This window comes from Narcine bancroftii, chromosome 12, assembly GCF_036971445.1.
Source record: "Narcine bancroftii isolate sNarBan1 chromosome 12, sNarBan1.hap1, whole genome shotgun sequence".
In the NCBI taxonomy this organism is placed as follows: Eukaryota; Metazoa; Chordata; class Chondrichthyes; order Torpediniformes; family Narcinidae; genus Narcine; species Narcine bancroftii.
The window spans coordinates 21,505,796-21,577,884 of record NC_091480.1 but is presented as its reverse complement, the minus strand read 5'-3'; the positions used below and the strand labels follow the sequence as shown (position 1 = coordinate 21,577,884).

The 72,089-nt window shown below is 41.3% G+C and overlaps 1 pseudogene; it reads left to right on the top strand.

The window, feature by feature from the left end:
• The first annotated feature begins 28,555 nt into the window (after positions 1 to 28,555).
• Positions 28,556 to 71,775, top strand: LOC138747165 (probable G-protein coupled receptor 139; annotated as a pseudogene).
• Positions 71,776 to 72,089: the final 314 nt, after the last annotated feature.

Sequence of the window (72,089 nt, the reverse complement as noted above, 5' to 3'; positions counted from 1 at the left end):
GACGAAGATTTATGGAGGGGTAACGTCCACGTCAGCTGCAGGCTCGTTCGTGGCTGACATTCCGATGCGGGACAGGCAGGCACGGTTGCAGCGGTTGCAGGGGAAAATTGGTGGGTCGGGGTTGGGTTTTTCCTCCTTTGTCTTTTGTCAGTGAGGTGGGCTCTGCGGTCTTCTTCAAAGGAGGTTGCTGCCCGCCGAACTGTGAGGCGCCAAGATGCACAGTTTGAGGCGAGATCAGCCCACTGGCGGTGGTCAATGTGGCAGGCACCAAGAGATTTCTTGCAACATTTACAATTGAGATAGATTTTTACATTTTCAGCATGGAAGCAGGCAATTTCATCTGGGTGAAATGAGTTTTATTTTGATGCAAACCGTGAAGTCCGATCTTGCTTTCTTGCTCACAATCCATGGTCTTTGATTTCTCAAACTACCAGATGCCATTATATGAAAGAAAGGTTACTTCATCCATTGGCTGCAACACATGATTCACATATAACGTCTGTCAGTATTGGCCTGATAAACCAATGGGGCACCATCCCAACTGAGGCTGGAAAGATGAGTGCTTCGAAAGATGTGTAGAGGCTGGAGCAGCACTACTAGAAAGTAAGAAGAGTGGGAGCCGACCATGCAGCCCCTCAGACCTACCCTGCCGTTCCATTTGATCCCAGTTCTCAATGTCTCCTTTGGGTCAGCACTCAGTGCCCTGGTCCTACGAGGATTGATTTACTTCTTCACAGTCCCTCGCTGAGCAAACCTTCCCAGCATTATGGGGTAGAGAGAGCACCCTATTTTGATAGAAGAGTTTCCTAAGCACCTCAGCTTTAAATGACACCTCCCCCCCCCCTCAATCTTGTAACAATGAAGTCCAGAGTTTGATCCCTCTATTTTTCTTTGCCCCTTCTTTAAAGTGGCCCTTAAATCATTTTTTGGCAAGTTCTTCCAAAAATCACCCAATATAACTCAGCAATCAAGTATCATTTACTACCATTCCTGTGAAGCTTTCCAGGACATATTGGACTTTATTCATGACTTGCTGTCATCATTTTAGTTCAAATGGACCTCTGATATTACTTCTAAACTTGGATATTTCACATATTAGCATTTCTTCTGCTGAAGACCCCAGAGCCCACCTCACTGACAAAAGACAAAGGAGGAAAAACCCAACACCCAACCCCAACCCACCAATTTTCCCCTGCAACCGCTGCAACCGTGTCTGCCTGTCCCGCATCGGACTTGTCAGCCACAAACGAGCCTGCAGCTGACGTGGACATTTACCCCTCCATAAATCTTCGTCCGCGAAGCCAAGCCAAAGAGAGAGAGAAGAAATAAATAATATGACAATGATTTTTATTCTGAGATTTTTGAAAGTAAATATAATGAAGGGCACAGATTCACAACTTTCAAACATAGCATAAAGTCTGACCCATTATGTGTATTGCAAAACATGAATCTCTTTAACGTTTGGGAAAACCTCATTAAATTCACCATGTGCCATGACACAGAGCTGTAAATATCACATCTCTACAATTGGAAAAGATCATCCAACAAACATACTCAATGGCAGATATTCTTTGGAATAACAGAAGAGCAATTTAGCACCATAACTTCAAATAACTCCAAAGAGCGAATTAATGGTGAGATAGGATGATGACATTAGGTTAAAGTTGAAGGGATGTGAACAACTAATGCAGAGTTTAATGTTAGGATAACTGATTCCCATGATATCAAGCTTTTACAAGCAGAACTATTGTGCTGTAGGTTTTCTAAAGTTAATTTAACCAATAACAGAAATGAAGACTGGATTGAAGCTCCAGGAAAGTGAGGGAACTCGTTTGAAATGGACGAGGTGGGTGGGCCTCAGTGCCATTCATGATCTTCTCCAAAATAAAACATTGTGCCTGATTGCAAACTATAATCACAGCACGACTTACAATAAGGATATTGTAATAACATTTCCTAACGACAGGCCAAAGAGGAAAGAGAAGGGAAATAAAATAAAACTTAATTATCCAACAGTTGTTGTCTTCTCAAAACATCCAAAAGTATTTTGTATCCATCTTCAAAGATCTTATGTCACAAAATTTGACCAATAAAATCACAAGAACATAGAGCAGGAAAGACTGTCAGCATTATGTCCCTGAGGTAATGATTCTAGAAGCCATAAATAGTGCGACCAACTGAGCCAAACTCACACTTTTAAGGATTAAAAGATTAACGTTATGGATCAACTGAAAATTAGTGAATATTATTAATGGGTACAATAATTTAAACATTATGAAGGATTAGGCCGAATCAGTAACTATGTGACAATGGTTGAATAAACTTTTGCCTTCATGGATTCAGAGGGGACTGCTTGACGTATTTCTTTAAATACTTAAACATTAAAGGGACAGCAGATAATTTAGCTATACTATTTTGGAATTTTATATTTTAGATGAGAGACTGTAATAATAAAATGCAGGCAAACTCATGATCTAATTTAAAAATATAGGCTGGAAAGGGCATTTATGAGAGATGAAAATGTGGGGCTGAAATTGTGATCTGAAAAAGACTCCAGAGATACAACAGGCAGGTGTTGGGGTGAACAATACCCAGAGGTGCTTGGTTCATTTCCCCATTTGGCAGAACCTTCGCTGAGAAAGGGCACAATCTGTTCACACCAGACAAGCTTTGCTTTTATTACAAAACAGAATCTAAAAAGTTGACAAAAATCAGCAGCTCGTGAAGCATCTGGTGGAAATAGGATCAGTCGATGTTTTTGGTTTAATGAAGAAGGATCACAGACTCAAACTGTTGACTGTGACGCTTTCCACAGATGTGAGTTTTTCCAACATTTTTGGGTTGGGTTTCAGATTTCCAGCAGCTGATTTTAATTTGTGTTTTATGTGCAATATATCCATAATAAATAGGCACAAATGGGACCAGTTTTGAACCATTTAAATCATTTAACTATTGGAACTTTTAGCACGATGCACAGGACATACTGCTTGTTGAATATGTGTTAGTGAAGCAGGTTGTCCGCATTTTGATCTGGGTGGCACAGTTTAGGGTAGCGGTTAGCGCAACGCTCTTGCGGAGCCAGTGCATCGGGTTCGAATCCTGCGCTATCTGGAAGAAGTTTGCACGTTCTCCCCATGTCTGTGTGGGTTTCCTCCAGGCACTCCGATTTCCTCACACCCTTCAAAACGTATGGGGGGATGTGATGGGTTCGTGGGCCAGAAGGGCTGAATGCTTCAATTAAAATTCAAACAAATGATGACATCACAACACGGTGAGAAAAATGACAATGGCATCAGGGTTAAATGGGCCCAGTCTATTTTCTGAATGGCTGATAAACACTGCAGAATGCTTAAAATTGCAAATTGGTACAAACAAATTTTTAGCAGAAGATTTTCTGGGCCTCAGAACTTTAACCATTTAAACGTGTTATAGCCTGATTGTTGTTGACCATTTAGAAGGTTTGTGAAGAAGATGAAGATTGTGAGACAGCAATTCATGCTCAAGGAATCCACGCAGCAGGTGAATGCTTGGCAGAAAAGCTCACAGGGTAGTAAGATGCAAGCACACCTCAGTTCAGAATGGCACTGTTTCATGAACAATATTTCTCTTCCCTTCAATAAAGCTTTAATTAAATTGCCTTATATATTTCTTTAAAGATATGTTTTCCAAGGACTGAAACAATAATAATTACAGACTTTTCTCATTTAGTTTTGATGACGGGATAGAATGTATTTTTGCTCCACTTTTTAATGGATTACTAGGATATTGAAGTGAGGCAGGTCAAAAGTGGAAAATAATAACAGGACCATATTGCTGAGATGTAGCCAGATATAATAGATAAAGCTACTTAATTATATAGAACTAAGAGAAAGCTACAGCCTGCTTTGTCCTTTGATTTACAAGCATTGGGGTGGGGTGGCAGGTCCTGCTTTCATGTCAGTCATCAAAATTCACTTCACAGACAAATTGCTGAACCATCTCCAGATGGTGCTGTTCATAAACCGAGAAATGAGTGTGGACCTTTCCTTCTCAGAGAGATCTTCCAGATCCCCATCAACCACTCTAGATGACCACCCCATAAATAAGGTGAATGCTGTGAGACAACAGCCAGCCAGGTTCCAGCCTGACCTCAGTTGGTGCTTGCCTATTCTTCATTGGGCTGAGTGGTTTTCTTCAGGTGCTCCAGCATCTTCTAGTGTTCCAGAGATGATGCAGCTTGGAAGGTGAATTAGCTATTGTAAATGACTTTTGCAGAAGAATTGGGGGGAGGATTTGGTTGGCATTTGAAAAAGAATGGATTGCAAGGAAATAAGTGGAGGAATGACATTGATGTGGTTATTCTGAGAGCTGGCTCAGTCCTGATGGGCTGAATAACCTCATTCCATGCTATAATGAAACTAGAAGCAAGCTTATCACTTCATGGGGAAAAAGCAGTTAGAATACATTTATTTTGGAGGCTTTGGGTTACCTATCAGTTTGTGGGTTTGATACCTGAAATAAACTGCAGTTATAAAATGTTCTTTTATTATTTCTTGGAATGTACCTTCACCAGCAAAGTGTCCATCCTTAACTTCTCAACAAAGAGTATCAAGCCAATATCTTGAACTGCTGCAGTCAGTATAATAAGATTACCCTCCCCCCACCCCAGAATGCTGTTGGGTGGAGTCTTTGTCAGTGATAATGAAAGAAATGCCATAAATTTCCAGGTGAGGATGGAGGGGTTGTTTTCAGTATTTACTCTTCCCAGTGTTAGACTCGATCAACTTCGGTGATGCTGTTGAGGAAGCTGGGTGAAGGTGTGGTTGCAGGTCTTGTAGATAAAAACACAGTACAACCATGCTGTGCTCGATTGTGCAGGGAGTGAATATTTCACATCATGTATAATGTTTAAAAAGTGAATCAAGCACATTGCTTTGTGATAAGCTTCTGGACGTTGTTAAATGTGCCCTTGTTGCAGACTCGAGGCATTTAAAGCGTGCAGAATTCACACATGAGGTTCACAGAGATGTGCTCTCAAACTTATTTGTATAACTGCTTAAGAACATACGAAAAAGGATCAAGTACAGTGCATCTGGCCCATCCAGCCTGCTCCACCATTCAATGAGATCATGGCTGGTCTGATGATAGGCTCATCTTCACCTACCTGCTTTTTGCCCATATCCCTTAATTCCCTTACTATGTAAAAATCTATCCAACCTTGTCTTAAATACATTTACTGAGGTCACCTCCACTGCTTCAATGGGCCACAAATTCATCAGATTCACCATCCTTTGCAAAAAGCAGTTCCTCCCCAACTCTGTCATAAATTCTGAATCTTGACGCCATGTCCCCTAGTTCTGGTCTCCCCTACCAATGGAAACCTCTTACCTATTGCTATCTTATCTATGCCTTTCAGAATTTTATACATTTCTTTAAGAACTCATCTCAACCCTTCTAAATTCCAGTGAGTACAGTCTTAGACAACTCAGTTTCTCCTCCTAGGCTAACCCACTCATCTCATGGACTAACCCACTCATCTCATAGGCTAACCCACTCATCTCATAGGCTAACCCACTCATCTCATAGGCTAACCTCTTCATTCTCTCAGCATAACATTCCTAATTTATGTTTTACAATTTCTTCCAGCCATTACAATGCAACACAATGGGTTGAATGTTTGCAATCAGTTTTGTAAGAATTCTCTCGCCACACAAAGAACACTCTTCCAGCTTTGGAGAAGTGTTACCAGTAAAAGAATGGATGCTGGTGCACTGGAGGAGGGGTGGATGGGAGAGTGTCGCCAGGGGTTTATCAGTACTTGGATGGGTTGGTGAAAAACAATGCTTGCAGAGGGCCAGAGAGACCAAGAAAGAGGTTGCCAGGGAAGTCTTCTTCCACTGAGGTTAGGTGAGGTACAAACCAGTGGACATGGGTTAAAGGCAAAAGGGGAAAAGATTAAGGGGAACATTAGGCAGTGGATGTGGAACGAGCTGCCAGCTGAAGTGGTGAAAGCGGGCTCAGTTTTAACATGAAAGAAAAATTTGGACAGGATGGGAAGGGTATGGATGGCTATGGACTGGGTGCAGGATAGTGGGACTAGACAGAATAACAGTTCAGCACAGACTAGAAAAGCTAAAGGGCCTGTTTCTGCACCGAGATGTTCTATGGTTTCTATGCTTCAATGATACAAGTGCATCTCTTAATGCATGCCCTTTGGGGAAACCTGCATTGCAGGCAACTTCAGATGTCTCGTCTGCCTGGTCAGGTAGGCAGAAGAACAGGTTGAAGAAGTCTCCTCTCCTTGAGTCTGGACCCTGTCGATACAGCAGTGAACTGCAAACTGAGCGATATGGCAAAGATCAGCAATAGCAGCTTGGAATACTTCCAAGACTAGGGAAATAAGAATGACCAGGACCTCCAAAGGCAAAGCAGATAAGACACACACAGGTCACAATGCATTGGAAATCATGGGTCTCAGTGAGAACTGTGAATCTGGTTTGAATGCTAGCCCTTTAAATGGCACGGTGTCAAGGGAAATGTAATTAGTAAAACCTGTTTATTTTTCTGTGAGTAATTAAAAGCTGTTAATTTTGAGACCAATGAAATTCAAAATCTCACCCCAGATGGATTTTGGAGGGGGGGGGAGGGGTGGGTGGCAGAAAGGAAGCACAAATAAAATTGTTAGAACAAAATCCCAGTCAAAAAGTTAGACAAATTTCCTGATGGATAATAATGAATCCAAATATTTTTTTTTAATTTGGACATACAGCACAGTAACAGGCCCTTTCGGCACATGGGCCTATAACCCCTCCCACCCCCCAACCCCTATAACCTATAACCCCTCCCACCCCCCAACCCCAGTACATTTTTGAATGGTGGGAGGAAACCAGAGCATTCGAGGAAAACCCATGCAGGCACGCGGGAATCGTACAAACTCTTTGCAGAGAGCACGGGATTCGAACCCCAGTCCTGATCGCTGGTGCTGGTAACAGCATTATAACCATGACGTTGTAACCATGCGGCCCTGTGCACAAAATTTAATTCATCTGAGTTAAGCATCACTATTCCTTTTGACCAAGGATCTTTAATTAAGAAGGGATTTTATCATCCTTAAATATTACTCTTTTCTTTCCAGTGCTGTAGCCTGATCTGTTGAGGTTTTCCAACCTTTTTTCCCTATCGTTACATCACAAATTACTGTGGGTGAATGAAGTGTTGTGATACCCTCAAGCAAATTGAAATTATGAAACTTCATTCACACAGAGCTTTTAATCATAGAGGCAAAAGAGAGTTTAGTAATAGAAGCCTGATTTGATCTGGGAATGGAAAGGCAAGGAATATGTGTTTAATATACTATACCTGTCCATATTCCCTATACAGGTACAGTTAGTGTAGTGGATAGCACAACAGTATTATAGCGCCAGCAACCCAGATTCGAATCCAACGAATCTGTCAGGACTTTTTATGTTCTTTCCACGTTTGCATGGGTTTCCTCCAGGTGCTCCGGTTGCCTCCCATATTCCAAAGATGTGCGGAATTCATAGGTCATATGGGTGTATTTGGATAGTGCCGGCTCATTAGCTGGAAGGGCCTGTTACTGTGCATCTCAAATTAAAATTTAAATTAAAAAGATTTAAATCTTTAATAGCTATGTATCAGTCTACTCTTTGTCCCAAATCTATAAATAATGACTAATGCCGATAGAATTAAAAATAATATATTTTTGCAGATTAATAGGTTGAATTTAATTTTAATAATAACTTTGCTTTATATGCTTCATAAATTTGTCCGAAGAGGGCATGAAAAATCATCGAGGACCCCTTTCCACCCCATGCACAGCATGTTTCAACATCTCCCCTTGGGAAGGAGATACAGGAGTATCAGTGCCATCACCACCAGGGTGAGAAGCAGCTTCCCCCCCCCAAACAGGCAGCAAGAATGCTGAATGATCAAAGGAACTGCCCACACTAACCATCCGAGACTCGTATTTACAAGACAATGTTTATTTATTTGTATAGATGAAATACTTGTCCTGCATATTATTGTTCGTCTGTATGCGTGTTACGTCTATTTGAGAGTCTGCGTGTTCTGCACCAATGACTGGAGAATGAAGTTTCTTCGGGTTGTACTTGTGCTATCAGATGACAATAAATTTGACTTGGCCTCTCTCTGTAACTACCTACTGTGTTTTATTTGCTGATCTACGTATGGGTTTCGGTGTCGGTGCTGCTCAGCTAAAGGAGGTGTAAGGTACTCCTTCCATCTGATTGCCTACAAGTTACCCTCGGGCAAGGAGTAATACCTGATTAGCCTCCCAATCAGGGTCACGTGAAGCCATGGATTACAGAAGGTGGATGATTTTTACAAGCAGGTTCTACAATTTGGAATTTACAGTTGTAAAACTAAAAACACTGGACAGATGAATCTGCTGATCAGTGGCCAGGGTTACCCGTCCAGTATGGACACTGCAACTGAAGAAGGCAGCAGGAAAGCACTGCAGTATTTTTCCCTTGTATAATCATGGGCTCAACATCGACTACGGTCTTAGCTCAAAGATGAAGCCTTCACTGAAGGAGAACAGGGAAGGCAACAAATACAATACGGAGGGTCAGAGATTGCAACAGATGGAGAGGCATGATCGCCTATGCCTAACATCAAGGCACGTAAATGAATGAATGTATGGGTTGAACGGCTGGATTACATGCAAAATGAATATTCCCACTATACTTTGGTACACACAATTATCAAACTGAACTTGATTAACATGCCTGCTATTTTTTCACCATTTACATGAGATCGAAGTATTCACAACGACTGGTAAGAAGTGGGGCCGATAGCTGTAGCCATAGGTGTGGAGAATTAGGGAAACGCTGATCACAATATAATTATTTTTAGAGTAATTCTGAAAAAAAGAAAATTAAACGTGTCAATTTTGAGAAATCCATTTTGGGGAGGATTGAAGTGTAAGATTAGCAAGTAAAACTGAGAATGAGCAAAGAAAAGGTTTGTATAGATGCAAACCAGTCAAACTTCTGAAGTACAATGGAAAGACAACCAAATCAGGAACTTTTTGAATGGTCTACCACTTTGTGGTTAACATAAAAGAGTAGCTATTGAAAAATTTTGAGTTCATAACTCAGTAGATAATGAATGAGGATAAAAAAAACATAAATAACATGGAAGAAGGAAATGAGAGCATGTATTTGAATAGATTAGACTTTTATGTATTAGATAGTAAACTTAGAATGTCCCTAATTTTTAATAATCTTGAGTTTTGCTGGCTTTTTTCATTTCACTTTTAGGAGTGGTTTATTATTGTTTCTCTCTGCCATGAAATGCTGTTAGGGGGATGGGGTTTTGATTAATGTTTGATTTTTCAATTTTATTTTTTTCTTTGTATATTATATTTACTTTTTTATTATATTATGGATGTGATACAATATGTTGATTTGTGTAATTTACACTTTGGATTTCATATAAACTACATACTAGCTTGATTTTTTTAATGCATAAAATCTATAAAAATATTTTTAAAATAAATGAGACCCTAATTAGCCCCTCATTGGAGAATCTCAATGGAAGCAAATGGCATAACCAAGGCATAAAATAAATACTTGGTATTTATCCCAGCTTAAAATTAATGCTCCCAATCTCCCCAAAGAAAGAAGTGAATTAGCAATCAAATAACAAAATCCAAATGCAAGCCTGGTCCATTGGGATCCATGTCAGGGTGTCAGCAAGGCAAGGTTGAAATGATAGATATTCTGTCCACAATCTAAATCCACTTTAGATATGGGAGAGACCTCAGAGAGTCTGGACAATTGCAGATGTCACAATGTTAACCAAAACTCAAGATGAGACCTCTTGAGACCATAGCCCTACATACCCTTCCCGTGCATGAGCCTACCCTATCTTCTTTTGAATGTCAAAACTGAACCCACTTCGCTGGCAGCTCATTCTACACTTTCTTTATCCTCTGAAATGACAAGATTCTCCTTAATATTCGCCAGAGAATATCTTGTCAGGCCCTGGGTATTTATTCACCATTACTTGCCTTAATTCAGCAAGCATCTTCTCCTCTGTAATCCATATAGGATCCATGACCTCTGCTGTTTTGTATCACTTCAGTGGGCATCTATCTCCTGAGTAAAATGCAGATGCAAAAGAAAAATCAATTCAAGATTTTCTCCATCTCTTTTGGCTTATGGCTCATGTAAAAATGACCACTCTGATTTTCAAGACAATTAATTTTGTCCCTTGTTATCATTTTGTGCCTTCTTTCAGCCTTCCTGATTTCTTTATTGTGCTTCCTTGCAAGTCTTATACAACTCAAGTACCTCGTTTCCTCCTTGCTGTTTTGTTTTTAGAATTTGTGGTTGTAAAGCTAAAAACTAAAATTAAAAATGCTGGGCAGATGAATCTGCCTCATCCTTCCTTCCTACCTGCAATGCACCTCCTTTTTTTCTTAACCCAGAGCCCCAATACCTTTCAAAAAAAAACCAAGGTTCCGTATTCCTATTAGTCTTGCCCTTAGTTCTGACAGGAATGTACAAACCATACCATTGCCAGCAAACAATCTGTCCTAATCCACACTTGCCAGATCCTTACTGATAACCATCAAAATTAGCCTTGCTCCAATTTAGAATCTCAACTCCAGTATCAGACTGCATAATTATTTTCCATAATTATCTTGAAACTATTGGATCCAGTGTTCCCTTCCATCATCTGCCCGGTCTTGATCCCTAATAGGAGATCCAGTATTGCACTTGCTTCAGTTGGGATCTCTTTATATTGATTAAGGAAACTTTCCTTCACAGACTTGTATTACTTTTCTTTCGATTGTATTTAAAGTGGTGAAGATACAAAGTGAATACTTTGCATCGGCATTCACCAAGATAGAGGACATGGAGGATTGTGATAGGGAGCATAGTGTGGCGAATGCTCATGTGTTAGGGCTTTTTGAGGTCAGGGAAAGATGGCACTGGATCTTTTGAAGAGTATTATGGCAGATATGTGCCCGGAGCCTGATGGGATACATTCCAGGTATTTCAAAGATGCAAAACGGGAGATTGCTGTGAACTTGATGAAGATCTTTGCATCCTCACTAGAAACAGGCAATGTTCCAGAGGCCTGGGGAAAAGCCAATGTTATACCTTTGTTCAGGAAGCAAGATAAGGATGGCCCAAAATGGTGGTGCCTATGATTCGCAGCAGCCATAAGGGGTTGCAGACTCTGGGGAAGTAGAGGACTGGCGCAGGTCACCAGTAAATGGGATACTACCCACCTCCCCACCCCGCACTGCCTGTTTCAGAAGAAGAAGCAGATGATCCACAGGATGGTGACCATGATGGAAGACCAGCGATGAGCTCTGAAACGGAAGAATGTAGAGGCGACAGGATGTTGGTGACTCGAGGCAAGGAACCCACATAGGTTGCAGGCTGCTGGCAACTGCAATCAAAGGACTCCTACCAGGCTGCGGTATGGACTGGATGCAGGGGTACAAAGTATTGGAACAGGGACATGAGAGGGTACTGGAGGCTTCCTGTTTACATCAGAAGTGTGCATCAGGAGCTCGGGTAGCCAAATGGTTTGGACTGAAGGCCGAGTGGCTGTGGAAGGCTCCGAGGGCACTGGAAGTAAAGCCAATGACACTGGGGTGGGGGCTCTCATTTGTTTCTCTTTCTTTAACTGTAAGAGGCACTGGGCAATTTTTTTATTGATAGCAAATCTTCGTCTTACTGTGGACTAAAGGAAATTTCATGAAATATCACATTTTCTGTTTTTTACATGACAATAAAATAATATTGAATCTTGATAATCCAGGAAATTATAGGATGGTGAACCTCACATCAGAAGTAGGGAAACCACTGGAGGCAATACATGTGGGAGGGGTAATGGACATTTGGAAAGCGATGAACATATTTGGGGCAGTCAGCATGGTTTTGTGCAGAGCAGGTCATGATTTACAAATTTAATTGTGTTTTTTGATAAGGTGGCAGAGGTATTCGACAAGAGTGGGGCAGTGGATGTTATCTAAATAGTTGTTAATAAGACATTTGATAAGGTCCTTCATGTCAGGCACCACAGTTTTATGGGGATGGGATGCATGGAGAAATTATAGTTTGGATTTAGAATTGGTTGGTCCATAGAAGGCAGAGGGTAGCGGTGAAAGGGTATTATTCTGGCGGGAGGTCTATGAGCATCAGTGTTCCACAAGGTTTGGAGTTGGAAGAAAAAGTAGGTAGGTGAGTGCATTTTTTTTTTTTAAAGAGGGTACTACTGCACAGCATCTCCAAACAGTGTTGAGAGTAGACAGCGTTCAGTGATATCAAAGAAAATAGATTATTTTCCAGTGAAATGGTAGATGGAGTTTATTCCGGACAAGTGTGAGGTGTTGCCCCTTGAGAAATCAAACGTAAGAAGAATATACACAGTTAATGGTATGTGTCTGAAATGTATTGATATGCAGAGGGATCAATGAACCAAAGACTTTTTGGGCACTATTTTTATTTATTTTTTGTAAGGTGGTTTATGCAAATGTTTGCTCTGTGATGCTGCCACGAAACAACAGATTTCATGACAATAAATTCTAATTCCAATTCAGATCTGTCGTTCAGGTCCACATATCCTTGATTGGGTGGTAAAGAAGGGGGATGGTAGGCTTAGCCTCATTGGGTGAGGCATTGAGTACAAAAATAAGGAAGGCATGTTGCAGCTGTATAAAACTTTGGTTAGGCCACACTTGGAGTATTGTGGGCAATTTTGATCACTATTACAGGAAGGATATGGAGGCTTCAGAAAACATTCAGAAGAGATTTACCACGATGTTGCCTGGATTAGAGGTGGTGTTGGGAAAAATTGGAATGTTGAAGGCTGAGGGGTGACCAGAAAGAGGTTTATAAAATCATGAGGAATGGACAGAATCTTTCCCAGATTAGATATGTCTTATACTAGAGGATATGCATTTAAGGTTGAGGTGGGGTTGGAGGGGGGGGGGGCAGGGAGTGTATAAATATGTGCCGGGCAAGGTTTTTTTTAAAAACACTGAGAGTCGTAGATATCTGGACTGGTTTGCCAGGAGTTGTGGTGGAAGCAGATACAATAGTAGTATTTATAGTATTGTTTAAGAGGCTTCAAGATATACAAATGCTTACGAAGGGAGTTGAGGAATATATCAGGTGCAAGTAGCAAAGTGTCCATTGAACTTTGGCTTCATGTTTGGCACAAACACATGGGCCAAAGGGCATATTCCTTTGCTGTTCTGTTCAAATTTGTAACTTACTTGTTTATGGGTTCTTACTTTTAGCATTTTGCTCTTCAAAACCCCTGGGGACAGTCACCAACTACCCAAATCCTGGAAGAGATCGGAAGATGCTTCCTATTCTTGCTCCATATAATTGCACTTCAAACTACTGGAAGAACTAATAAGTATCTCAGTTTCCAAGAATTGGCTTCAGCGTACTAATATTGTCTCTGTTTTGTTCTATCTGCCAGTCACCAATTCTGTTTCATTCTAACCATCTGTGACTAGGCTCCACACGTGTATATCCTGTCCCTCTCTGCTTCAGCCAGTACAACAAAGCCACCTGATCTTCATGCAGGGCTAATGTTCCCAGTACCCATCTACATATAATCTGTTGATGCATCTTCCTTCTCCACCATTGAAACAGGGCTGAGTCAGTACATTAAATTACTGTATGATCCAATATTCAGATGAATGTGTCAACATAAAAATCACTCCAATTTATTAAGACTAAATCTTTTACTAGTAAGAGTTCGGTGTTCCAGGAATATGGCAAAAGCACACCTGGTGTAACAGAACCTCACCAGTTTGTTGCAATTTTCCTGTATAACAAAACGTAACCATGGCAAAATTTGAAAAGTTTATAATGATTCACAGTGATATGAAATTTGAAACATACATAAACTACTTATTGTCAAATCTCTCCAATGATCTACAGGGAGTACCAAGTTAGCAAAAAGACCATGCAGCTTGAAGTTCACCCTGTGATGTGCAACACACTTGACAAATTCTGGCTCTGAGATGGAATGAAGGGAGAGGCAAAGAACAGATCTATTTTTCTACAATAAAGAACATTGAGAGCTATCAACAGGGAATCAATGTTTAGACAGGTACATTTTGCAAAATCAAAATGCAATGAATAGGTTGAATATCTGCTTTGGATAAAATTGAAACACCTTGTGTAAATTATGTCCAGTTTTTCTTTGTACATAGAACCATAGAACATTACAGCACAGAAACAGGCCCCTTTGGCCCTTGTAGATTGTGCCGAACCATTTTTATGCTTTTCCCCACTAACCTGCACTCAGTCCATAGCCCTCCCATTCATGTACCTGTCCAAAATGCAAGACCTCACACCTTTTGGCATTAAATTCCATCTGCCATATTTCAGCCCATTTTTCCATCTGGCAGTACAATTATGAAAAGTGGGTCAGGAAAAGATAAAAAGTACTGCGAGAATAATCATACATAAGAATTCCCAAAGCACAGCCTTAATAATAAAGAATGGATATAATAAATATAAATTTTTCAAACCCCTGACCCTAAACAAGGTTACATTGCCCTTTATGGTTGGTCCAAGCAGTGGCATCTCTGTATCAACTCAAGGCCATCAATGACTTTTCTGACATTATCAGTTCTCGCTTTCTGTGCAGATGTGGAGGTCAGCAGTGAAGAGGAGTTGAGGAGAGAGCAAGAGTACACCTCTAATACAAGGGACGTTTAGCACTGCTCTATGCTTTCCTGCAGCTCTCCCAATTCCTCAGCTAATCCCTGATTCCAGGACCCTCACATAACCTTGTGTCTTCTGAGTGCTGAGAGCCATTCTTCCATTGGTCCCCTCTCAGCACTTTGCTGCAACATCCCTCCATTTTGGGCAGGAAACTAAACAGAAGCTAATGTAAGCAAGACTTGATGTGATCACAGCTCCTGTGTAACTTATAGGGAATGTTTGCCATGTGTCTCGATCTCAGCCCATCTCGTTTCTATCCAGAGTTTGGGATCAGAGAACTTAAATCCGGTAGATGTGTATTGCAGAGGGGGGCAAAGTTAGCATAGCAGTTAGTGTTGCGCTGTTATAGCACCAGCAACCAGGATCAGGATTTTAATTCCACACTGTCGCTAAGGAGTTCTCCCTATGTCTGCATGGGTTTCCTCTGGGTGCTCTGGCTTCCTCCTACCGTTTAAAATGTACCGAGGGTTGTAGGTCAATTGGGTAATTGGATGGCATGGACTCATGGCCTGCTTCCATCTAAATTTATAGGCCCTGGTTGCATAAACTGACCTCAATGCTACCCCGAACCTATAAGCCACAGCTGCAGAACATGTAATAACCTCTGGAGTCATCTTCACTTTTCAAATAAAGCTAGCAGCTTTGGCTGGTGCAGGATGAAAAGATAATAGGAAAGCATGGATCCATGTCTCTGATTCTGTTCTCATTGGTGCAAACTCTCTATACATTGATGTCATTGTATTCCCTCTGCATAATGAATGGAGGTCTGTTTAGACTGGAGGGCATCATGCAAGGTTCTATGTGTGCAGTCAATTGTCTCCTGCTCTGGTGATAATTCTACCTTGCAGCAGGAGTCCTGCTGCTGGCTGATGAATTTATAGTCAGAAAAGGCGAGCAGGTTTAGTAGAAAGCAGACATCAATATTAATGCCACCTGGCAGGAGAGTGCCTCGAAAGAAAATGAAGTGTTTTTCATCCAATCTGCAGGAGTTATGTCTGGAATAGAGCACAAGGCCATGGACAGACATGAGTGCAGGAGTGTGACTCGGAATTGAAATGGTTGGCTACTGGGAGGTCGCTGTTGTTGCGGACAGAGAGGAGGTGCTCAGCGAAGCGATCTCCCAAACTATTCTGGTGGTGGGATCCTGTACAAAGTGCTGGAAATTCCGGCCGGTAAATGTGTTGGATGCGAACGCTGGTGGGGTGGTAGGGGAGGATGAGGGCGATTCTATATTTGTTGCATCTGGGGGCAGAGCGGGCCAGGTCAGATGAGTGGGAAATGGCTGAGCACCTTCTCCCTGTCCACAACAACCTCCCTGTACCTAATCATTTCAATTCCTAGTCACACTGCCGTGCTCACATGTCTTGTCTATGGCCTTGTGCTCTCTTCCACCCAGACCACCCGTAGATTGGAGGACCAACACCTAACTTTCCGTCTGGGCCCTCTCCAGCCAGATGTCCTTAACATAGACTTTTCTGCCTTCTTCTAAACCTGCTCACCTTTTCTGTCTCCTCCCCCTTTCCTGTCTTTCCAGTTCTCCCCGCCCTTCCCCCTTGCCCACCCAGCCATCCCTCCTCCCCCTCAATACTGCCTTCCCCTCCCTCCTGTCGCCATGTATCATCTTCTGCCTTTGCCACCTCCACTTTCCCCCTACTCTTTTGTTTGGACGCCTGCCAACATTTTTCCATACCATGATGAAGGACTCAAGCCTGAACCGTCGGTTCTGTATCTTTACCTTCGCTACACAAATGACACTATTTGACCTGCTGACCTTCTCTAGCATTTTGTGCTTTTGAATTTATAGTCAACCTTGTATTCAGTTTTTAAAATGACAATTGACTAGATGGATGAAATTGGTCTTTTCTGGGCCTGTATGTCTCTGTGAGGCTTTCAGTGTGGTGATTTCCCTGCCCCATGACAAACAATGTGTCAGCTATCAGTTTGTTACATTTGCAGACAATGCAGTTGAAAAATCTAAACCTTGACAGCTTGTGACAGTAATCTCTGAGTTTGAGCTACTCTTCATGTGTGCAGTGCTCCGACTGCAGCTGGCCAAATTAAGGTTGAATCAGGGAAGAGACTTTGGGCCCCTTTTCAGCGCAACAAATAGAACACCTAGCGAGGTAGGAATTCAACCACAGTTGTTTTCTCTGAAAGAACAAAAAAGCGACTTCAGTGCTTTGCATGCGTCTTTCGAAATCTAGCCCCAATCAAGTGAAAAGCAAGGAATATGAAACAGTCAATATTATATTTCAATTAAATGAGTGGAGTACAAATCATTATCATTCCTCGAATGTCATTCCATTCACATGCTGTTGCGAATATCTTGGTTTATATGGTATTAAGCACCCTGGTTTTTGATAAAACAGTGCATTCTCCAAATCATTGCGAGTAATGGCACCAAATGTCTCAAAAGTTATAATTACCATTCTTCATTTTAACCATCAAAATACCTCTCCAAAGTTTACATTTCCTTCATTCCAACTATAATAGGTAAGTGAACAGAGCTTTTGAGCAGCCAAATAAATCTTCGTCAAGTTAATTACTCTAAAGCCATGTTTGTTTTGGAAAGATCATCTGATCCTGGTGTATATAAAGTCAGAACTTAATAATCTTTGATATGAATCACTTCAGTTCAGAAAATCTGTCGCATAGATCATTCATCACATTAATATCATTGATTTTAATACAGTAAAACAATTATCACATGACAAATTATCTCATGCATTATTTAAATACAGCCTCTGTAACATTAGAATACATAAATCAAGTTACAATGGGATTAAAACTGGAATATTTACTTTGAGGTGATTATTTGTAGTTTTGATTATCGAGCAGGTTACAAGTTAGTGTCATTGTACGAGTTTAGGCAAAATTGTTAAATTTCACATTGCATACAAATGCTTTCTCTGCACTAACCTAATCTCGCACATACAAAGGCAGAGAGAGAAATGAGAATTACAAATGCAGATTGTAAATTACAACTGGAGAGCATGCCTGGCCCCATGCACACCAGATAGTTCAATTATCCTGAATTGAACCCGTGCTGCGGTCTGTGTTCTGGTGACAGCAATTACTCTTCGACATTGTGAGGTGTGGCAGTGAGAGTTGCAAGAACATGAGAGATGTAAACTTACTGGCTCACACTGCATTGCCACAACAATAATCCACCAAAGGAGGAACATCTGGCTATTTGCAATAACACCACAAAAAAAAATACTGATTTTAAGCCACGAGACTGTAAGCATCAGTAGGATTTAAGCACATGTGCTTAATTGTTAAGCACATTTCTTAGACATACCAAAAACATCAGAGATAGGAGCGGGACTAGATCCTTGAGCCAAGACCAATTCTAATCCCTCACCATAACACCAAATTCCTGCCTAATTTCCTCCACCCTCCATGCCATCTGATTTCTTTAGCGTCAAAATATCGACTGATTTCAGGATTAGGCGATGGATTTTCCACAACTTTCTTTGAAGCAGAAAATTCCAATTTTTTTGCCACCTGCCCCAAGAAAAAGGAATTTCTCTGGAAGTTGAATGATTTTCTGAGGCAGCGGACAAGTGCTAATGTGACTATCTAAGGTGTTTCGCTTAACTGGGCAGATGAGGGATAGGTGTCTGGCAATAACATAGGTAATACCCAGTGCTTTTGAACCCCCTACTGTTCCCGGTTGTTGCTGTGCATATCTGATGATCAGCATTTCAAAAGCTATAACTGTCTGCAGCTAAACAATGGAGAAACCCAGTTAGAGTACAGTAGTGGTTACATTATTGAACTCGTAATCGAGGCTCTGAATGGATGACCCAGAAAGATCTAGTCACGGCCCATCAGGTGAATAAATGCATTACAATTCAATTATGAAAATATACCGTAGAAGTCCAAAAATCCGGACTTCTCGGGAATTGCATCAGTCCGGATTTTTGTATTTTCCAGATTCTCAGGCATTACTTTTAAAAATCAAATTTAAGGAAAAATGAAGAAGAGATGAACAGATAAATTTTGATAGTATATTCATTTGCAAATAGAGCGTGCTTCAATTATCAAAACAAGTAGTTTTAAAGAAAAAGAAGAATGCCACTGTGCATCTGCGGCACTTACCCATGCACGCGCACACACAAAAACCCGCTAAATTTTTAAAGTTTGAGTTTTCGATAAGTCTGGATTCTTGGGTGGTCCGGATTTTTGGACTTTTACTGTAGTCTGGAATGAAAAGCTGCGGCTAACAGTAATAAAGAGTGAAACTCCTAAATTGCCGTAAAAAGATTTTCTGACCCGCACAGCTGTCCTTGCCTGATCTGGCCTCTATGTGACACCAAATCCACAGTAACTAAAGCACAAGCAAACCATTAATTCAGGAACAATTAGGGATGGTTGTTAAAAGCTGCCCTCGCCAGCAAAAACTAATTTTCTATCAATAAATGAAAAACATTGCTGCAATTATTGCACCTGGCATAAACATTACACCCTCATTACTAACTCCATTCTCCAATCATCATTGTTTTAGATGAAACCAGACTTGGCAACTTTGACATTTTAGTTGATGCCAAGCAAAGGTTCCAAACTCACATCCTCTCCTATGTGAACATCCCTACACCTTCTCCTGAAACTTCTATCCATGCATTTATTACTTTCAAATTCAACTGTTGTAATGCTCTCCTGGCAGAATCCAATCATTTATAATTCATAACCAGTATCCCAGCTGAACATCTATTTCCCATGTCATTTCCCACCTACTCATCTTCCCATCCTTACTGACCAGTGTCTCACATTAATAGTTGGGTCACTTGCAACTCTCTCAACGCTGAATCGGAAGGCTCTGGGTTCAAATCCTGCTTCAGAGAACCAAGCACAAAAGTGAACACTGCATTGCCAAAGAATATCTTTCAGAGGTGATATTAACCCAAGGCCCTACCTTTTTTCCTCAGGTAGATGGGGAACCCAAAAGAAAATCCTGTGAATATAACAGCAGAGAAATTAGTACTGGCCACTAATAATCACTGATTCAACACCATAAAAAATAGATTATTTAATCATTATTTTATTATCATACATTAAGTTTGTTGTGTACAAATATGCCATCATATATTTTAAATTAAAAAACAGTGACTATATTCTTGAATGCATTTTGTTGGCTGAATCATCCTGATAAAATGGTGCTAAGTTAATGCAAGATGTATTCTTTGTCATTTTCTTCATGGCCCAGAGCCTTGCCTGCCCCCTATATTGAACACCCACTTAAAATCTACTTTTTAAATGTAAATATTTGTTAATAAGTGCCACAATTTGCTTCCCCTTATTTCTGACAATATTTTTATGATGCACAATGGACATTTGCTCTGCTTTGAAGACATTACATAATAAAATATGGGCAAATGGCCACAATATTCCTGCACAAAAGCTGCAAGCTCAGGGCAGCACTGAACGAGAAATAAAACATCGGAAGAACTCAGTGAGTCAATTGGCATCTGTGGAGGCAAAAGATGTTAATCAAATTGTGCTGCACACTTTTATCATCAAACAATGGAGTCAAAATGTCATACATCAATGTTTCGAGTGGAGATCCTGCATCAGGACTGAGGGGAAAGAGAAATGACAGCCATCCTATGAAACGGGGGAGGATCAAGGCTGGAAGGTGAAAGGTGGAAGTTAATGGGGAGGAGATGATCGACAGGTACAAATAGATGTGGGGGGGGGGGTGTTGAGAAGTAAAATATGAAGGTCTGTAGACACAGCGGTTGAAGTAAAAATGCAATGCTGGAGAATATCAGCTGGTGAAACAGAGTACTTTATATAGCAAGTATAAAGATACATAACCAATGTTTTGGACTTGAGCTCTTCAGCCAAGTATTTTTAGATGGGGAGGGGATGATGGGCAGATACAACCAGGTGGGGAGCAGGGTTCTGTTTCTGTCCAGCATCTGCAAACTCTTATCTTCAGGAAGGCACAGTTAGCGGCATGCTGTTACAGCAACCCTTGTTGGAATCCAGCGCTGTCTGAAGGAGTTTATACTTTCTCCCTGTGTTTTCGTGGGTTCCCCCCCGAGCGCTCCGGTTTCCTCCCATCAGGAGTTGTAGGTTAATTATGGTATTTGGGCATCACAGACTCGTGGGACAGAAGGGCCTGTTACCGTTCTGCATGTCTAGATTTAAAATGACAGCCCCGCATGTGATAATGATAATGAGTTTATTGTCATATACAAAGTACAATGTACATATGCACCCAAATTCTTACTTGCTGAAGCCAAACAGGTAGACAAGGTACACCAACTGTAATAGTTTAGATTAAATTATCCCAGTATGGAAAGAGATAAGAAATACAAAGGGGAGGTAGGTAAACAAATATTTACATTTACAGCTAGAGCAAGAAAATAAATGTAGCTAAACATAGAAACTGCACATAGATGTAAATAATTTTATGTCTCTTTCCTCATTTTTTTAAATTATTTATTTTATTTTTTTAACACCAGCTCTGGACTGCAGAATGTCATTGATATTCTTGGCCAATGTTCAACCTTACAAATTTGAGTCAGGTCAAAGGGAAAACAAAATAGGCAGCATGGGGGATGGATAACGTTCAAGCTGATATATCTCAGTATAAACCTACTACCCCATCGAGAAACAAATGCAAAAGGACCAAGGAGAAAAAGAATCTCAGCGAGAAGATGTTAATCAAATTGTGCTGCACACTTTTATCATCAAACAATGGAGTCAAAATGTCATACAGCTCAGAATAAACCCTTTGGCCCAAATCATCCATGTTGGCATTCTGGCCTAGTCCCACTTGCCTGCTTTTGGTCCATGTCTTCTAAGTCCTTCGATTTGACATACCTGTCCAAACATCTTTGAACATCATAATTGTACAAATTTCCTCTAGCAGCTTATACCAGATAGAGATTTCCTTTTGAGTGAAATCACTTCTCAGTGAATGTCATCACTTAAGTTAGATGCAAGCCTCAGAAGCCAGCAGAGAGCAATTACGGGTGGAAGGTGCAATAGTTTATGGAACAACACTCCCTTAAACTCCTTGGTTCAGAGGCACAACCTTTTCTTTGAGCATTTATGCAACTTCATTGCCATTTGATTTATCTGTTAGACTTCATTTTAAAAGCAATTTATTTGTTATAAAAATAAATGAATAGTGAACTATAGGATTGGGTAAATTTAATTTATTGGCACAATATTCCACTGAGATCCATGTGGATCTGTCAATGGACATGTACATGACTAGCCAACCATAATTCTCTCCTCAACAGAGCATGAACCTGGCCTTGTAGAATTTGTCCAGGTCCAGGAAATCTACTCACTGGCATGGCTAGTGTAGCGGTTAGCATGAAACTATTGCTTCAAATCCAGCACTGTCTGTAAAGAATTTGAACATTTTCCCCATGTCTGCAAGGGCTTCCTCTAGGCAGTCGGGTTTCCTCCCACCCTTTAAAACGTACATGGGTGGTAGGTTAATTGGGGTAATTGGGCAACACTGCCTCATGGGCAGGAAGGGCCTGTTACCATGCTGTATGTCTAACTTGTTTTAAAAAATCAGGTTGACCTGTCTCAAAAACAGCGGATAACTCAACTAATGAGAAATTGGTAGTGAAACAAGAAAGTCTACAGACGTTGTAATTATAGTAAACTCACAAAAGTGCTGAAGAAACTCAGAACTGACCCAGCGTTTTGGGCCTGAGTCCTTCATCAAGGTAAGAGCAAAAAGCAGTCAGGTGTCTGCATAAAATAGCAAGGGGAGGAGGGAAGAAAGGGCAGAGGGAGGAGCATAGGACAGAGGCAATTGGTGGGTATTCATAGGAGAGAAAAGTTGAAAATTAATTGGGAGGGGAGGAGGTTAGGTCAGAAGGAAGAGAAAGAGAGACAGAGTTAGAGGAAAGGAGTCATGAGAAAGGGACAGATGAGGATGGTGTTGGGGGGGCTGCCTATCAGAAACCAGAGAAGCTGATGTTAATGCCATCTGGTTGGATGAACATGAGATGTTGTTCGTCCAATGTTGTGGGACCTGCTGAGTTTCTCCAGCAGTTCTGTGTATTAACTAATGAGAAATGGGTAGCTGTGAGAAATGTAAGCTCTCAATTTGATTTAATTAAGTCTTTGTTTTTAATTAATTTTGAAAATGACTGTGCATTTACTTTCTTTAATGTTCTTTCAAGTTTATTTTCATTTTTGAAACATCTAAAATGATTTCATGTGATTATGAATGAGCTTGGGGGCAAGGTCTCAGCAGGTACAGCTGGTCTTCTGGCAGAAGGCTGTCCCTGGCACAATGCAGGAAAGTCTCTGGGCAACACAAGGTCTGACTCAGCAAGTTCTGTCATTTACATGACATGCCTCTTTGTTCTAATTTATAATTAAGCCTTTATTCATAAACGTCTCCATTTTTGCTGTGTAGAATACCACAAGCCAGTAATGACAAAGACTTTTTAAACTGTACTTGTGAGCAACTTAATGTATTTGTAGAGATGTCAAGCATAATATTTATAATACTTTGCCTGAAGTCGATCTCGGATGAAGAGTTACACAGATGTTGATGCTATGATCTGTGTAAATACCAGTCCCTGGATACCTTGCTTCCATGACACATGGAGTGAGTAAATAAAATTCAAATCATACATTTAAACTTTTCTTTAAGGTGAAAACCACTTTCCATTGAGTGGCTAACATGCAGATAAAATTGAAATGGTTCATTCCCTCTTGCTTATGAGGAGAGACTGGGTTGATTGGGCCTGTACTCACTAGAATTTAGAAGAATGGGAAAGGATCTTATGAAAGGCAATATTGAGATATGTAAAATATTTCCATTGGTGTGGGAGACCAGAACTATGGGCCTCAAGATTCAGGGTAGTAGATTTAGGACAGAGATAAGGAGGAACTGCTTTATACAGAGGGTGGTGAATCTGTGGAATTTGCTACCCATTGAAGAAGTGGAGACCACTTCAGTAAATATATTGAAGACAAGGTTCGATAGATTTTTACATAGTAGGGGAATTAAGAGATATGGGGAAAAGGCAGATAGCTGAAGATGAGCCCACCATCAGATCAGCCATGGTGGAGCAGGTTGATCAGGGTTCTATCTCTTATGTTCTTGATGAAGAGTCTTTGACCTGAGTTGATCACTGTGTCTTTTCCTACAGATGTAGCCTGATCTACTGAGGATCTCTATTTTGTATTCATTTTAGATTTCAAGCAACTGTATTTGTTCTTAAGTTTTCATTCTCACCTTGTTGACCTCTTTATGACTATTTTTCAATATACAAAAATCTGGATTGCAAACACAAAGTTGTATGTTGTAAGCTTTCTTGCTCTCTGTTGGAAACAGGTTGGCACTGTCTCCAGGAATGGGCAAGTTATCCTTCGTGTTCTGAACAGTATTTTTGGCTTAATCAACGTTATTAACATATTTTGTTGCCACATTGCTGTGTGAGGAAGATCTGGCTGCTGCATTTCCTGCATTGTAAAATAGCCAGATATCCTTGAGAGATTCTGAAAAGGATGTAAAAGCACAAAATGAAAGCAAATCTTTCTTTCTTTCTTTCCCCACCCACCCCCCCCCCCCCCCCTCACCCATCCTGCAGCAGAAGTTACTAGATCATACAGGGATTTCTCTGTACATTATCCAGTTACCATTACAGAAAATTCATTCCACAGCAGGACTATTATAATCTATATTGGTTGAGTAGCTACCTGAAAAACTTTAAAGATTTATTGCAGTCAATGAAATACTCTATGTGAGACTTCTACCACCCATGCCAACAAAATGCTGGGCTCAAAGAATCATAAATCTTAGAAGCTTGCATTGTAAAATATTGTGAGGAAACCAAAAACTGCAGTGATTTTAAAAAAAAATCCCTTTAATCCCCAAAATGGCTAACTCCGTGGTTCTATATTAGTATCCACACAAAGTCTGAACCCCATACATAACACACAGTTTGATGATTTACATTACAAGAGCAAGTTTCAAAAACCATATACAGATTCAGCCCTACATTACTGTCACAGACAAGAGGCCACATTCTTTCTTCTTTGGCTTGGCTTAGCGGATGAAGATTTATGGAGGGGTATGTCCACGTCTGCTGCAGGCTCGTTGGTGACTGACAAGTCTGATGTGGGGCAGGCAGGCACGGTTGCACCGGTTGCAAGGGAAAATTGGTGGGTTGGGGTTGGGTGTTGGGTTTTTCCTCCTTTGTCTTTTCTCAGTGAGGTGGGCTCTGCGGTCTTCTTCAAAGGAGGTTGCTGCCCGCCGAACTGTGAAGCGCCGAGATGCACGGTTTGAGGCGATATCATCCCACTGGCGGTGGTCAATGTGGCAGGCACCAAGAGATTTCTTTAAGCAGTCCTTGTACCTCTTCTTTGGTGCACCTCTGTCTCGGTGGCTAGTGGAGAGCTCGCCATAGAACACGATCTTGGGAAGGCGATGGTCCTCCATTCTGGAGACGTGACCCACTCTGCACAGTTGGGTCTTCAGCAACATGGATTCGATGCTTGCGGACTCTGCCAGCTCGAGTACTTCGATGTTGGTGATGAAGTCATTCCAATAAATGTTGAGGAAAGACCTCAACAATGAAGACGGTGTTTACATCTGGTACCGCACGGATGGCAGTCTCTTCAATCTGAGGCACCTGCAAGCTTACACCAAGACACAAGAGCAACTTGTCCGTGAACTACTCTTTGCAGACAATGCCGCATTAGTTGCCCATTCAAAGCCAGCTCTCCCAACGCATGACGTCCTGTTTTGCGGAAACTGCCAAATTGTTTGGCCTGGAAGTCAGCCTGAAGAAAACTGAGGTCCTCCATCAGCCAGCTCCCCACCATGACCACCAGCCCCCCCCCCCCCCCCCCCACATCTCCATCGGGCACACTGAACTCAAAAAGGTCAACCAGTTTACCTACCTCGGCTGCACCATTTCATCTGATGCAAGGATCGACAAAGAGATAGACAACAGACTCGCCAAGGCAAATAGCGCCTTTGGAAGACTACACAAAAGAATCTGGAAAAACAACCACCTGAAGAAACACACAAAGATCAGCGTGTACAGAGCCGTTGTCAAGAGGCCACATAATAAGAGGTGAAACACCAAAGTCTGCAGACACTGTGATTGAAGTGAAAACTCGGAAATACTGGAGGAACTCAGCAGGTTGTGCAGCGCGCATTGGAAGTAAAAATACATCATCAACATTTCAGGCCTTCTTCAAGGTGTGAGCAAAAAGCAGCCCTTCAATGGAGATGCTTCACAAATTCATATGTTTTGGACACACCAGTCTTGAGAAATTCTGGAAATAAGTATTTCAAACCTTTTCTGTATTTTTTAAAGTTAACTTTAAGCCTAATCTTTGGTATTGGTAATCTTTGGTATTGTCAGAGAGAGTGGCATAATCTTCACGGCATCTGATCAGCTTTATGGCTTGGCGGGCAGTGTTGCTCAGATGGAGGGACATTGCTCCGCCTACTCATAGTCAATGGCTACATGATGTCACATCATGTTTAAATTTAGAGAAGGTTAGATGCACAATATCTAATTTGAATTTAAATTTTCAAATGCTGTGGAGACACTTTTAATTATTTCCATAATCTTTGATTTGATATGAATTTAGAGGTATTGACTAATAAGGCATTAGTCTTTTTTTTTCAAACAACTTATTTTCTTGGTAGTGGGCTTAGATTTTCTATTTTTTTTTAAATCTGTTGTTTGAGAATCTGGGTACCTTGGATGTAATGCTACAATTTAACCTTAATGTATGTATTTTTTGCTTTTTTTATTACTTTTAGCATGTATCCTTATGTACTCTATATTTTTCAAACTGAAATTTTAATATCAATAAAAATATTGAAAAAGAAAAAAAAGGCAGGCACCTGAATTAAAAGGCTGGGAGAAGGAAAGAAAAGGCAAGGGGTGGAACACAGACCAACAGACAAAGGTGATGATTTGACATGGATAGGACAGGAAAGAAGAGGTGAGAATTGATCGGGGGGGGGGAGGAGAAGGGGTGCCTCTATGAAGGGAAGTGGACAGAAAGGAAAGAGAGAGAGAGCTAGCGGAAAGAAGAAATATGAATGGACGGGTGCTAACGGTAACTGGAGGTCAATGTTAATGCCATCCACTTGGAATATGAGATGTGCCCCTCCAATTAACAGGTGGTCTCAGTCTGGCAGGGCATGAGACCATGGGCAGACATATCAGCAAGGGAATGGGGTGAGGAATTGAAATGGGTGGCCACTGGGAGAACCCCACTTCTGCGGCGGACAGAGCCAAGGTGCTCAATGAAGCGATCTCCCAGTCTGCGTCCACTTTCTCAGATGTAGAGAAGACCACAAATAGAGCACCAGAAGCAGTAAATAACCCCTGCAGTTTCACAATTGGTGGAAGGACAGTTTGGAGCCCTGAATGGTGGTGAGAGTGGAGGTGTTGGCACAAGTAAGGCTCTTCCTGTGGCCACAGGGGAAGTTGCCAAGGGAAATGATTGGTGGGAAAGGCGGAGTGAATGAGGGAGTCATAAAGGGAGTGGTTCCTGCAGAAGGTGGAGGGGAAGAGAGGCGAAGTTGTGTCTGATGGTGGGGGTCACATAGTAGGTGGCAGAAATGACAGAGGCTAATATGTTGCATGCAGAAACTAATGGAGTAATAGGCAAGATCAGGGAGAATCTCCTTATTTCACGTGGAGACCAGGGCACATATGTGAGTAATGGAGGACCTGTGGGTGAGGGCTGAGTTGATGGTAGTAAAGGGGAAGTCAAGTTTGTTGAAAAAGGACATCTCAGATGATCTGGCATGGAAGAACTTGTTCTGGGAGCAGATGTGATGGAAGCAGAGGGATTGTGAGAAAGGAATTGAATCTTTACAGGGGACAGAGGTGTAGTCCAAGTCGAGAACACAATATTTTAAAATACATGCCTCCTTCCTTCCAATACGCATTTACTCTCATACATTGCGATAGAAACCATGTAGAGGACAGCACATTTTTACAGTGACAAAATTACTATCTCTTTAAAATTAAGGATGTTTTAATCATTCAAATCTCATTGATTCAGGCATTTATCCCAGTGTTAAATGTAATATCAGACTCAAAGAATACTGCAAATACCTGTAACTATTCCATATTTTCAGAAATTCTGAGAACAACCATAGAGTTTATTACCCAAGGCTGCAATGTGCCTCCGTGGTACGTCACTGTAATTTTTCATGCTTACCATTCTCAAACCATTTGTCACGTGGATAGGCAAAGATACACTGAGAATGACACTTGACAGAACTCTACTGTTCCTGTAGGCAATGCATAATCACCCTACAATCTTCAGAAAGATTTATTTTATTTCTCTTGTTTTAAGGCAGAATGGTTATTTTCTTATAAACATTCAGTGCCTGCTTCAACTGCCTTAAGGTAAGTGCTTCAGATAAAAGCATTTGTAGCAGCAAAGGAAATGAATGAACTGTTTTTAAACCACAACCCGTATTCCAATAACTGTACTGTGTAGCTTACTAAGCAGCTAACCAGTTAGAATGAGGTACTGCATCAGCACTGGATGAATTATACTCCAGAGATGCAATGAGGTGACTATACATCATCAAATTTTAATTTATTAATTTACCTACTTTAATGATACTTCAGTGCAGTTCCCTTAAGAGCGAGGCAGCTAAACCATTGCACTTTCTCCTAATTATGCCATCTTCGCAGCAAGCAGCAGGTGGAAGAATCCAAGGATAAACATAACATGTGCTGAAAGATAGAGGTTGAGACTGGATGCAGAACCTCAGTGCAAGTGCCGGCATTCATTGTCTATGTTCTCCTTTAGTCCGAGCCATCTGACAAGGAAAGTCCATGGAGCACAACCACATTTTCACCATCAACAGTACTCTACTCTCCCACGATGGAAAGCAGTACGGATGTGGCTTAGGATATGTACGCGTTATCTACTACAGTTTTCTTCTGTGCTTAGGGTTGCCAGGTGAGTGCACATTTTTATCTGATTGGGAAGAGAGCCTCTGCAAAAGAACCTTCATCTTTAACAGTGTAGTACACTGTGCTTACACTTAGAATTATCATTTTGCTAGGATAAATAGTGATTCAAATCAGAAATTGATTCATTTACAATTGAACCTTGTATTTATCTAATGGTCTTAATGTTTCATTTTTTTCTAAAACATAAACACACTATTTAAACTAAAAATCATTAAATGGGATAAAATGATTTATAAATGTTTGGAGAAAATACTCAGCTCATTTTCAATTAAATCTAATCTTATGAATGAATAGATAATTTAAAAGGAAATGCCCAAGCCTAATAAAACGTTTGGGTTTTCCTTTGAATCTATAAAAATCAAAAGTCCCAACAGAATTTAAATTTCAATTTATTGATGCATTTTGCATTTTTTGTTTCCACTATTAATGCATGGCTACTTCCTTACAACATTTTAGACAGGCTATTATACAATTTATTTAATTCAGTAATACTAAAAATTGTGGACAAAAAAAGTGAAATGTGCATTAATGTTAGTTTTTTTTTAAAATGAGCATGTGCCCCTGTTTACAGGCATGAAAAATAGCAGGAATAAAAGTATTTTATGGCAAAGGTGGTAATCAGAGCAGAACTAGAAATACCTTAATAATTCCAATATCCATCAGGCTGGGAGTTGTGGAACGAATTGCTCAATCACAGCACATTGAAAATGTTCATTCGTTTAAAAAAGAAAGTCAAAATGTAAACCTATTTCTTATGTCCTAAACAGTGGTATTTAATTGGTAATGGTGGCATACAGCACGATCTCAGGAAAACTTTATTAGCTTTATTTAACATCAAACACTATGGCTAAGGAAGATCAGTATAAAAATTAAACAGAAATTTATATTTACCTATTGTTAATAATTAATTTCACAAAAGTTAAGAAATTGTTGTCTTGAAAATACATTATTAGCAGATCAGGTACTGTGGAGTGAAGGGATAAATTCTAATACTCAGGCAATGCACCAGCTAGCTGGTTGGAGCTGGGTGTTTCCTTTCAGCACAAGGTTTTTGTATTCAGAATGGACTACTTCAAAGGATAAAGAATACAGGCTTAATAGTATTCTTCAATTAGGAGTCAGTCAAATAATTAATGGAGAAAAGTAGCTGAGGATATATGGAGAACAAACCAAATAACCATCTGGGCTGATTGGATTGCTCCATGAGGAGCCTGTACAGAGGTGATGGGCTGAATGGCATCCTCTAGTGCCACAATATTTTACAATTCTTGATTATGGATGGCCACAGGTCACACTGTTCATTAAAAACAATGGGCTTTATTAAAATGCATGTGTGAATAGCCTTGCTCCAAGCTGGCAAATTGTAGGTTCCTTCAAAAGATGGAGTGTGGTGGTTTTAAACTGAGGTGTCAGGGTCAGGGTGGAGGATAGTCCATCATGTTTCCAGGGTGCCCCACTTCTATAACACAGTGCCCCAGCGCTGTACCAGATTTCAGATTTATTGTCAGAGTACATACATGACATCACCCTGAGATTCCATTTTCCTGCAGGTGTGGCAGAATTATCACCAATTGGTCTTGCAAAAAATAAACTGTACACAACGTACAGATGTTAACAAAGGATTGTAAACAGAAACAAATATTAAAAAAACTGTGCAATGCAGAGAGAACAAAAAGAAAATTAATAAAGTGCACAAGTAAGAGTCCTTAAATAAGTCTCTGATTGAGTTTGTTGCTGAGGAGTCTGATGATGGAAGGGTAGCAGCTGTTCCTGAATCTGTTGGTAGGTGTCTTGTGACACCTATACCTCTTCCCCAATGGCAGCAGCGAGAACAGAGCGTGAGCTGGTTGGTGCTGGTCTTTGATGATTGCTGCTGCCCTCCGACAACAGCGTTCCCTGTAAATGTACTCAGTAGTGGGGAGGGTTTTGCCCGTGATGTCCTAGGCTGCATCCACTACCTTTTGGAGCACTCAGGGGTATTGGTGTTCCTGTACCAGACCATGATGCTGCTGGTCAGCATTGCATCATTCCAGCACAGAATATGGTCCCAAAAATGAAACCTTAGATTTACCTTCCAAGCACTACTGAGCAAAGCTTCCAAGACACAGAATATGTGTAGCAAGTGATTAAAAGTCTACTGGAGCTGTGTAAATAGAATCCTTATTTGCATAGATTCCTTGGGCTTATTTTTAAATACAGACAAGTTAAAATGAAAATATTTCTCAACTTTTGCTGAACCAATTTCATCACTCAAAAAGAGGTATTTAAATTTATTTGAACTATTTACGCAAGGTCTGATGTGTATTCAATAGGGCGTTGTTATGCATTAATATATCGATGTACAAATAGCCCAAGCCAGCACTTGTGAGACTGAAAATTATATTGTTCTCTCCCCAGTAGCTTCTGCTTATATTCAGATCCATTTTAAATAAGCGTGACTTGCCACCTGAGACAAGATAAATTGTAATGCTCTCAGAAAAATATGCATTTGATTTTCAAAGCTTTTCCAAGGCTAAGAGGACAATATTGTATCAATATACAAAACCTATTTCTTTTGTTATTCAAATGCTTAGAAAATTGTATATGTTACAGTCTGGTAGGATTTATATTATTTCTTCCAGAATATTTTTTTTTAATCTGAAACCTTCACACTCATCGAATTGGGTCAGTAACTTTGATTCATTCATAAGACATAAGAAATAAACTGCTTCAGGAGTCAGTGTTTCAAGCCGAAGACCTTCCATCGGATCTGAAAGACATTGCAGAGGTGCAGCCTTCTGTCAGCTGACAGGATGACTCGGGAGCAATTTTGTTTGCAGGCTTTTTCCGACAGATTGTATTTGGCTCCAGATTCCAGCATTTGCAGTCACCTACAGGATGACTCGGCACTTGTGACAAACTGGTTTACAAAAGGTAAGGGCTATGATTGGGCTGGGGGCAGGAGGGACTACATGACAGGAGTAGCGATGACACAAGACAAAATGAGGTGATAAAGTGACAAGATGACATGTATAGAAAAATAAGACTGGCTCAACTGCGATGTAAACGAGGTAGCTGAATGTTCAAGGAGAAATGAGTAATGACAGAAGTACAATGTCCAGATGTGCAAGATGCACCAAATACAACAGCATACGTTAAATTACCACAAAATGCCAAGATGCAGAGAGATAATAAATATAAAAAGATAGGTGGATAAATATTCACAGTTGTAGTGAGTGCAAGAAAAAAGCGATGTTTCAATATTGCAAGCAGAACATTTGGTGATTGTTGACTAGCTTATGATTAGGATAGTATGGGAATTTCAAGAGGCTTATAGTTGTTGTATTAAAAACTGTTCTTGAACATAGAGGTGCTGGACTTGCCTTCTCTAGCTCCAGCCTGCAGGTAGCAACAAGAAGAGGTTGTGACTAGGGTGCCAAGGATCCTTTTGCATTCGAGTTACCAAACGACACCATGATGCAATTAGTCTTCAATGTACTGGCTCCAGCGGAAGTGCTCCAATGCGTGGAGTCCCGGGAATATGAAAGAACTAACTCTGTCCACCACCGTCCCGACAATGAAGATGTGTGGTCACTCAGCCTCCCCTTCCTAAAATTCACTATAAGCTCCTTGATCTTTCTGACCTTGAGTGAAAGCTTGTTGTTCGGGAACCGCACGTCCAGATTCTTGCTTTCCATCCTATCTCAGATTCATAATTTCCCATTATTCAGCCAACAACAGAGGTGCCGTTAGCAAATTTATAGATCACATTGGACTCGAACACGGCTCTACAATTGTGAGTATAGAGGGAATAAATCAGGGGACAAAGTACCCTAACCATCTTTGAGGTGCCCAAGATGATGGTTAATGGGGAGCAGTCTTTGTCCTGTGTTGAGATTGCAGCCAAGGCTTCAGTAGTTGGCATACTCCAGCGAGTGCCTTAAGTGCAAAGCTCTTGTACGTTATTTCTCCTGAGCTCTGCAAAGGTTTCATTTTTTTCCTGGTCTCTTGCTTTCTTGAGAAAAACAAAGTGTACAAATTGAATACAAAATAATTTCAATTAATTTTAGTTTATTCTTCATTGTTGCAGATCAAGCAATTTGGACCTTATTTAAAAAGGACAGACAAGTGGTTGCATGTACCTCCAAAACATTTGTAAATGCCAGTGTGTGCCCAGCTGACAAGGACTCAAGTGGTCTCAGAATGATTTTCAGTTCCCTTAATTGTCTGCACACCTCAGGTCTGCTCAGAACTGACTGATCAGAACCGATGAGGAACAGACATTTGCAGATTTCCTTCAAAGATAAGACATCTTTTGTTTCTCACATCGCTTTATAATTTGAGTAAATCTGCTTGTAAAATGGTCAAGAACATATAGGTTGTGACAGCTGCAGAATTTGATTTTTAGTGGAAATACTTACATATTCCAGTTCTTTGAAATTGTTCTTTGAAAAAAACATTGAATTAAAATTAATGATTGAAAGGAATTTCTGTGGTTTTCAAAGAAACCAAATGGAACTTGGGCTTGCACAAGGAAGTGGTATTGTTGCCACTCATTGGGTGGAGGTCAGGAGATTTCATCAAGCTTCAAGGTGACATTGGCATTTTGCACATCCATCTTGGGTGAAGAATGCCATTGATACACTTGTGAGAGTGCTTTGGTCTGGTGAATGCCTGGCAGGTCAGGTTAGGCACTGTGCAATTTAGATTAGTTGCCAGTGCTAATGTTCTTGACCAGTTTTTTTAAAAATCACATGGCTGAACACAAGGTTGAGTCCAGGTTGTGCTCCGATCAGGAAAGCTTAAAAGGACCTGACATTGATTTAAAATAGGTCATATCTGAATGGCTCTTTATACATTTCCACACAAAGATGATTCTCCCAAATTGCAGATATTAGTGTGACAGGAGTTGAAGAGCATTGTGAAGATTTCAAGGCTTCTCCACAGTAGCATGGGTACATTAATCTTCTTGGAATACCCCATTAATGAGAATGGGCTCACAGAGCAAGTAAATCTCGTGGCTGTCGGTCAGGAAGAACTCTCAACAGGATTTTTAGGGAGCTATTTTCTCAATAAACCTCAACAACAACAATGTGCAATAGCTTTGCTCTTAAAGTAAATGTGCTCACTGGAGTCTGCCACCTGGTGCAATTTCAGAGCAGGACAAAGACTATTTCTGATGACCGGCAAGGTCATTAACTGTAAGCCCATCTCCGTCGAAGGTGAACTAGAAGGTATTTGTAATGACATGGATTACCGTCAATACTTTGCACAAACTGGGTTATTGAGGCACTCTATTACTTAAGGAATAAGTGCCGTCAATTTCTTTCCCCTGTGTCAAAGACCAGCCGCCAGGGAGAGTACATTCACCCAGATCAGTTTAAACTAACCAAAAACGACTGAAGAAATTGTAAATTAGGTGGCAACCACCAAGAGATGATGAAACAGGACACCACCGATTGATTTCGCTGGGATGCAATTTTTGCACTTACTGTGAAAATGAGAACACCAAGCAGTAAAAGTTCCTGTCACATGTTGTATCTGCACACATCACATAGTGAGCATCACCTGTCTACCTTGTATTAGAACAAACAACATGCTTGCATTCCATTCCCTTAAATGCCCAGCTAATGAGACATGGGCAGAAAGTCACACAAATCAGGGTGTAACATTGCAATAGAGGGAAACACACGTCTGCTGTGATGGAAGTCAAAACTCAGAAATGCTGGAGGAACTCATCCAGTCTTGCTGCATTCATAAGTAAAGATATCTTACCGACATTTCAAGCCTGAGCACTTCCTCAAAGTAGGAGTAAAAAAAAAAAATTAAAGACTGGGGGTAAAGGGGGGAAAAGAATGGGAGGAGGAGGAGTATGGACCAACAGATAAAATGTTTTAATTGGATATGATAAGGGGAAATGTGAGAATTTATTTTGGCCCCGTGCAAGGAGATAGGAGAGAAAGGAGAAAGGAGAGACAGAGCTAGAGGAAAGGAGACAGGTGGGAGAAGATGAAAGAATGGTTTCTAATGGAAACTGGAGAGTTGATGTTAATGCCATCCAGTTGGAGAATGGCCAAACAGAAGAGGAGGTCCTCCAACTTGCGGGTGGTCTCAGTCTGGCAGTGCACTAGACCATGGACAGACATGTCAGCAAAGGAATGGGGCAGGGAAATGAAATGGGTGGCCACTGGGAGGTCCACACTATTGCAGTAGACAGAGCTGAGCTACTCAGCAAAATGATAAGGATCATTTGGGGCCCTGAATGGTGGTGAGAGAGGAGGTGTGGGTGAAAGTGGGGGACTCACGGAGGGAGCAGACCCTGCGGAAAGTGGAGAGAGTTCATTGCAATATTCTACCAGCAATCATGTTACATTTATTTTCCAGCAATCCATTAGTACTTCTCAGCCAGCAAGATGAACAAAAGGCTAGGCTACTGCACCACAAAAGGTGACAGGGCTTTTGCTATTGGCAAGCAGCACCCATACAGGTAAAAACCAGTCAAAGATATGCTATGATCATATAGAGTAAGTCATCAGCATGCCAGAACTCTTCCCTGGTGCACTGCAGTGTTCAAGTTTATGAGATCTGGTGAATATAAATGGCTTATTTCCTGTCTATTAACCCCTTTCCTATTTCCTTTCAACATGATGCATCCAGCACTGCGTATTCGTTTTGAATGTAACAGTGTGATCTCATTAGCACCTCTCTCAAATCTCCAAAACTCACCCTGCACTGACAATCGTCTTGATTGTCAAACTGCTTGACTTACAACCATCAGCAGAGATGTCTTCCAGCTTAGTACTGGGAAACGTATTGTCATCACTTGTAACCAGGTCTTTGGTTAACCAGGTCTAATGCCACAACTCTCTGATGCCATGTCTTCTAACAGGAGGAATGTATCTACAGTTTCAGAAAAGGACAGCATTGGGCAAGAAGATCACAGTAGTTTTAGGCAGACTACGAATTTTATAGCTATTGTTTCTGAAGGGGAATAAGGAGATGAAAATCTAATTAGAGTAGAGAATATAGATGGACAGGGAAGTTACAGTTCTGGAGAAATGGAACCAGTTCCACAATGCAAACTGTAATTGAAGCAGAATCCTTACATTCTTTGAATAAAATTAGGGAAAAACTATGAAAGGTACTAAAGTGCAGAGTGAATTTGAAACCTCAGAAAGGGGCTTTCCTTTTTATCAGAAATCTTGGGCAAAAGGTTACAGAAATAAACACAGAAATAGTTGAAAACACTTAATGCCTTTGCTCTGATATATTAACTCGGTAGCACTTTCCACTGACAAATTATTTTTTCTGTTTGTGAACCTTGCTGTGCACAAATTGATCCTGGTGCTTCCCAAATTACCTCAGTGCCGGCTTATCAAAAGTGTTTTATTGGCAGTTCAGAGCATACATTCAACTCATATAAAATACTATCTAACTTCTTCTTGGATAGGTAGCACCATTTTTGAAATGGTAATTTCTAAAGTGCAAGTTTATTTCAAAATAAAGATTAAACAATGAAATCTCTCAGGTGTACACTGTACTTGAACTTTCCAAGGGTATTTTATACATCATTTTGACAAATGAAGCACAATTAATAGTAATTAGTTAACTAAATCAAAGGTTGGTATACGATTTTTTTTTAAAGCGATCACAATAGATTAGTTTGCTTTGACTCAAATAAAATCATCAATATATATTTCTAAGCTCATGGAATGTTAACTAACATCATGAGTAGCAGAGAGAAAGTATTTGTGGGTGCATTTTTCAGCAAAATAAATTCGCAAAGAAATAATGTAAGCAGGTGATTGGGTGAGTTGCATTACAAGCATTCAGCGGAACTTTGGAAAATTAGGGAAAGTGCAGATGAATTTTAATGTAGTTCTAAAAGTATGTAATATGACAGTGTAGGAAATATGAGACCCATGAACTAAGGGAGAAAAATGGATGATTATAAAAAAAAACATTTGTAATGTGGTTTCTTCAAACTGGGTTCAAGGGATGTCTGCATTCGATGCTAAACTTGGTAGACTGGTAGCTCATACTCTGGACTCCAATTTGAAACAGGCCTTATTTGATCACTTTAAGATCACAGAAATGCTCAAGGCTCCCAGCAGGTTTCTTAAGGGATTACATAAGGTGGTGTGTGAGTGCAAAGAAAAAGTTTGAAAACCACTGTTTTAATCGTACCTAACTGACTCGTTAGGTGCACAGTTTCATAACTCCAAAGGAAATGGGCCAATGACAACTTTTCTGAAGTAAAATATTTCAGTAACAATTGGATCAAGAGCAGAGATTCTCACCTTTTTCTCCCACTCACATACCACCTTAAATGATCCCTTACTAATTACAGAGCACCTAAGGCAGTGGTTCTCAATCTTTTTCTTTCCATTCACATACCACTTTAAGTAATCCCTATGCCATAGGTGCTCTGTAATTAGTAAGGGATTTCTTAAGGTGGTATGTGGGTGGAATAAATAGAATAATACCTAGTGTCGCCGAGAATATCCTCCCAGAATCACAGTGCGGCTTTCGCGCAAACAGAGGAACTACTGACATGGTCTTTGCCCTCAGACAGCTCCAAGAAAAGTGCAGAGAACAAAACAAAGGACTCTACATCACCTTTGTTGACCTCACCAAAGCCTTCGACACCGTGAGCAGGAAAGGGCTTTGGCAAATACTAGAGCGCATCGGATGCCCCCCAAAGTTCCTCAACATGATTATCCAACTGCACGAAAACCAACAAGGTCGGGTCAGATACAGCAATGAGCTCTCTGAACCCTTCTCCATTAACAATGGCGTGAAGCAAGGCTGCGTTCTCGCATCAACCCTCTTTTCAATCTTCTTCAGCATGATGCTGAACCAAGCCATGAAAGACCTCAACAATGAAGACGCTGTTTACATCCGGTACCGCACTGATGGCAGTCTCTTCAATCTGAGGCGCCTGCAAGCTCACACCAAGACACAAGAGAAACTTGTCCGTGAACTACTCTTTGCAGACGATGCCGCTTTAGTTGCCCATTCAGAGCCAGTTCTTCAGCGCTTGACGTCCTGTTTTGCGGAAACTGCCCAAATGTTTGGCCTGGAAGTCAGCCTGAAGAAAACTGAGGTCCTCCATCAGCCAGCTCCCCACCATGACTACCAGCCCCCCCACATCTCCATCGGGCACACAAAACTCAAAACGATCAACCAGTTTACCTATCTCGGCTGCACCATTTCATCAGATGCAAGGATTGACAACGAGATAGACAACAGACTCGCCAAGGCAAATAGCGCCTTTGGAAGACTACACAAAAGAGTCTGGAAAAACAACCAACTGAAAAACCTCACAAAGATAAGTGTATACAGAGCCGTTGTCATACCCACACTCCTGTTCGGCTCCGAATCATGGGTCCTCTACCGGCATCACCTACGGCTCCTAGAACGCTTCCACCAGCGTTGTCTCTGCTCCATCCTCAACATTCATTGGAGCGCTTTCATCCCTAACGTCGAAGTACTCGAGATGGCAGAGGTCGACAGCATCGAGTCCACGCTGCTGAAGATCCAGCTGCGCTGGGTGGGTCACGTCTCCAGAATGGAGGACCATCGCCTTCCCAAGATCGTGTTATATGGCGAGCTCTCCACTGGCCACCGTGACAGAGGTGCACCAAAGAAAAGGTACAAGGACTGCCTAAAGAAATCTCTTGGTGCCTGCCCCATTGACCACTGCCAGTGGGCTGATATCGCCTCAAACCGTGCATCTTGGCGCCTCACAGTTTGGCGGGCAGCAACCTCCTTTGAAGAAGACCGCAGAGCCCACCTCACTGACAAAAGGCAAAGGAGGAAAAACCCAACACCCAACCCCAACCAACCAATTTTCCCCTGCAACCGCTGCAACCGTGTCTGCCTGTCCCGCATTGGACTTGTCAGCCACAAATGAGCCTGCAGCTGACGTGGACATTTACCCCCTCCATAAATCTTCGTCCGCGAAGCCAAGCCAAAGAACAAAAAATGTGTGTGGAAAGAAACAGTTTGAAAACCACTGTTTTCATCGTCCCTAATTGACTTGTTATGTGCACGGTTTCCTAACTCCAAAGGAAATGGGCCAATGACAATTTTTCTCAAGCAAAATGTTCCAGTAACAATTGGATCTAAAGCTGTGATACTCAACCTTCCCTTCCCCTTACTAATCACAGAGACCTATGGGATTACTTAAAGTGGTATGTGAATGGAAAAAAAAGGTTGAGAACCACTGACCTATGGCATAGGGATTACTTAAGTTTGTATAAGAGTGGAAAAAAAATGTTGGAAAACTGCTGCTGTATATTAGAATAATAAAGGAAGAAATAATTGCCTAGAAATTGGAATTTTACCTATTTCTGAACATGAATGTTCAATTAGAGATGCCTCAATTATTCATGGAGCCGTTAAATGTACCACTAAATATCAATGGAGCTATTTTCCCCTTTTCTGGCAAGCCAAAGCACATCTTGTGCAATTTTTAACAGCTGCTTCAATGTCGATGCTAAAACCCAGGGGGAGTGGGAATCAGCCTGAACTTTCCACTCTCCTTGGCAGCCTTTGCGCAGTGACTGCGGTTACCATACAGAGAATGGAAATGGCAGCAGCATGGAGTCTCACATCTGCTCTGCATCTGGCCATGACCCTCTCACCTCTTGATTTCACCCATGCTTTTAACCCAGTGCTCAAGGGGACCTTAAGACACTTACGGACAATTATGCTGCTGACGGTCTTCTTCTTAGGAAACCCCTCCAGACTGAGGGTGACTGTCTTTCACTCCAGTGTTGTAGGTTCTGACATGGCTGATGAGTTCAATGTTGGAACCGCAAAATCAATTGGTTGATGGGAAAGATGGATGGGTAAGTAGGTTGTGAAATAATGCTCTCCTTCATGGCCTCCATACATCCTAAATGCTCACTCTATTCCAAATAGACCAGTCATGGGCCAAAACTTCCAAACAGTTGTTCCAAGTGTTACACTTCAATCTTTTCCTCTGTTCAATCATAGCTCAGAATTTAAGAATAGAGAATTCTTGACTCTGGTATTGAGCAACAAGGCCTCCCCATATGTCGAACATCGAACAGTAGATTGCAGCAGAAGGCCCTTCTGCCTGTGATATCTGTGCCAACCATCGTGCCATTTTGAACTGTCTGCACACATCCATAGCCTCACATTTCGTGTCTGTATAAATGCCTCTGATGCATGGCTATTCTATCAGTTTTGACAATTTCCTGGCACCTGCCACAATTGCCTTGCATATCTCCTTCAAACTTTTCCCCCCTCTCACCTTAAAACTGTGTCTCAAATCCTAACAAAAGCCTCAATACCAAGGATGTAGACTGGAGGGATACCACGAGCATTGCTTCACTTATCCTTCCAACGAATTTGGAGGATTTTGCAGAAACCAATTCTCTTGGGCAACCTTAGGGCAGAAAGGGAGACCACAGCCTAGAACAGCATGATCAGCAAGAAAGGAGTAGAGAAAATAAAAACTGTGTCCCTCTCTGAAAATATGGTTGGAATGTTGATTACAATATCATTCAAGCATGTTTGTGTCACCTGCACCATGACAGGCACTGATGACTTTGGGACAGACCGTTACCAGATCTTCTCTATTATCTCCATCCATCTGGTCCCTAAACATGAGCATCAATGCAAGTGTTACTCTGAGATAACAAATATTGAAGTTCTTAAAAAAAACTCACAAAGACAGCTCATCTCAGTTAATGCCTCACAAACACCCCATCAATTAGCAGCTGACAGGAGCTACAGAACATTCACTGTTTTTGGGTTTCCCTGGTCTGTCATAATTGGTACATGCAAAGAGATTCCTTCTTTCTCTCCCATGAAGAATAAGGGCTGATTTGATATGAAATAATAAGAATGTTGAGGAAACAATTGACCTCAAACAAAGTAAGAAGAGATCGAGTCTTATGAGGAGAGATTGAGTCATCTGGGACTGTACTTGCTGGAATTTAGAAGAATGAGAGGGGATCTTACAGAAACATAAAAATTATCTCTATGGGATATGGGATCTCTATTATCTCTATGCACAACTTATCTACCTCTATCTTATGTATGCCTGTCAAAGATACAGGTAGATAAGTTGTTTCCACTGGTGGAGGAGACTAGAACTATGACATAGAGCCTCAAGAGTCAGGGTAGTAGATTTAGGACAGAGTTGAAAAGGAACTGCTTTTCCAGAGGGTGGTGAATCTGTGGAATTCATTGATCATTGAAGCAGTGGAGATGGCCTCAGTAAATATATTTAAGACAAGGATGGATAGTGGGCTAAATGAAGCAAAAACAACAAGCATTGAAGCCTTCGTTTTTAAGAACCAATTAAAATGGTGTGGTCACGTTGTTAGGATGGAAGACAAGCATCTGCTGAAACAATTCTTCTTTTTTTTTCTTTGGCTTGGCTTCGCGGACGAAGATTTATGGAGGGGGTAAAAAGTCAACAATTCTTCTACTCCCACCTTAAAGAGGTGGAAAGAAAATGTTGGAAAACTGCTGCTGTATATTAGAATAATAAAGGAAGAAATAATTGCCTAGAAATTTCTATGACACTCCCAAGCGCTAAAGAGGTGGGTACAGAAGAGATTTAAAGATGTCTTAAAATCCAACATGAAGAAATGTAACATTGACATCAATAATTGGGAAACCAATGCCAAGGGCAGGAAACTGGCGAACCATCATCGGAGAAGGAACAGCTACTTTTGAAGCCAACAGATGTGCAGTAAATGGAAAGAGAAGCAACAACAAAAGCCCGATCTGCCATCTGGAACAACCTGTCCTGAATCCGAAGATCTTTCAAAGCTAAGGTTGGACTCATAAGCCACTTGAGAGCCCATAGATAGATCAACGGAATGAAGTCCATCACGATGGATGGATTTTTACATAGTAGGGGAATTAAGGGATATGGGAGAGGTGGAGATGAGCCTATCATCAAATCAGCCATGATCTCATTGAATAGCAAAGCAGACTCGACAGACCAGATTGTCTTCTCCTGCTCCTTTTTTTTAATGTTCATAAGTATTCCTGGAATGGAAGTTTTACCTTTATGCAAGAAAGAGAAACAGTACAGCACTCTCCTGAAGGCATCTGTGAAGTTGGTCAGAGAAAACATTAACAATTTCTTATGCACAAATCACTCGGGTAGGTATAGTCACACAGGAAAAAAAAGCTAGTCTTTTTTTCTATTTCTACTGTGAATTAAAATCACAAGCCATAGGCTACATATTTTTGCACCCGTTTGAAACATTAAGAGCCAAGTTTTATACACATTGTAACTGCCGGATGTGACGCACACAAGGAAGGACGCCTAGAAAGGTCCAGTCCAATTTCACATTGGCTAGACCTGCCACTGAAAATAGATGTGCCTAACTGTGGTCTGTTGAGTTTAGGGGGGTGGGTAAGGGGAAAAATGACTCAGGCTCAATTGTATATAATTGATAACTGTAATTTGAGGTTGATTACTGGAAACTTTGAGTTTGAGTTTGAAAATTTATAAATAAAATATTTTTAAAAAACAGATACCAACAAATTTGACCATGCATATCTTATGCTTTATGGAGTCATCATGAATAGATAATTGAGGGAGGTTGGAGAGAGAGGAAACAAACAAAGCCTCACGTTAAAGCTAAGATACGCAAATCAAAACTTTTATTGAGAGTTAAATGCTGGAAATGGCCAACAGATCAGGTAGAACTTGCGGAGGGAGAAAGTGCATATTTATAGATACTGGGTGAGAAGGCCAGTTCTGACACAAATCTGGAAAGTCCGGCTGTCTGAAGTTGTTGAATTTATTCTCAAGTTTTGAAGGCGGCATCATGCCCAGACAGAAAATGGGCAGTATTTTCTCGAGCTTTTGCTGGATTTCATTTGAACAGTGTACAAGGCCACAGACACAAGAGGCCAGAGTGGAAGTAGGAGAGAGAATTAAAGTGATTTTAAGTGCACCTTATGTTAATATCCTACATATAATTCCTATGCCTTGAAATCTTTTTTTATTGTTATAAATAAAGATTAAGAGGAGACACAATTCAGGTGCTTTAGAAAGAAAAGATATGCATATCTAAAATAATGTCACTGCAAAAAGCAATTACAAATAAACAGCATTAAGTCTACTTGAAGCTGCACCAGGATATGAATAAATGATTAGATGCACTCACAGAAATCAGGGGGTTAGGCCAGCAATGAGAACAAAAGGTCAAAGCTTAAAACGAATGATTGAAGTCTTTAAATGCTAAGAGGTTTAGATAATGCAGATGTAAGCAGGTTACGAAAGTCAAACTTTGATCACAGCACTGAAAAGGCTGAATACAAAACTGGCTAATCTTAAAAGGGGCCACTGAAGGTCCCCCCCCCCCCCCCCCATATAGGTAAGTAGAACTGATCTACGCTAAAAGAAATACATGTTGATTGTTTTTATGTAAAAATTAGCCATATTCAGGTAGGATGAACAAAACTGACAATGAAATTAATGGCTTTTGGCCCTTCCATTCTGACTTGCATTTTTTATGGGATATGATTCCTTGGGGATTCAGAGCCTTGATGCCTTGAGTAGATTGTGATTATATCTCAAAAGGAGATATACTCAGTAGTGTGATTGTAGAAAGGTAGATTATTAATCCTTCATTGCTACAATCTCTTTGTGCGAGGACTTATCCACACAATGACAGCCTCATTCCTTGGCACAAAGTCTCTAAAGAGGAAGCTCCATTGCAATACTGGAGTCCAACAAAACTGAATGGAAGAAGCACAATTGTGGGTTGGCAGTTAACAGTTAAGAGTCAGGTCAAGAAAGTGATGAAACTTCCAACAAAAAAGTCAAAATAATTTTCAATGTTTTGGAAGGGGGCTCATTTCAAAGGACAAGACCCACCCCCCCACCCCCCACTACTTCCCTCCTGAAATCTCCAGACATGATAGATCCAAGCTGACACAAACAACCTGCCGGATTGATTGATGCAATAGTTCAGGATTATGCTAATAGACGTTCAGAGCCAAATTTTCTAACAAGCATCAAATACGTCAGCTTCTGCAATTTTGGTTCTTCTGAGGACCAAATGATGTTTAGTCATTGTTGTTCATATAGTCAATCAACCCTTTCTACAAGAATGTGCCAACTACAATTTTTTCATGGATCCACTCCTATTGCAGTACAACAGTGTCCAATCTAGAAATACTGCAAGACAGGCCATGTTCCAGAAGAAATATTAAACCAAATTTCGTAGGCTTATATATAATTTAATTCAAATCAGTGATTCATTTTCTAGCTGTAGTCCTTGTTATTATGTGACAATAATGGAACCTTTACCTTTAGTTCATTGGCTCTCATTTTCCCTACAAATAGCAGTGACAATCGTGGCTTGGCTTTGTGGACGAACATCCAGGAAGGATTGTAAACATGGGCATGTCCTTCGAACCTGCACAATGGATTTTTTTTTTTAGGTGGAGTGCAGTACGGGCCTCACCCTTTACACCCTTTAATTTATCTGCCACAGCCGAGCAAGCTGGGATGGTGACAGCCAGGTCCTCGGGTCAAAGGTGTTACACCAGAGTGTCCTTCTCCGAGGTGGATGGCCCACCAAGACTAACGAGCCCAGCCCTACCCATCAGCAGTGATAATTATGTGGTAACAAAGTGGTTTAGAACATCTTGAATCTATGAAAGACTCTATTCAAAAGCAAGTTCCTTCTTGCTTTGCACAAGAGGAAAAATAACCAACCTACAGTTCTCAGATAGGAGAAAGCCATTAGCTCAATTGATTTAGAACCACAGAATATATAGTATAAAGCATAAAAGGCATTAAAAACTGCAAATGCTGGAGACAGAAATAGAAAAAGGTAAATGTGATAAAAACTCTGCCAGTCAGAAAAGAGAAAGAGAAGCAATTAGCTTTTCAGGTCTGAAATTCTTCACCAGCTTAGTAAGAGAATTACAGAAATGTTTCCACTCTTCAAAAGTGTAGTCGGAAGCGCTATTCACTTTAGTCAGATAAATAGATTTTAAAATTATAAGAAACTGGTAAATATCATATATAGGCATCTTGGTCCACAGGTTCATGATGTCCACGTGCAAGTTGGAAGGCAAATGGCTTTTCTTACATGGGACAACCCCTTTTATCTGGAATTCAAGCAACCGGTAGCCTCAAACAACTGGCAAAGAAATGATGGAAAATAAATAGGTAAAAAATAGATATATAAATTTGGTGCACCTCGCCGTTAGTTAAACAATCATGCAACATACAATTTCAATCAACTGGAAAATTCACTAATCCAGCATCACCCAATCCCCATAGGTGCCAAGATACGAGAGTGTTACTCCAATTATGCAAGACAATGAGAACACCACACCTAGAACACTATGTGCAGTTTTGGTCTCCATACTTAAGAAAAAAGTCTGAACAACAGATTCATTTGACTGATTTCTGAATGAGAATTATACATCTATATATCTATGAAAGGAAATGCTGTCTCATTGAGACAGGGCAGGAGTCATTGCCTTTCTCCTTTCATTTGAGAGCCTAAGGCAGAGACATAGTCAGGAAGAGAGGCCAACATTTTGGGATGGATGTGGAGAAGTTTCTTTCCTGGTGAGTTCTAGACAGAGACCAGTAGGTTTTAGGAGATTCTAAATCAACAGGAATGGAAAGTAGGCTTGAAGTGTAGTTTGGTTGTTACTGTAATTTATTTATGGATTATGGATTCCTGAAAGCACAAAGGAAAATAATAGCTAATGATGGGCAATCAAGTGACTCCAAGAGGCAGTAGATCAGAGTTAAAATGCTTTTATTAGCTTAGACATTAGCTGGGACTCAGAGAGCAACTAGCCTGGATCCGAGCAGGAAGTGATCTGGGGTCAAGGTCTTGGGTTGGGACCTTTATTAGGGAATCTCCTGAGAGGGATCACAGGGAAGGAAGGGGTGGTTCAGGCCAGTATATTCAGTTATTACAGTGGTGTAATATTTCATATCACCACAGCTAAATAAGACATTCCTTTGTATTAAGACATAATCCACTCATCAAGAACCAGCCACAACTCATGGCTTTCTGGTGATGTGCTCAATTGGCAATCATGGTCTGGATACAGTTCTGATACCTCAAAATCTGGTGTGCGCCATCAGCTTCTGTCAAAAACTCAGTTGAAGACCATCAAACATTCAGCATTTCTCCTCCAGCACAAGTACTAAAGCAGGTTAAATTCCATTTGCACAAGACTTTGAAGGTATGCCTCGTTAATGCGCGAAGTAAGGATCTCTGCAAGGGTGGCAAAGTGCAATGCACAGTGCCAAATGTGGCAAAGTATGGCAAGGCACCACATTCCAAAATCCAACCCTGAACAGATCTACGAAAGCACTCAATGCACTCAACCTAGATTTCATCGACTGGATATGAATCTCAATTTACAATTTTAAATGCTTGTCCTTTGTCATACTAAAGGAGTAATTTACTGAGGCAAACCAGTTGTACTATGATGTTCAGTTTTTGACATATTGACAAAGCTTACAGCATTATTCTTTTTAAAATCATTAATCACCATCACTAAAGGAATATTTTCCACCAAATTTAATCTCAGTCCACTTTCCAGAAGCAGGACCGTTACCTACTGTTCTCATAACCCTTTCATTGACAATTATGCTCAATTTTAAGGCGTACATGAATATAGATTTACTGATTTGATGTGAAGTTTATGTCTTCCTGAATCAAGAGACAAGAAGGTTCATAAAGTAGATATGAAGATTGAGCTTTCTATCCAATTACTTGTTATTTCATCTGACAAGTCTTCTAAAATGTAATGATTTAGTTAGAAACAAAATTAATGCAGCCCTGTTTGCATTGGTAAAGATAGTTCACAAAAATTACTAAAATTATTTGATCATATACTGTTTTTACAATATAACCTATTTGTACAAGTACAACCTGACAAAACAGCGTTCTCTGGTCCTCAGTGCAACAAATGCAGACACACAACCAGATGTAACACACATGCAGAACTGTAACAAAATCAGCAGGGAAGAAGACCAAGTGTGAATGCAGAATGGATGAGAACGCTGCTTTGTCGGGTGTACATGTACAAATCAGACGACGATAAATCCGACTTGACTTTTTCCCCTGCTGATCTTGGTGTAGTCAGTGACAAACGTGGTGAAAGATTTCACCAGGCCATTGTGACCATGGAAAAGCAATATCAGGGCAACTGGAATTCATTAATTGTTGAAAGCTGACACAAGAAGCATCAGATGCTTAGTACAAATGAAAATCAGTGGCAAAATATTTTTAGGTCAGTTGAATGAATGTCATGTGTCAATATCATTATGCGATGAAACAGGCTAAATTCAATAAAAGTTAATTTAATGTTTCTCCAACTTCCTACGTGATACAGCAAATCTGAAACGATCTTTGTGTCACCTTGAAGTTGTCTGTTATAATTGCCGTCCAGTATCAGTGTTCTGCCAAGAATGGAATAATCTAAAATGCAAGGGCATAGATTTAAGGTGAGATGCAAAATATGCTCTGCTACCATCAGGCAAAAGGTACAGGAGCCTAAAGACAAGCACCCAGTGGCACAAGGACAGCTTCTTCCCCGCTGCCATCAGATTCCTGAATAATCAATGAACCAAAGACACTGCCTTACCCTTTGTGCACTACTATTTTATTGTTTTATTTAATAATGTCGTAAGATGATTATAATATGTATGTTTGTAACTGTGACGCTGCCACAAAACACTGAATTTCATGACTTGTTCATGACAATATATCCTGATTCTGAAAAATTTAAAAAGGGGTCTGAGAGGAATCTTTTATTCTCACACAGAGGGTGATAGGTGTTTGTGGAACGAGCTGCCAGAGGAAGCAGTAGAGTTGGATATAATAACAATATTTAAAATTAATTTTGACAGGTGCATGGCCAGAAAAGGATTAGATGGAAATGGGCAAAACACAGGTAAATGGGGGTGATTCAGTTAGATGTTAGGTCAGTTTACATATCATAAAATTATCACTCTAATCCAGTGGTTCTCAACCTTTTTCTTTTCACTCACATTTATCGTCGTCTGATTTGTACATGTACAACCCGACAAAGCAGCGTTCTCATCCATTCTGCATTCACACTTGGTCTTCTTCCCTGCTGATTTTGTTACAGTTCTTACTAATCTGTGATTAGTAAGGGATTGCTTCAGGTGGTATGTGAGTGGGAAGGGAAGGTTGAGAGTCACTGCTCTTGACCCAATTGTCACTGAAATATTTTGCTTGATAAAAATGATCATTGGTCCAATTCCTTTGGAGAACTGAAACCCTGCACATAACGAGTCAATTAGGGACGATTAAAACAGTAGTTTCAAACTTTTAATTGCTGCAGCGCAAGTTTGACAGAGAGAATAAATGTGCTCATGTGTGCATAGAATTTGGATGCAAGAACATTTCCGTGTCAGCTTTGGATCCAAGGTTGAGAGATCAATGTTTCAAATTAGATTGTTGACTTTAAGAATGATTTTCATTACAACAATCCCTACAGTGCTTTGTAAACACAGAAAGTGGGAGCTTTCCCTGATATCTGCATCTAATACAACAATATGCAGGCAACAAAGAATTAGATTGAATCCTACAGGGAAAAAAAAGTTCCAAGACTAAGTGTGGAGAAGGAGACAGCTGTTAAAGTGGGTCTTGTAAAGAAAGTATGCTGCAATTACTTACAGTTCTTTTCCATGGTCGCACCTTTCACCATGTTTGTGACTGCCTGCACCAAGATCAGCCAACCTGACTTCATTCTCTTTGGTTTCGTTCCCTAATCTGGAAATTGATTTTTTTTAATTCCACAGTTTACAATATATAACCATTGTGTACAACAGGAAATCTGATGCTGAACCTTATAGGGTCTTCACCTTCCATTTTTTGATGTTCTGAAATGCTACCTTTTGCTCTTTGCTCTCCATCTTGCAGTCATCGTCTCACTCTGACTGCACGCTCTTGCCTTATTCATAAGTCTATCATATGGGAACCTTTTGAGAATTTTTTTGGAAATCTGAATAAATTGCTTCCATCACATCCACTCCATTACCTCTTTAAACCAAGATCAGAGCAGTTGTCAGGAAGTGATGTTGACAATCTACAAAAATTCTTTTTTTCCTAATATTGGGAACTATTAATAGTCAAATTGAGGTGACATGTGAGTGCGAAGAGAAGGATGAGAATCATTGCTCTAGGCCCAATTATTACTGAAAATATTTTGCTTGAGAAAATTTCCTTTGGGGTTATGAAACCATGCACATAATGAGTCAATTAGGGACAGTTAAAACAGTGGTTTTCAAAACTTTTACTTTCCACCTACATACCACCTTAAGCAATCCCTTACTAATCACAGAGCACCTATTGGCATAGCGGTATGTGAGTGGAAAGATAAAGGTTGGGAACCGCTGATTTAAAGTAAAAATATTTAAATATTTTGGGATGATTTACTCAGTTAAAGGATACCAATTGTCAATCTCACAGCCACCTATTACCCACTTCCTTCCAAAACCACTTTCCCAACTGATTATTTCTGCCCATCTTCCTTCACCCCTCCCCTGTACCTACCAACCTCTGTCTATCCTCACTCCCCTCCTCTTTGTAGCAGTTATCTTCCCTCTCCACTCTCAGCTGAATGCAGAGTCTCAATCCCCTACAAATGTTACTTGACTCTCTAAATTCCTCCAGGTGTTTCATTTTTGCTAATCACAGAGCGCCAATGGCATAGGGATTACTTAAAGTGGTATGTGAGTGGAAAGAAAAAGGTTGAGAACCACTGCTCTAGACCCCAATGGATTTTATCCACTTTGAATTTGATTTATTTATTAAATATTTATCTTATTTTAAAAGAGGAATATAATTTCCTAACTCATCCTCATGTCATGGTCACAAAATCTATTTCCCCAGGAGATGAGGTCGAAACATGAAGGGCAGATTACAGCGATACTTTCCAGAGGAAAATTATATTAGACTCAAGCTGAAGACAGAATTTAAAAAGTGAAAGAAAATTCCCTATGTTACTGAGTAGAAATAATTGCCTGTCAAGCTCCCTTGAGAAATATGTTGTATGTGTTGAAGTTTGTTTACAGTAGTTTCATATTAATTGGATTACGCCATTAAACGATCGATTATTACAGACTGAACACAATCCTTTCCAGTTGATAATGGACTTCCCATAGCTCAGTTGATTTTGTGAAATTCTAACATCTTATTTAGATATTTCTCTCTGAAGGGAAGCACTTGTTTATCGATGATGATTCTTGACTTTCTACTATGAGATTGCCTTATTTTGATATTACACTGGTGTAGCGGGCTGCACCGATCTGCAAAGTGAACCAGGTCACGGAGGTGCAGGCTCGCGCAGGGCTGAAAGCCCTGAGAAACTGGGAGTGTTGCCGGCCCTCCAAGCCGCCATCACAGTGGTCCCGGGGCCACCAAAGGATCATTGAGGTTGTGCTTATAAGCTTACACGTGAGTTCCAGTAAAATCAAATAAAAGGAGCGTTGCTAGCCCTCCAGACTGACGTCACAATGGTCCCAGGGCAGCAAAGGATCATGGGGGTTATGCTTATGACGCTAACCGTCTCCTTGAAGTTGCCTACATTCTGGACCTTTCAGGCTGTGGTCTGGTTCCAGCAGGCTGAGGCTCAGTTTCATGTTAGGCAAATCACCACTGACGCCACAAAATACTATTACGTGGTCAGTTCTCTAGGCCAGGAGTCCGCCGGCAGGATTGTCAATTTCCTGCAGCAGCCCCCCACCGAAGACATGTATGAGGCACTCAAAAGTGCTCCTCATACACATTTTTAGGCTCTCCCGCCACGAGTGAGTTGCAAGGCCTGCTGCATATGCGCGACCTGCGTGACCGCACACCATCTGCTGCATACCCTGCCTGCAGTTTGAGCACATATTCCTAGAACTGATGCTGGAGGACATTCACCTGCTCCTGGCTGATGATGACTTCAGCAACCTTCGCAGGTTGCCTGTGTCAGCCGATGTACTATAGCAGGCTAAGCAATGTGACCGACCTGTCATCGACTACGCAGGCAAATCAATGTGGTGGAGCAGCCATTGACTGGGTCGCTGTGTCATGCCAGGGTGTTCGTACTGCTCCAGTGCTGGAGAAGGAAGCCTAACACAACTAGGGACAGCTCAGAGAAGAAACGGTGGTGCTACTACCATGAGTGCTGGGTTCTGCTGTCCGCCGCTGCCAACCACCTTGCTCGCATTAGGAAAACATCTTGGCTGACTGTTGTTGTTTATGATGGTCAGCCGCAGAGATAGCCTGCTCTATCCGGTCAGCGTTTCCTGGTCGACACGGGAGCAGAGATCAGCTCCCATGAGCCGGACGTTCGTCCCAGAAAGACCCAGCTTTGCCTCGCTAGGGCTAATGGCAGCAATATTCCAACATATGGAGCGTGGACCATCCCTCTGGAATTCAGCCCCTGCCAATTTAAATGGGCCTTCACACTGGCAACCCCTGCTGGGCGCAGACTTCTTCTGAGCCCAAAGCCTCCTCACGGACTTGAAAGGGAACCACTTAGTGAATTCTAAGACCTTCCAGTCCCTTGCCCTATGTCAGGTCACTTTACTGACACCTCACTTTGACTCGGTGACTTTCTCTCACAACGCTTACGCCAAGATCTTAGCAGAGTTACCGAGCATTGTCATCCCCACTCCCCTCACAATTCTCCTCAGCCATGTGTCCAGCACTACATCCCCATAGAGGGATGACATGTATGTGCCCGGACCCACAGGCTGCCTCCTGACAACCTGCAGCTTGCCAAGGAGGAGTTCCGCTAGGTGGAGGAAATGGGGAGAGTACAACGCTCTGATAGTCCATGAGCATCCCCCCTGTACGTGGTACCCAAGTCATCTGGTGGCTGCAGACCTGGTGGTGGTTATTGCCGGTTCAACAATGTCACAATGGCGGACAGATACCTGGTTCCCCAAATTCAGGATTTCACCACCAACCTTCACAGCACGAGGATCTTTTTGAAAATCGATCTGGTTAGGGGATACCATTAGATCTCAGTGCATCCTGATGACATCCAAAAAAAATCCTCATCAGTCCTTTTGGGCTGTTTAAGTTCCTGCGTATGCCTTTTGGATTAAAGAATGCAGCGCAAACCTTTCAGAGGTGAAAGGACTCGGTAGGTTGTAGCTTGGACTTCATCTTGATCTATCTGGATTATGTTCTTATTGCGGTGAGCCCACCTCACTGACAAAAGAGGAAAAACCCAACACCCAACCCCAACCAACCAATTTTCCCTTGCAACTGCTGCAACCGTGTCTGCCTGTCCCGCATCGGACTTGTCAACGAGCCTGCAGCAGACGTGGACATACCCCTCCATAAATCTTCGTCCGCGAAGCCAAGAAGAAAGAAGAAAGAAGTCCCATTAGGAGCACAGCATGCCCCTGGGCTAGTGTCTCAGCGAATACGGACCAGCCATCAATCCTGCCAAATGCCAGTTTGGGCTGACAACCATCGATTTCCTCGGGCACCGCATTGACCATTCTGTGGCATTGCCGTTTCCTTTCAAGGTGGAAGCTATACCCAGGTTTGCCTGGCCTTCCACATTTAAAGGTATGGTAATTTTCGACCATTGCTTACTGCCAGTGGCAGCCAGGATCATGCAACCACTCTTCAAACTACTCCCACCTGGAGTGGAATGAAGAGATGATTGCAGTTTTTGACAAAGCAAAAGATGCATTGGCCAATACCACCATGCTCATACACCCAAGAGTCAATGGGCCCACAGCCCTCATGGTAATGTGTCAAACATGGCCATAGGAGGTATCCTGGAACAGCTGTTTGATGGTAGCTGGAAGCCACTTGCCTTTTTCATTTGGCAATTGAGGTCACCACAGCAGAAATACAGAGCGTTCGACTGAGAACTATTGGCCCTTTACCTTGCCATCCGCCATTTCCAATACTTTCTGGTAGGGAGAGATTTCATCATTTTCATGGACCACAAGCTCTTGACATTTACCTTTGCTAAGAGGTCAAATCCGTGGTCCATAAGATAACAGCGGCATCGCTCCTACATCTCAAAATACACCACTACCATCAGGCACATTGCAGGCAAGGGCAATCTCATGGCAGATGCACTCTCCTGTACGTCCATTCAATTGATCAGCTCTTTGGCTCCTGGGATCGACTACATCGATCTGGCAAGAACGCAACTATAGGATACTGAAATACTGCCCTACCGTACTGCCATTTCGGGGCTCAAACTGGAGGACATGAGGTTTGGATCTTTCGGGGCTACACTTCTCTGTGATGTATCCACTGGACAGCCAAGATCAATTGTCCCGGTGGATTGGAAGCATCGTGTGTTCGATGCCATTCATGGCTTAGCACACCCATCCACATGTGCTACGACGCAGCTGGTTGCTGACAGGTTTACGTGACTAGGCCTGCGAAAACAGGTCAGCCACTGGGCAAGTACTTGCATACACTACCAGACGTCCAAGATTCAGAGGCACGTCAAAGCCCCGCTCCAGTCATTTCTCCTAACGGACAGGTGTTTCATCCACTTGCTCATCAATATCGTTGGTCCCCTGCTGATCTCCAGAGGCGCAATGTACCTGTTCGCATGGTTGACAGGTTTACCAGATGGCCAGAGGCAGTACCATTCTCATTCAGATCCACGACGTCTGCACCAGGGCCCTCATCGCTAATTGGATAGCCTGTTTCAAGCTGCCAATGAACATAACTTTGGACAGGGAGGCACAGTTCACCTCAACACCATGGTCAGCACAATCCCAGTTCCTTGGTACCCAATTACATCGCACAACTGCTTACCAACCCCAGTCCAATGCCCTCATTGAGAAGTTTCACCGTCAACTGAAAACTGCCCCGATGGCTTCACTGACAAATTGTCATGGGTGTTACTGGGAATTCGCAGGGTGCCAAAAGAAGATTTGGCCTCATAGTCCGCCGAACTCGTGTATGGAGTCGCACTTATGGTCCCGGGTGAATTTGTACCACCGGCCTGAGGACAGGAAGAACTGCCAATAGCTCTCCTGATGCAACTTCGGGAGAAGGTCTGCACCCTGGCACCTGCCCCAAACTCACACCATGATCTGACTGCCTCCTATGACCCAAGGGAGCTCAAGGACAGCCAGTATGTGTTTATGCGCAGGGGTACACATCGAACTCCACTTCAGCTGCCAAACGAGCATCCTTACAAAGTACTCCAACACAATGGAAGAACATGTGTACTGGACATTGGAAGCAAGGAAGAAGCATTAACCATTGACCGCCTCAAGCCGGCACACATCGACCTGGAGCTGCAAGTCCCGGTAGTCGCCCACCTAAACGAAAGAACTTTGTACAATGACTGGACTCATCATCTCTTGTTGGGGGTGGGGGGGCGGAAGGTGGTTCATTTAGCAGCCTTTGCTGATCCGCAAGTGAACCAGGTCACAGAGGTGCAAGCTTGTGCAGGGCTGAAAGCCCTGAGACACTGGGAGTGTTGCCAGCCCTCCAAGCTGCCATCACAGTGGTCCCGGAGCCACCAAAGGATCATTGAGGTTGTGCTTATCAGCTTACATGGGAGTTCCAGTAAAATCAATTAAACCGACTCACACCGACTGCTCTCTTTGTTCACTACGCTGGCCAGATTTAAAAATCAAAAGCTAATTTTACCTGCTCAACAAAATTCATAAAGAATTTAATAATTTCAGATGTCTACATACAAGCTTTAGTTTTCTTTATTAATGTTTTCATCGATATCTCAACTGTTAAAAATACATTTAAAAAATACAGAAATGCAGAAAAGGGTCACAGCAGAGAGATCATTTCATCTTTCTATGCTTGCTATCTCCTTTTCCCACTTAAGTGTTATGACAAGGTCCTGACCTGAAATGGCATCTGACCATTTCTCTCCCTGGATGATGGCTGACTTGCGGAGCCCCTCCCGATGTCACTGTTAGCTCAAGACTCCAACATCTGCTTTGTCTTGTCCTGTGGCGGCCCGCAATTGTGGAGATCGGGCCGGCACATCGCGCGGCCGCAGACACGGACAGAAATCGTTAAAGCATCTCCTAGGACAACAAACCGGCGGGGGTAGAAGCTGAGGTAGCATCAGACCAACAGCACTAAAATAGCTGCCCAGCTAACTCAGCAGAAACAGGCTGGGGAAGGAGGGCATTCATATGCTTGGATGTTCCCACCTGCTATTGTTATTCATGTGGATGACTCAGTCAATCAGCAAAAACAGCGGGAATTTGAGCAGTATAAAAGCAGCCTTTCCAGCCCTAATAAAGGAGTGAGCTTAACCTGCCACAATGTGTGTGTGTGTGTGTGTGTGTGTGTGTGTTTCTTTGTAGCGGTCTGCTACAGTCCCAATGTTCTTGGAATCCACTCTTGAAAGAAGGTTATTGCATCAGGACCTTCTATTCCTTCTTTGAGTCTACAATTTTGACATTATTTCTTCTACTATGGTTCTCTATCAATCTTATCCCAAAGTTTGACTTTTTCCTGAACCCAAGCTTTAAGGCTCTTATCAAAATCTGTAACTTAATCAATAACTTTGTCATATTTCTTTTCTACAAGACTGAGTCTTTCACTTAGAGATTCTATTACACCTTCCATTTTTGTTATTACTTTTAAAATGTTATCCAGCTTTTTATTTGTATTTTTTCCTTCTTATTCAAAGTTTTCAAGAACAGACAATCAGCAGATAACGTAACAAATCTTCTTAGCCTAATCCATTTGGCCCAGAAGAGGTGAACATAGTGTGGCAGTTGCCTTGGATGCAGAAAAGGCCTTTTATAGATTGGAATGGGACTTTTTATTTAAAGTACTAGAGACATTTGGAATAGGTCAAAAAATCATAAGTTGGATTTGAGCTCTTTATGAGCCAAAGAGTAAGGTTGTGACCAATGGCCAAATATCTTCAATATTTCCACTATCTAGGTCTATTAAACAAGGATGTCCATTGTCACCAGCCCTCTTTGTACCAGCCATAGAACCCTTGGCTGAAGCTATTCAACAGGACCCAAATATTAAAGATGTGCACAAAATTAGTCTTTTTGCAGATGATGTATTCATGTATCTGACAGAGTCGGTAACATCTCTACAAACACTGCACTTGCAATTGGAAGATTATGGGAAAGTTGCGGGATACAAGATAAATTGGATTAAAAGGGAAATAAAAGCTTTAATGAATGGAGACTACGCAGATTGCAAAAGACTCCAACATCTGTAGTTCTTGTATTTTTCCAGATCATTTCTTTTGCAGACTTTGAGAAGAATTGCTCTTTAAATTGACTTCTTCAATCAACCTAATGCCAACTCATTTACACAGTTGAAATGCTTTATTTTCTTCAGACCTCCAAACTCTAGATTTGTCATCTTAACATTCTGCAATTTAATTGGCAAATCAGTAATGGGCAACCAGAAGCAACTGTAGAAAGAAAAGAAAATGAGTCCTGTAATCTGAAGATGCTTATGGAAGTTTTGGAAATAGCCTGCGGCAATGCCAACATTTTAAAGAGCAGCTCTTGCTGCCATCAACCCTGATTCAGCAAGTATTCATCCAATTAATACGAATCACCAAAATGAATGCAAGATTTGACTTTGTATATATCACAAAGAAAAATGATTTATCAGAGAGCTGGTTTCTTTTCATCCCCAAATGGTTATCCTTGCCAGTAATAAACATCAATGGGCCCAACAAATTTGCAGCTGGTGTTAATGCTGGCAAGAGAATAGCACTGCAAAAGGAGTCATTACAATCTGAAAGTGGAGTAAAGAGCAATCCAGGCCTCATTAAACTCCACTATCAGGCTTCTCAGTTTCCGGAAGCGTCCATGGTGACTGACTCAGAATGAAGAACTGAAGTCATTTACAAATAAAGTTATGTAGCAGTCATTGATGCTTGTGGGATAATCAAATTACATAATAGTAATGTGGATTAGCCACCCACTGAGCAAGCAAAGGAACTTAAAAGAATGTTTAAAAAGATTCCTGGCACATAATGTGAAATCTGAATAATATATCCATAGTACAAACTGAGGGTGAAAGCTTCTCTGTGACAGATGTGTTGAATTTCTTGATGTTCTCTGTTACTTAAGATAATGTATTACATTAAATTCTTTTTGGATATGGGCACGTCAGTGGAAGAAGGTTCCAAATTCACTGCAAAATCTTATCCATTGAGCCCTACAAATATTGGATGAAGACTTGACCCCATGAATAATTCTTGTCTACGTGTAGTCCTTTATCCAAAAGCTGCTGTCCATTTTTGTTGACATTCAATTTTGAAAAGATTTAGATTTCAGATTTATTGTCAGAGTACATACATGACATAATATACAATCCTGATATTTTTTTTCCTGCGGGCCTGGCAGAATCAACACTTAATGGCAGTGGGGGGAAAATTGACTCAACGTACACATGTAAAGAAATAAAAGAATATAAACAAACTGACTGTGCAATACAGAAAAGGGGGGGGGGGGGTAGAAATCAGTAAAGTGTAAAAGTAAGAGTTCTTCAATGAGTCCCTGGTTGATTTTATTGTTGATGGTGGAAGGGTAGCACCTGTTCCTGAACCTGGTGGTGCGAGTCTTGTGGCACCTATGCCTCTTTCCTGGTGGTAGCAGTGAGAACGAAGCGTGTGCTGGTTGGTGTGGATCCTTGATTGCTGCTGCTCTCCAATGGCTTGAGAGAGGTCCAATAACGTGAATACCATGGATCCGGTCAGCTTGGAATACAAGTCATGTGGAGTGGGTAGCAGATATTGGTCTCAGCTGGGTTTATAGTCTCCACACCATTTTCCTGGAGTTGAGCACAGTCATTACAACTTCTATAGTCGTAGGTTCCAAAAATGAACCCAAACTCCATGAATAAGAAGCAGTCAGTGCCCAAGGCCCTTCGAGAGCCCTGCTTGTGATCAGCACTCTCACAGATCCCAGTTTCAATACCAGGTTCCCAGAAGCTAGTCACCATCAGCAGCCATGTTGATTTGTTGCTGCTGTGCTCCTTCCCCTGTAGAGTCCTCTCTCAGACTTCTTCTCAGTGGGGGAGGGGGTGTGTGATGGGCATTCTGCCTTGCACCAGTCTGCTGCTCTCTTGGTATCTGAAAACCTTGGGGTCTGTGCTGTCTAACATGGGCACCACCATTTGGGGCACGAACCTCCATTGGTCTTCGATATTAAAGAAAAATCCATGTCTTTAATATGTGACAAACTACAGTGGGCTCAGCACCAATTTCTATGCCACAGGCCTCCAATCTGAGTGACAACCCTCCATTGCAACCCTATCGCCTACCTTCAAACCGATTCTCTATCCAATTGGCCAGCTCACACTGTATCCCATGTAATCTGACCCTTCGCATCAGCCTACCACGCGGGACTTCATCATAGAGCCTGGCTAAAGTTCATGTAAACAATATCCTCATCAATTTTCATGATCACCACTTAAAACAAATCCATCAAATGCGTAAGACACAAATTCCCATGCACAAAACCATGCTGACTAGCCCAAATCAATCCTGCTTTTCTAAATGCAAGCAGATAATTTCTCTCAGAACCTCCTCCAGTAATTTACCCTTGAATGGCATTAAGCACACTAGCCTTATAGTTCCTTGGCTTGTCTTTGCTGCCTTTACAAAATAAAGGCACCCTGCAGTCTTCCAGCACCTCACTCACACCCACTCATCATGCCCTGAGATACCCTCAATCAGGACCCAGGGATTTACCCAAATTATGCATTCAGGAGACGCCCAGCTCCTCGTCTTCTGTAACGTTGACTCTTCAAAACATCGCTAGTTGCTTTCTCAAGTCCCTTCCCTCCATGTCTTTCTTACAGGAAGTACAATATTCGTTCAGGACTTCACCCATTTCATTGATCTTCAAGGGGCCCATTCTCTCCCTAGTTATTCTTTTGCCGTTAATATACTTGTCAAATCACTTAGGATGCTTCTCAACCTTGGGTGCTTGATGTGCACTCTGTGAACCAAAGAGCCCTTTTCCCATACTGTTTGACTGTAATAATTTTGTGTGTTGACTCAACCATCACTTAATATTATTGGCCAAGACTTACACAGCAAGAAATTATCATTCCCAGACATTGTGCTTCCTCATTAGTATACTTATGCTTTTCAAAGGTTTTCTGTTCTCTTACCAATTGAATGGCATAACATTTTCCCATGCTCTTTCCAAAAGCATTTTTTAAATTGGAAACACAAGAAAGCAAAAATGGTAAATATTCTAACGTCAATCAAAAAACCTGCAATGTTCTTTGACTTAATGTAACTTAGCTGGCAATGCATTTGGCAAGGCTAAAAGAGCTTTCCTCTTCTGTTGTATTATCGACCTGAGCTATGCTGCACAAAAAAGAGATAACAATCAGCAGGAAGCTTGGTCATCTGCACAGAACAGTCACACGCTGTGAGCAGGGCATCTGCATCTCCTCCCAATGATGGGGGTGGGGGTAATGAAAACGGGAACGATTCCCACAACAAAATTAAACGAGGTATTCCATCATTTACTGTATCGATTTCAGTACTGTTGAGAAAGGGAGGATTGATCATTCGGAGACTCATTTACTTCCTTAGAATTGCAACATAACGTCAGATTTTGGAGAGAAATAACTGTGTTATATGATGCAGAAGACCAGATTACAATCAGAAAGGACATTTAAGGTCCAGGTTATACTTGGAGATTTTTTAAATATTTAGCTTTATTTTAAGGATGTTGGATTTCAAATGCACCTTCCAGTGGTGCATTAGATGATGGTTTCCTACAGATTTATATTGCAAATATCCATTCCAAATAGTCTGACACAAAATACATCCTGAGAACCCACTACTCTAATGCTGCTCGTTTCATCAAAATTCAGCCCTCTTGAATACATCATAGAGTGAAGCAGGTAATCATTTATATTTGAAAACTTTCACCTCAACAGCAGATCTCACCGGAAATCATTTTAGCCTCTCTAGTTAAGACATGTTGAGCGGGCAGCACACAGGAAGGGGTGCAGAAAGCCAAACTGGAAGCAAACAGTGATATTTCAAGGTAGCAAGTTACCCTTGGTTGATTTTAAAGGAACCAAATTCCAGAAGAGGGATTTATCACATGAGCCCCTAGATTATTTATACAGTACATGTAACCACTTGCAACTACAGTGAAATCTCTGGTATCCAGCACCTAAGGGGATTGGTAGATGCCGGGTAAGTGAATTTTCCAGTTGCTCGAGTCTGCGCGTTGTGGGAATGGAGAACCAATGGGGTGGAGTGCCCATTTCAAACTTCCGCACGTTCTACCCATTTATTTCCCCTGATTTGTTTTGTTTGCTGGTTGCTTGAAGGTGCCTGTTGCTTCATTTCCAGATAACATGGATTTTACTGCATTATTGTTAAAAGGAAGTAATAAATAAGACATCTAGAGCATCAGCTTCATATTCCATCTGGGCACCCTCCAACCAGAGAGTATTAACATCGACCTCTAGTTTCCACGTGCACCCCCCCCCCCACCCCGGCTCTCCCTTTTCCCCTATCACTATCTTCTTTCCTCTAGCTCTCACTTTCCATCTCCCTTGGTTTCCTTTCCTCCATCTCTGCATTCACAGAGACCCCTCTCCCAATCAACTCTCAACTTTCCTGCCCTCCTATCCATGACTAATTATGCCCTTTTGCCTATTGGCCTGTGCTCCTTGCCTGCCCTATCCTTCCTTTCCCCCCAAGCCTTTTTATTCAGGCACCTGCCAGCTTTTTCTGCTCAAACCTTGAGGAAGAGCTCAGGCCCGAAACATTGGTTATATATCTTCACCTCCTATGGACACTGTGTGACCTACTGAGTTCCTTTAGCAATTTTGTGTTTCTAAAACCCATGCCAGGCATTTGTTTCCTGCATTATGGCACCTGTTTATCCTATCGCTGCCAAGTTAGTGAGTCAGAGCCCGTGGATCAAGTTGCTGGCATGACTGGAGATAGAGGGAGCATAACTCCTCTTTCTTCAACACAAGGTGTGAATTGCTGTAATTGCTACATTTCCCCATGTTGTTCAAATGAGGTGCTGGGCCTCAGGCTTCTGTCTGAAGTTAGCAGATAGAAGCGATTGTGACCAAGGTGATGGAGATCGTTTATGATGTTAGTTAATGTGAGCTACCTTCTTGAGGCAGCATCCCACCTGGATATTTTTAATAGATGGAAGGTCAGTGGGAATCAAATCTCATTTCCCTTCAAATGAACAGTAATTTGACTCTAGGAAAAATTTAAAAAAAATGAGCCCATTATTTGAAAGGTAAGAGATTGTTGAGCATTGCAATATAGGTAAATGTGGATGTCCTTGTGCATAATTCAAAGTTACAGCAAGTAATTACCAAAAAATTACAGAATATTCATTGCCAGAAAAAAATTACAACAAAAATAAAGAGGGTACATTTCAGTTTTAGAGATCCCATTTCCACTAAAAGTGAAGCGGCAATACTCAATCTGCATTCTTTGACTTAACTAATATCTCTCAAACTTTCAATAACTTCAGATACACTCTTCCATGACTGGAAATTGCTTTGTCCGTGGAGATCAAGGTCATAATTAAAGACAACCAAATGAGTAATTGAAATTCACCCTGACAGAATTCACAAATCACAGCCCAAAAATTTGAGATATTGTTCTCATAATTGGATTATCTATTTATTCATTATTAAAGCTCCACACTAATTGGTCGAGTATTGTTAGCATTCTGGTACACCATACACGCACATCACAGTAGTAGGCCCTTCTGGCTCACAAGCTCGTGCCGGCCAAATATCCTAATTAACCTATAACACCCATATGTTTTGAAAGATGGAAGGAAACCAGAGCACCCGGAAGCAACCCACTCAGACACAGGAAGAATGCACAAATTCCTTACGGACAGTGTCAGATCCCAGGTCGCTGACACTGTAATTGCAGTGCGCTAACCATTACGTTAAATGTTCCGCTCCTGGCCTTTTGAGTATTGGTCTCATCAATGATACAGTGAGTTAAATGATAATTGTGGGGAAAGAACTTGCAAAACATCAGAATGGAACATCATGTTTAAAGCAAAAATATTGGATCATTGCAGTGTTCTGCAAGGAAATCTGATACCATGGATCTGTGAATCTCATAACTGAAGTGTTTTCAATTTACGAGACTTTGACAAACACTGTTAAGATCCCCTGAACACCAAGAAACATGGTTCTATTTCTTGCTTTTTATTTATTGCTGTTATTATCACCTCAGCATATCCCAAAGCTCTTTACAACCAATGAAGTATTTGTAAAGTGCAATCAATATTGTAGCATGGAAATGCCACAGAGTACACAGAACAAGATCCCACAACAGCAATATGACAACCAGCTAATTTTCCATTCCTCTGTGTTGGTTAATTGGTCATGGGTGAGAACTTCCATGTTCTTGTTTATAAATTTGTGGTCAGATGAGATTTCAATTCATTCTAACATCACTGACAACACCATTAACAGTGAACCATTCTCTCAGCATTGCATTAGAGTTGTAGAGCTTTACAGCATAGAAAAAGGCCCTTCAGCCCAACTTGTCCATGCAAACCAAGCTGTCTCTCCAAGATAGTCCATCTGTGTTTGGCCCATCTCAACCTGAGATGAGGCTAGATTCTGTGCTGAAGTCCTTGCAATAGGACTTCAACCTACAATTTAAGTTCTGGTGAAAGATTATCAACCAAAAAAATCTCTCTTCACAGATGTTTTATTTCATATTTTAAAAAACTCCAATCTTTTGCATTTGAACCAAGTTTTAGAGGCACAAATGCTCCAAGTGCTGGCACCACAATATTATAAAAATGGGACCATGATATTTTAATCATGGTACGAGTACATATAAAGAAAATCTGATAAAAACTAGTTGGGGACTCCAATATTGGAACCATAGTTACTCCGAAGGAATTAGTGCAATGGAGATGTATTTTCCAGCTTCCTGTTGATAAATGTATGCAATTAGAAACACTTTACTGTTGGTTTATGTGATGAATGCCTGGGCTAATACATAATAAAACAAATTTTACTAGCTGACTATGGGCAAGATAAAGACAAAAACTAAGTGATTTTACATTGCTCTGTCCAAGGGGTATTAAAAATCTCTCAACCCACCGATGATGAATAATTTTTTCTGTGTGAATCTACACTGCATTCAGTGCTCCTCTTGCCCAATAACAGTGTCCTTGGAATTTGATTTGAGAAGACATTGAAAACGTGATGGCAACACCATGAATCTTCTTGTGCATAAAGGACCTTTCAGTGGTCAGTTGAGTGTTTATCGCAGCATTGAAAAGATATGGATTTGAAAATAAAACATCAAAAAATGTATTCAAGTCCCCACATTGATTGAGAACTAATGCTATCATCGTTAATGAATCACGCGCAACAGTTTCAATAATCTTATAATATTGAAAAACTTTAATATATTTAACAAAGTCATTGCTAATAAAAACCATTTAAAGATGAAACGGGTTTTAAAAAATCTATTACTCTCTCCCACTAATTTGCAACAGCAAACAGAGTTCGAATTTTAATGTAATTTAATTTTGACATACGTCACGGTAACAGGCCTTTTGGCCCACAAGTCCTTGGTACCTAATTACAACCACTTGGCCTACAACCCACCGAACATTTGGAAGGGTGGGAGGAAACCAGAGCACCTGGCGGAAACCCAGATAGACATGGGGAAAACATACAAACTCCTTACAGACAGCATAGGATTTGAACCTGGGTCACTGGCACTGTCATGCCGTGTGTTAACCACAACGCCTAACCGTGCTATTCTCCACTAATTGTGCCATCCTGTGCTAAACATGCTGCTCTTGGCGAGATAGTTGTGAAAACTGGACAGAAACAACAACAAATAGAAATAGTTACTGGTTAATTTATACTTGAGAAAAGGAGTCACCTACAGGAATAGGAGAGCAATCAAGGGCTGCACTTCTTGACATCACCTTGGAAATCTAACCACCTTTATGGACAGTGATAGCAGGTTACAGGCGATAGTTACAGATCTGTGACATGAAGATCCATTTTGAGGTTGATATTATTAATGAAGGATAAATAGGTTTAACAATTGGTAGAGAATAGGCTGAAGGTTTTATTGGAATTTTGCAGGAGCAAGGAGACCATGTTCCTCTTGGTCCACTTACATTGCTTTAAAAAAATCTCTGGTTTTGGAGTTGCTTTTACTGTCATCATATGGAGGGATGAACGATTTTTTTTAAAAAACTTTGACTTTATTTGAACCTTTTTTTTTACATAAAAAGTTAATGAAAATGCTGTTCAATTTAGCTGTCCAGTTTCATATGTCACCTTGACCAGCCTTATCACTTGCGTCTCTCGTAACTGATCAAAACCTGGATTTTTGTTTGCAATGCGGTTCCACGCAATAGAAAATTCTCTTGACTAAGTCCCATCCTGAGCAGAGGTTGATTTGTAGAATTATCATTATTTGCTGCACTGCTTGCAACCACATTAGAACCAGATTCAGTTGTAACAATGAAAAGGTGATTAAAGGGTTGGAAATAGTTGGGTCTGATCTTCAAAGAGCCAGGAAGGGCAAGATGGACTGAAATTTCCCCTACTTTGTTCATTTCCTTTGGTATGCAAGGTCCAGCCATCCATAGGTGGCCATAAACTAAATGACTTGCAGTTTGGATTCATCTCCTTGATTTGGCCTGGAGACACACAACACTACATGTTTCTATCATCAAGGGGTATTAGGGAACCAAAGAGCTTTCAAGGTTCATGGTCACCATCACTGATTCTGCCTCAGAAATTCATCCCTGATCAGTAACCTAACTCTCAATGAACTGTCGTTGGTTTTCAAAATTCAGTTCTTTGGTTTCAATGGAAATATTTTGGATGCATATTATAACGTAATGATGCAACGATACAGTCTACTTACAGCTACCAGACAGGGACACAATTCTTAGCAATTAGCCTCTTATTCATGATCAACAATTAAATGCTCCCTGATATTGTGGATTTATTCATGCCTCTTATCACTGGATTATTGATCCAGGTTGTAGTTAATAGTCCAGCCATATAACCACAATGTTATTTCATTCTCTGTCTGATTCATTGATTGTTGAGTGACTGTAGTCCATCTCCAGGAGTGAACTAAATGAAACCAACTCTAGAGAAGCTCAAAAGGATAACATACCAGTTTTAACTCTTTAACTTTACTGGAAATGTTTCAGCATATTACTGGCATGTGCACTTCTCTATACAGTAGAGCCTCTGGTATCCGCCACCTATGTGGATTTGTAGATGCTGGATAAATGAATTTTCTGGTTGCGTCTGACTTACTCTTACAATGCCTAACTAATACACTTACGTTAAGAATAAACAGTTTAAAAAAACTATACTGTACTCACACTGAACAAAATTCTCTTGCATGAATATATAAACCTTAAAGAATTTTACTTTGTCTTCAGTCACATTCTTTGAAGACATTTAAACTTCACTGCATCTACAGGTTCCTCCCCCTCCACAGAATCACCCGATAGAACAATAAAATTCTAGATGATTAACACTTCCGCCCCCTCCTCAAGGTTTACAGATAAAGCCTCTAATCGGGGCAGCTCTTACTAAGCAGAAATGAGAAGACACTTTGAGAGGGTCACCCCAATGGCTAGTGGCATCAATCAGCTCTTCATCCTGGACGATGCAACTTTATTCAAACTTAATTCAAATAGTTGTTATGAGCAAAGCATGACCAAAGAACTCCATTGGCTGAATATTTGCTCCCATCTTCAAAGATTTATGTGTTTTACAATTTTAAACATGTATTTTTTTTTTTTATTTTTTACTTGTAATTTTATTATCATTTACTTTAATTTTTAAAATTTATTCTTCTCAATTGGTTGGGTGAATTCCAGATATCAGGGACAAAAGACAAAGGAGGAAAAACCCAACACCCAACCCCAACCAACCAATTTTCCCCTGCAACTGTGTCTGCCTGTCCCGCATCAGACTTGTCAGCCACAAATGAGCCTGCAGCTGACGTAGACATTTACCCCCTCTATAAATCTTGGTCCGCGAAGCCAAGCCAAAGAAAAAAATGTATCAAGTTCATTTTATGCATTGCCAACTTTGTGTGGGAAATATTGGCCATCCCACATCTAAATGCTGCCATTTATGGTCAGGAAATTTGTCTCCGTGTGAATGTACATGTCCCAAATGTTCTAATCAAGTTCCCATTTACACTGAGAATTAGCCCACAAAACCGTTATTGGAACTGCAAGTCCACTGAATGGACAGGAATGGTTGAGGGAGAAGGGTATGACTAAGGCATTTTACACATTTACTAATTGTGCTTATATTTTGTTTTCAATTATTTAAGATTATTATGGTTATTTTTCCTTTTCTGTCAAGGTAGCTGGAAATAGATTAAAACCTGGAGAACTAATCTTTAAAGACACTGGACAAAACAGAAATAAACTGAGAAAAATGCAGCTTTGCATAGGATTTGCAGGCACCAATGCTAACTCTCCACCCCAGTCCTACAAAACAACGAGAAGTGTAAACTTCTCACAATCTAACTGGGTGGCATGAATGATGTGGTTGAGCAACCGGCAATATAGACAACCTGTAAGACATGGATGCGAGTTGACTACAGAATGATGACCTTTCATTAGCTACATATCAACTGCATTTTGAATGTACAAATTATGGACAGACTTTTAAAATATTAGCAATCTGCGTATTATTCAATATTCTACCAAGAACTATTAGAACGTTACTTCTATTCTCTGAATGATTCATCACACTGATCCCACCATAATTAAAGTATACGCAAGAAAATGGGTGACACACATTGGGAACCATTCTCAGGCAGTAATCACTCCCAGAGCTGAATGGTCTTTCATTACTTTCTTCAACGCCACCCAATTGTTTATGAGGACATTTTAACAACTCAATCAACTTGCTGCCTTCTGTTTCTCGACAAACATTAATTTTCTTTAATCCTCCTGCAAATAATCTAAATCACTTTGGTACAGGACTAGGTTGACATTTTTATGAAACTATTTTGAAGTAGTTTATAGTTTAAATTCTTCTGGCAGCTTATTGGTGTTTGTAGTCTTTACATGTGTGCATTGAACTTAACTCGTCTATAAAAAGCAGAAAATGGTAGAGATAAAGTAAGCTTGTAAAGGCTGAAGGAAGGGCGGCGAAGTGTGGAATGCCTCCGATGGGATAAAAGCAGGGTGATTGTGGGGCAAGGTGAGAACAAGATAATTTGGTAAATGGGTTAACAGAAGCAGCTAGAGAGTGAAACCAAGGACAAAAAAACCCAGAAATTGTGAAGTCCCAGCTTGTTTAAAATACACTTTGTGAGATACACAGATGGGAATGGTTTAAAGGAATATGGATCAATTGCAGGCAGATGGGATTAGGTCAAGGAAACAATTTGGTTGGCATGGATGAATTTAACTCAAGGGCATGTACCAGTGCTCTCACTCTATACTTGTAATCAACATATTCATCACTGAATGAAGAAACTCCCAACTAGCATTGTACAACCCAAGTAGAGTCTCCAATTCAAGTACAATTGGAGAGTCAGCAATTAACTATGTTTATAGTTGTTCAAAATAAAAGTGGTTTAATTGCTCAAGTTTCTACTCAAGCATAATTGCACAAAACCAAATACAATATCCCCTGCAATCCAATTCTATGGATTACTGTTTTAGAATATATCTGCAAAGAAAAAACCTTGATACATTAAATGATAATCTGGTCAGTATAGCTAAAACAGTTTTTTTTTAATTTTGCAAGTTCACTTCTTAGTGTAAATGACTTTAAATAGATGAAAATGACTTTAAAACTTGATGGAGAACCATTTGTTTGTTACTAGTTTAGAGCAGTCATTTCCTGTGGATGGATTTTTTTTTTTTAAAACTCAACTTCTTTTAAATATGCCTTTGTGCCCAAAAGGACCAGTTTAACTTTTGAAGTCAAAGAAAAAAAACAACAACTTTTTGCCCCCAAAAGGTTTGCTTCCTGAAAAAAATTGAGGATTATGACAGACAAGTTCAAGATGAACACAAAATATAATTTCAGAATGCCTACATCATGTAAGAAGTTGGAGAAACACTAAATAAACTTTTATTGAACTTAGCAGGTTTCATTGCATAATTATGCTGACACATTGTGTTAGTTCAAGTAAGTGTTTTGTCACTGATTTTCATTTGTACTCAACATTTGTGTCAGTGTCCAACAATAGTTGGCCAGCATTGATGGATTCCAGTTGTCCTGATACTGCTCTCCCATGGTCCCAATGTCCTGGTGAAACCTTTGACCATGTTCATCATCGACTTCCCAAGATCAGCGGGGATGAAGTCCAAGTTCAAATGCAGAAAATGATTTTTTAATGACATGTTGCACTCACGTTTTTGTAGGCTTGAAGCATGTTTAAAAATATAGCAGGAAATCTCAAAAATAGGTTACATCTAAAAAACAGTTCATTATCGGAAAATTTTAAGGTGTTTTTTGTGATCAGCAGCCCCAAAATCCATAAAAGACACCCAAAACTGTTCAGGAAGAAAAAAAATCTTCGTTGTTCAGTGTAATTAGTTGATATTCTTTAATTTCATCTCAGTGTTTGACCAATCCTGCAAGATTGGCTTCTTTTTTTATAGACTGACGAGAACAATCAGCTTTCACCAGTTTCAGTGATTTCAGGTACATTTTGTATTTCAGATTTGCTACATCATGTTGGAAGTTGGAGAAACACTAAATAAATTTTTATTGAACTTAGCATGTTTCAATCCTCAAGCTCTTGGCATTCTGAGATGTTCGATACAATTTAGTAGAAATGAACCGGAAGAGCCCATGCCTTAGCCTGCATAAATTTTCCGGCTTCACTTTTAAACTCTATTCCTTGTCAACATTTGCCCTTGCTGGAATGTTGGAGAATTTTACAACAAAGAGCAGTGTACCCAAACCCCAGTAGGGATCCAATGGTCTGACTTGGAGTAAGGGAGAACTCCACCAATTTTATTGGGGGTGGGGGGGGGGGAAGTGAGAGACTGAAGTTGGTCATAGATGGGAGCGAGAACTGAAGCATCAGCATTTCCAAGAACATGTGGATCTTCCTATTAATGAGGGGGGAGAGAGGGGAGAGAGGAGAGAGAGAGGAGAGAGAGAGGGGAGAGAGAGGGGAGAGAGAGGGGAGAGAGAGGGAGAGAGAGGGGAGAGGAGGGGAGAGAGAGGGGAGAGAGAGGGGAGAGAGAGGGGAGAGAGAGGGGAGAGAGAGGGGAGAGAGAGGGGAGAGAGAGGGAGAGAGAGGGGAGAGAGAGGGGAGAGAGGGGGAGAGAGAGGGGAGAGAGAGGGAGAGAGAGGGGAGAGAGAGGGAGAGAGAGGGAGAGAGAGGGGAGAGAGAGGGGAGAGAGAGGGGAGAGAGAGGGAGAGAGAGGGGAGAGAGAGGGGAGAGAGAGGGGAGAGAGAGGGGAGAGAGAGGGGAGAGAGAGGGGAGAGAGAGGGGAGAGAGAGGGGAGAGAGAGGGGAGAGAGAGGGGAGAGAGAGGGGAGAGAGAGGGGAGAGAGAGGGAGGAGAGGGGAGGAGAGGGGAGGAGAGAGGGAGAGAGGAGAGAGGGGAGGGAGGAGAGGGAGGGAGAGGGGAGGGAGAGGGGAGGGAGAGGGGAGGGAGAGGGGAGGGAGAGGGGAGGGAGAGGGGAGGGAGAGGGGAGGGAGAGGGAGGGAGAGGGGAGGGAGAGGGGAGGGAGAGGGGAGGGAGAGGGGAGGAGAGGGGAGGGAGAGGGGAGGGAGAGGGGAGGGAGAGGGGAGGGAGAGGGGAGGGAGAGGGGAGGGAGAGGGGAGGGAGAGGGGAGGGAGAGGGAGGGAGAGGGGAGGGAGAGGGGAGGGAGAGGGGAGAGGAGAGGGGAGAGGAGAGGCGGGAGAGAGAGGGGAGAGAGAGGGGAGAGAGGGGAGAGAGAGGGGAGAGAGAGGGGAGAGAGAGGGGAGAGAGAGAGGGGAGAGAGAGGGGGAGAGAGAGGGGAGAGAGAGGGGAGAGAGAGGGGAGAGAGAGGGGAGAGAGAGGGGAGAGAGAGGGGAGAGAGAGGGGAGAGAGAGGGGAGAGAGAGGGGAAGAGAGATGGGGAGAGAGAGGGGAGAGAGAGGGGAGAGAGAGGGGAGAGAGAGGGGAGAGAGAGGGGAGAGAGAGGGGAGAGAGAGGGGAGAGAGAGGGGAGAGAGAGGGGAGAGAGAGGGGAGAGAGAGGGGAGAGAGAGGGGAGAGAGAGGGGAGAGAGAGGGGAGAGAGAGGGGAGAGAGAGGGGAGAGAGAGGGGAGAGAGAGGGGAGAGAGAGGGGAGAGAGAGGGGAGAGAGAGGGGAGAGAGAGGGGAGAGAGAGGGGAGAGAGAGGGAGAGAGAGGGGAGAGAGAGGGGAGAGAGAGGGGAGAGAGAGGGGAGAGAGAGGGGAGAGAGAGGGGAGAGAGAGGGAGAGAGAGGGGAGAGAGAGAGGAGAGAGAGAGGAGAGAGAGGAGAGAGAGAGGAGAGAGAGAGGAGAGAGAGAGGAGAGAGAGAGAGAGAGAGAGAGAGAGGAAGAGAGAGAGGAGAGAGAGAGGAGAGAGAGAGGAGAGAGAGAGGAGAGAGAGAGGAGAGAGAGAGGAGAGAGAGAGGAGAGAGAGAGGAGAGGAGAGAGGAGAGAGAGAGGAGAGAGAGAGGAGAGAGAGAGGAGAGAGAGAGGAGAGAGAGAAGAGAGAGAGAAGAGAGAGAGAGGAGAGAGAGAGGAGAGAGAGAGAGGAGAGAGAGGATCCTGCACCAGACTTGTGACAACACAAATGTCACTGCTACTCTTTCAGAGTGTGCAATTTCAAGGAGTTGCCAAGTGAAATAAAGTTAATGTTTATTTCATTTACTTCAAGGAAAAAATAGAAATTTATATTATTTTTAGATGCAATTTGACAAATGGCTGGAGAAAAACCAGTTCATCCTCTGTGTGTATTAAACATGCAAACACCACTTCACTTCTGAAATTCTATTAACAGGGGCAAAATTAAGAGTGTAACAATACAGCATCCTGAGTTTAAGGTACACATCCAATACATCTACCTCTTAATTCATCTTCAGGGAAATCGAGCATGTACTATGGAGAAAAGTGTTTAAAATATTATTGTGCGTTGCAATATATTAATGAGTTAATGAGGTTGTTTTTCTTCCACAGCTAACATCCTCACGGTTATCATCCTTTCTCGGCTGGTGGCTCGGAGACAGAAGTCCTCTTACAATTATCTCTTGGCATTGGCCGCTGCAGACATATTCATCCTTTTCTTCATTGTCTTTCTTGACTTTCTGCTTGAAGATTTTATTCTCGGCCAACAAATGCCTCAAGTTCTGGACAAAATAATTGGCGTCCTGGAATTCTCTTCTAATCACACATCTATTTGGATAACAGTTCCTTTAACCATTGACAGATATATTGCAGTATGCCACCCTCTTAAATATCATACAGTGTCCTATCCTGCACGCACCCGAAAAGTTATAATGAGCGTGTATATCACTTGTTTCTTGACCAGCATTCCATACTATTGGTGGCCAAATATTTGGACCGAAAACTATACAAGTACATCCATGCATCAAATTTTGATCTGGTTCATTGTTTTACTGTATACCTGGTACCCTGTTCAATATTCTTTGTGCTGAATTCAATTATTATCCACAAACTTAAAAGAAAAAGCAACTCCGAATGAGAGGTTACTCCACAGGGAAGACCACTGCAATCTTGCTCACGATAACAACCATATTTGCAATACTCTGGGCCCCAAGAATGGTGATGATTCTCTACCACCTCTATGTCTTGGCCGATAAACAATGGTTGGTTGGTGCACATCGTGTCAGATGTAGCCAACATGCTTGCTTTTCTGAACACAGCAATCAATTTTTTTCTATATTGCTTCATCAGTAAACGTTTCCGCACAATGGCAGCTGGAACACTAAAGGCCTTCATTAAATGCCAGAAACAGCCAGTGCAATTTTACACTAACCACAATTTCTCAATCACCAGCAGTCCTTGGATCTCACCAGCCACTCCCATTGCATCAAGATGCTTGTGTACCAGTATGATAAAGATGGAAAGCCTCTGAAGATATCGCCATGAACTGAAAGGTTACTGCCTCAGAGGAAAATCTTTCCTTTGGCTGAATTGTTATTTGAAGATCAGAATGCCCAGTCATTTAACATCCATACGATTGCCTATTTTAATGCCAACTTCTACCTTTCCACCATGTTAACATGACTTTGTGCACATTTGAGCTGTTAATAACTTCTACACATTTGGCATTAATAATGCCATCTCCAAGAGCAAATATACACTGACAGGAAAGTCACTGTGAAATCTTTGCACAAATAACAGGGCAAAAAAAGTGTGGGAGGTAGCAAAAAATACTTGCAAACAATAAAGTGCATAAAATA